The sequence below is a fragment of the Ambystoma mexicanum genome, chromosome 8 (genome assembly GCF_040938575.1).
Source record: "Ambystoma mexicanum isolate Mex_15411 chromosome 8, UKY_AmexF1_1, whole genome shotgun sequence".
Classification (NCBI taxonomy): Eukaryota; Metazoa; Chordata; class Amphibia; order Caudata; family Ambystomatidae; genus Ambystoma; species Ambystoma mexicanum.
In genome coordinates, this window is record NC_090929.1 from 1,654,295,531 (window position 1) to 1,654,367,619 (window position 72,089).

A 72,089-nucleotide genomic window follows, 5' to 3' on the forward strand; every position below is an offset into this window, starting at 1 on the left:
CCCAGGGGGCACCGAGTATGCGGGTGCTCCGGGGCCTGGGCATCCGCCGGCAGAATGAAGTCAGGGCTGAGACCACCCCCCGCCCTCGGCCAGAGAGAAGAGACACAATATGGATGGCCCTTTGTTCCATCCATACTGTGTCTCTCTCTGGCGGCCCGGGTGCAAGCCGGGTAAAAAACGATGTTTGAAAATAGAGGTTCTTGCTTTGCATCCGTCCCTCAATTTCTCAACATCGTTTTGGTTTGGGTATACTTCTACATCTGTGCACCCGGGCGCACGGATGTAGAGGTACACCCAACCCAAAACGATTTTTAGAAATGGAGGCACAGATGCAAAGCAAGTCTGTCCCTCAATTTCTAAAAATCTTTTTGGGCTGGGTGTATTTGTACATCTGTGCACCCCTCTTGGTAACAGGCTTTCTATAATTGTAATACTATGCTTTTGTTGAGGCAATGCTAGTTCATCTTAGTGGGGCTGTTCTGCTTTTGTTGAGGCAATGCTAGTTCATCTTAGTGGGGCTGTTATGCTTTTGTTGAGGCAATGCTAGTTCATCTTAGTGGGGCTGCTATACTTTTGATGGGACAACATCAGCACTTCTCAGTTGAGCTGCTACACTTTCATTGACAAGGTCCTAGCACTTCTCAGCAGATTTACCTATTTTAATTTTAACTGGTTATTTATAATGCACGTTATACCCAGAGGTTTCTAAGCGCGGACCGAGGGATTGAACCTGTGTTGCGCGGACCGAGCGATCAAACCTGTATTGCTCCATGTCGTCTTGCTTCCAAGGCGAGCATGTTGCCCCTGAGCTATCCTCCCGAGACTCTGAAGATCTGAAGTACATTTAATGATAGAGAACCAGAACTATTGAGCAAGTCTGATATCATCATCATCATTAGAATACCTCAACACTGTCTGGGTTATACAAGAGCTAATATATTTAAAGGGATGGAATTACTCAGAATGTAGCAGCACTAATCAATAACCCAAAGTCCCTAAGCATAGTTAATGTGAAAATAATACACTTCTCACCGTTGGGACAGTACTGCCACTTCTCACAGAGGCCTCTACACCTGTTATGGGGCAGCACTGCTCCAGCCTACTGGACAGCTTCACTTTTAATGGCACTTCTCAATAGGGCCGTTATACTTCAATAGAAAATCACTAACACTACCCGCAGGGAATTGCATACTCTTGATGCCACCGAAGCAGCACTTCCATCCACCACAGCTTTATTTTTAATGGCGCAGTGTGTGTACTTCTCAGCCACTCTGCTTTACATATGAAGAGACCGAATTGTCATTTCTCAGCAGGACTGCAACACTATACCATTGTGTTCTGTATATTGAGTGCTTCTTCACCACCAATGTGGGTTCATGGCACTCTCCCAGTGTCTAGATAGTAGAACTGGCTACTTTCCATTGGCAAGAGGCATGTCCCGAGCTGCCTGCTGTATATTAGCTGCTCCTCGGGATGTTGGAAGCCGTGATGGGGCAAGGGATAGAAGGCTCGAGCCTGTAAGATAGCAAAATCAGCAGGGTCTTAAAACCTGCTCACTCATTCTGGAGTGAGGGGCCATGGGGCAAAATGAACCTGACCCCACATACATGGGGTTGTTACCCCTTTATCTCTCCTGAATGAAAGTATGAGCTCTCTCAGACACAAGTTATCACCCCTGCACACACAATTAATGAATATGGTATGGATCTATAGATCGAGAAAACTGGAGTGAGAGTTCAGAGTGTTTTAACAGAAATATAATTGTCTTCCCAGATGGGAGACTGTCTCCATTTATATACATGGGGTCACTGAGATACCCAAGAGTGAAACTATACATTGAGTTGTGAGATTACCAGCAACGGTTGATGCTATGCTCGAAGGAGTGAGTGCCCACTCAATATATCACACTGTTTATAGGTGTGAGACCCATACTGAATGCTTGCCCAAAGACCCTTGGCCAGAGTTTAACACTGAAGACGTGAGCATGTGATCCGAGGTCTGCAGCCCACACACACGCATGGGATTCCCATGCACCCATTTGCGAGATTTGCACCAAATTAGTGAGATTGTGCTCCAAGGTAGGAGGCACACGCACAGTCTTTGCTCTGTGGTTTGACACACTCACAGGCTGGGATGGCATTTCGTTCTCCCAGCCTAGTTGTGTTGCTCTGCCTTTTGAGGGCTACTACAACCTGGATGATTATAGAGGGGTGGTGGAGGAGGGGCAGTGTTGGCCTACTGGAATGCAACTGGAAGGTTTAAACCTCCTTCTTGCTTGACTTTAGTATATGCAGTACATGCTAGCCAATGTTTCCCCTGTTCAGCGCCCCCCCCCTCGCACCAAGTTGGCGACTACATGCAAATGCAGTCATATAACTGCTGGTGATGTCACTTCCTATTTTTGGGCACCCCACGGGAAATTTATAAATCGGCTCCCATGCCCCCAGCCCACCCTCACTTTGTGTCTCTTCCTTCGTATATTTATTTCCAGCTGTGTTTTGCCTGGGCGTCGTTTTCATCTCTGCACCAGAAAAGGGAATTCAATGAGGCAGGGGGCGGGGACACCGTTTGCTCAAGTTCACAGAGTGCCATGGTGGGGGAGCCGGGATTAGATCATTCACGTATTCCGGTCCCCCATCAAGTGTGCTCACAACCCGCCTTTTCTCACACTCCCTCCACGCCACATATGAGTACAAAGAGACCCTGATCTTTGTGTGACCTATATACCCCTCCCACCTGCTGTCGTCGCCGTGGTCTGCCGACACCGTTACCCCCCCTCTACCTAGCTCTGCGTGCATCCTCTCTCCCCCCACAACCACCCCCCTTCTGCACCCTACAAATCCCCAACTCGCGGAACAATAAATGAGGCTACTTTTTGTGTTATGTTTACAGCTTGTTTCTTTTTTTGCCATAAATAAGATATTTTGAAATAATATGACTTGGGGCAAAAACTGCTCCATTCTGTATTATCTAAGCAGCAAAACTGACGTTGAATTAATGTCCAGAGTTTCGATAATCTGACACCTGATTTTGGCAGAAAAGGGAGCGCAATGAGGCAGAGGGTGGGGACATCGTTTGCCCAAGTTCACACAGTCCCATAGTGGGGACGCCGGGATTAGACAATACACGTATTCTGGTCCCACACCTCCACAATGTACCCACTAGATCACATCCCCTCCCCTGATTCAACACGCAGCGCACTCACAGGATAAATTTGAGACGGGCCTTTATTACAACATAGAGAGTAGAAATTGTGTGTTGGTGGTCGTCCTCCCTGGCGAGAGGACTTGCATGTGTATGTTGAATATCTTGATCTCCTCCAGAATCCTCCACTGTGTTTCCTCCTCGATGGCCTCGCCTGGTCAGAGCAGCCAATCACTGAGGTCGTCCCCACCAGCCCCTGAAAGCGTCCAGCAAATGGGTCGGTCGCAGCAGGTAGGCGCTCTTCGCTTCCTCTTGGGGTACCAGGGGCTAAATTATAAAAGCAGCCCCCACCGCAATACAAATAGTCATATTGGGGCAATTGCCAGCTCTTGAGTAAAATGAGCAGTCAGTGGGCAGGCCCTCAATGACTCACATTGCTGCCTCGTAGGAGTGGGCAGTTAATGAAGTGCCTCGCCTACTCGCAGGAGCGGGAATAAGCAGTCAAATGGACAGTTGTCGTCGCCACATGCAAATGAGCAGTAAGTAGTCAGCCGGGCAGCTCTCCACGGCATAAGAGTGAGCAGTCAGCAGGGTAGTCCTCACTGCTGCATAAGAGGGATCAGTCTGCAGGGCAGTCCTTAATGGTGCACAAGAGGGAGCAGTCAGCTGGGCAGTCCACACTAGTGAATAAGAGGGAGCAGTCAGCTGGGCAGTCCTCACTGGTGCATACGGGGGAGCAGGCAGCTGGGCAGTCCTCACGGGTGCATACGGGGGAGCAGGCAGCTGGACAGTCCACGCTAGCGAATAAGAGGGAGCAGTCAGCTGAGCAGTCCTCACTGGTGCATAAGAGAGAGTAGTCAGCTGGGCAGTCCTCACTGGTGCATAAGAGAGAGTAGTCAGCTGGGCAGTCCTCAATGGTGCACAAGAGGGAGCAGTCAGCTGGACAGTCCTCACTGGTGCATACGAGGGAGCAGGCAGCTGGGCAGTCCACGCTGGTGAATAAGAGGGAGCAGTCAGCTGGGCAGTCCTCACTGGTGTATACGAGAGAGTAGTCAGCTGGGCAGTCCTCAATGGTGCATAAGAGGGAGCAGTCAGCAGGACAGTACACAGTGGTGCATAGGAGGGAGCAGTCAGCTGGGCAGTACACACTGGTGCATAAGAGGGAGCAGTCAGCCGGGCAGCTCTCCATCTCGTAAGAGCGAGCAGTCCTCACTGATGCATAAGAGGAGCAGTCAGCGAGGCTGTCCTCCCTGGCACATAAGAGGGAGCAGTCAGCAGGGCAGTCCTCACTGGTGCATAAGAGGGAGCAGTGAGCTGGGCACTCCTCACTGGTGCATAATAGTGAGCAGTCAGCAGGGCAGTCCTCACTAGTGCATAAGAGGGGGCAGTCATCTGGGAAGTTCTCATGGATAAATAAGAGGGAGCAGTCAGCAGGGTAGTCCTCACTGGTGCATAAGAGGGAGCAGTGAGCAGGGCACTCCTCACTGGTGCATAATAGTGAGCAGTCAGCAGGGCCGTTCTCACTAGTGCATAAGAAGGGGGAGTCATCTGGGCAGTTCTCACGGATAAATAAGAGGGAACAGCCAGCAGGGCAGTCCTCAATGGTGCATAAGAGGGAGCAGTCAGTAGGGCAGTCCTCACTGGTGCATAAGAGGGAGCAGTCAGTAGGGCAGTCCTCACTGGTGCATAAAAGGGAACAGTCAGCTGGGCAGTCCTCACTGGTGCATAAGAGGGAACAGTCAGCAGGACAATCCTCAATGGTGCATAAGAGAGAGCAGTCATTGGGGCAGTCCTCACTGGTGCATACAAGGGAGCAGTCAGCAGGGCAGTCCTCACTGGTGCATAAAAGGGAACAGTCAGCTGGGCAGTCCTCACTGGTGCATAAGAGGGAGCAGTGAGCAGGGCACTCCTCACTGGTGCATAATAGTGAGCAGTCAGCAGGGCCGTTCTCACTAGTGCATAAGAAGGGGGAGTCGTCTGGGCAGTTCTCACGGATAAATAAGAGGGAACAGCCAGCAGGGCAGTCCTCACTGGCGCAGTCATCTGAGCAATCCTCAAAGGTGCATAAGAGGGAGCAGTCAGCAGGACAGTCCTCAATGGTGCATAAGAGGGAGCAGTAAGCAGGGCATTCCGCACTGGTGCATAAGAGTGAGCAGTCAGTAGGGCAGTCCTCACTGGTGCATAAAAGGGAACAGTCAGCTGGGCAGTCCTCACTGGTGCATAAGAGGGAACAGTCAGCAGGACAATCCTCAATGGTGCATAAGAGAGAGCAGTCATTGGGGCAGTCCTCACTGGTGCATACAAGGGAGCAGTCAGCGAGGCTGTCCTCCCTGGCACATAAGAGGGAGCAGTCAGCAGGGCAGTCCTCACTGGTGCATAAGAGGGAGCAGTGAGCTGGGCACTCCTCACTGGTGCATAATAGTGAGCAGTCAGCAGGGCAGTCCTCACTAGTGCATAAGAGGGGGCAGTCATCTGGGCAGTTCTCATGGATAAATAAGAGGGAGCAGTCAGCAGGGTAGTCCTCACTGGTGCATAAGAGGGAGCAGTGAGCAGGGCACTCCTCACTGGTGCATAATAGTGAGCAGTCAGCAGGGCCGTTCTCACTAGTGCATAAGAAGGGGGAGTCGTCTGGGCAGTTCTCACGGATAAATAAGAGGGAACAGCCAGCAGGGCAGTCCTCACTGGCGCATAAGAGGGAGCAGTAAGCAGGGCATTCCTCACTGGTGCATAAGAGGGAGCAGTCAGTAGGGCAGTCCTCACTGGTGCATAAAAGGGAACAGTCAGCTGGGCAGTCCTCACTGGTGCATAAGAGGGAACAGTCAGCAGGACAATCCTCAATGGTGCATAAGAGAGAGCAGTCATTGGGGCAGTCCTCACTGGTGCATACAAGGGAGCAGTCAGCAGGGCAGTCCTCACTGGTGCATAAAAGGGAACAGTCAGCTGGGCAGTCCTCACTGGTGCATAAGAGGGAGCAGTGAGCAGGGCACTCCTCACTGGTGCATAATAGTGAGCAGTCAGCAGGGCCGTTCTCACTAGTGCATAAGAAGGGGGAGTCGTCTGGGCAGTTCTCACGGATAAATAAGAGGGAACAGCCAGCAGGGCAGTCCTCACTGGCGCAGTCATCTGAGCAATCCTCAAAGGTGCATAAGAGGGAGCAGTCAGCAGGACAGTCCTCAATGGTGCATAAGAGGGAGCAGTAAGCAGGGCATTCCTCACTGGTGCATAAGAGGGAGCAGTCAGTAGGGCAGTCCTCACTGGTGCATAAAAGGGAACAGTCAGCTGGGCAGTCCTCACTGGTGCATAAGAGGGAACAGTCAGCAGGACAATCCTCAATGGTGCATAAGAGAGAGCAGTCATTGGGGCAGTCCTCACTGGTGCATACAAGGGAGCAGTCAGCGAGGCTGTCCTCCCTGGCACATAAGAGGGAGCAGTGAGCTGGGCACTCCTCACTGGTGCATAATAGTGAGCAGTCTGCAGGGCAGTCCTCACTAGTGCATAAGAGGGGGCAGTCATCTGGGCAGTTCCCATGGATAAATAAGAGGGAGCAGTCAGCAGGGTAGTCCTCACTGGTGCATAAGAGGGAGCAGTGAGCAGGGCACTCCTCACTGGTGCATAATAGTGAGCAGTCAGCAGGGCCGTTCTCACTAGTGCATAAGAAGGGGGAGTCATCTGGGCAGTTCTCACGGATAAATAAGAGGGAACAGCCAGCAGGGCAGTCCTCAATGGTGCATAAGAGGGAGCAGTAAGCAGGGCATTCCTCACTGGTGCATAAGAGGGAGCAGTCAGTAGGGCAGTCCTCACTGGTGCATAAAAGGGAACAGTCAGCTGGGCAGTCCTCACTGGTGCATAAGAGGGAACAGTCAGCAGGACAATCCTCAATGGTGCATAAGAGAGAGCAGTCATTGGGGCAGTCCTCACTGGTGCATACAAGGGAGCAGTCAGCAGGGCAGTCCTCACTGGTGCATAAAAGGGAACAGTCAGCTGGGCAGTCCTCACTGGTGCATAAGAGGGAGCAGTGAGCAGGGCACTCCTCACTGGTGCATAATAGTGAGCAGTCAGCAGGGCCGTTCTCACTAGTGCATAAGAAGGGGGAGTCGTCTGGGCAGTTCTCACGGATAAATAAGAGGGAACAGCCAGCAGGGCAGTCCTCACTGGCGCAGTCATCTGAGCAATCCTCAAAGGTGCATAAGAGGGAGCAGTCAGCAGGACAGTCCTCAATGGTGCATAAGAGGGAGCAGTAAGCAGGGCATTCCTCACTGGTGCATAAGAGGGAGCAGTCAGTAGGGCAGTCCTCACTGGTGCATAAAAGGGAACAGTCAGCTGGGCAGTCCTCACTGGTGCATAAGAGGGAACAGTCATTGGGGCAGTCCTCACTGGTGCATACAAAGGAGCAGTCAGCAGGGCAGTTCTCACTGGTGCATAAAAGGGAACAGTCAGCTGGGCAGTCCGCACTGGTGCTTAAGACTGAGCAGTCAGCTGGGCAGTCCTCACTGGCTCATTAGAGGGAGAAGTCAGCTGGGCAGTCCTCGTGGTGCATAAGAGAGAGCAGTCATTGGGGCAGTCCTCACTGGTGCATACAAGGGAGCAGTCAGCAGGGCAGTCCTCACTGGTGCATAAAAGGGAACAGTCAGCTGGGCAGTCCGCACTGGTGCTTAAGACTGAGCAGTCAGCTGGGCAGTCCTCACTGGCTCATTAGAGGGAGAAGTCAGCTGGGCAGTCCTCGTGGTGCATAAGAGGGAGCAGTCAGCAGGGCAGTCCACAATGGTGTATTAGAGTGAGGATTTAGATGGCCAAACCTCACAGGTGTATAAGAGGGAGCAGTCAGCAGGGCAGTCCTCACAGGTGCATAACAGGGAGCAGTCAGCAGGGCAGTCATCACCGGTGCATAAGGGGGTGCAGTCAGCTGGGTAGTCATTACTGGTGCTGCAGAATGAACAGCCAGCTGAGCAGTTCTCACTGGTTTATAGGAGTGAGCCATCAGCTGGGCAATCCTCACTGGTACATAAGAAGGAGCAGTTGGCAGGGCAGTCCTCACTGGTACTTAAGAGGGAGCAGTCAGCCCGGCAGCTCTCCGCCTCATAAGAGGAAGCAGTCAGCAAAGCAGTCCTCACTGGTACATAAGAGGGAGCAGTCGACAGGGCAGTCCGCACTGGTACATAAGAGGGAGCAGTCAGCTGGACAGTCATCACTGGTACATAAGAGGGAGCAGTCAGCAGGCCAGTCTTAGGAACAATTTCTATCTATGGGCAGGTTTCCCTCCAGTTGTAAACCCCCCCAACTTATTGCTGTTGTCTGAGCATCCTAGCCTGACTTTTGCCAGTGGAGCCCAGCCTTCTGCTGTACTCCTCTCGGATTTTGCTCATTTTGTTATGGGTAAGCTGGCATGCCCTTAAGACAACAACCTTACTAAAGGCAAAATACCCCTTGGGATACTCCCTCTCTCTCACACGGTCAGAGGTAGAACACAATTATTCATATATAAAGGGGACAGTTAGAATTCGATAGATTTTTCTGATCTATACAAAAAGTCTTGTGAAAAAAGACCTCCCTGTACATATAGTCTTGAAAAGATAGACCGAGTACATAATACTTATACACAGTACTCAAACACATATTTTAATAAAGTTTACACAAAGGTAAAAGACTCAAAAAATGTTCAAACATGAAAATGCCCCAACATAAAAGACATGGTAGAAATAAAAACAACTTTGTCACTGAACTCACATACATATAACCACATTTAAAACATGTAAAAAAGAACATACAATTGGTTTTAATACTTTGTCCACTTTCTGAGTCTTGTGACTCAGACAACACCAAATCCAGACATGTTTCAGTTCTTTATAGCATTATTTGCACAAACTTTCTTCAGGGGAAAAAACACCCACAATTTTCTTGATTGTGAGAGGTGACTTGCACTATTAAGAGAGGTACCCTAAATTGGAGGTGCGCTTCTGGTGCACGACTGTAATTGTGGCAGATGGGACCGCGCCTGAGAAGTCCTGCGGGCATAATTACTTCATATTTACTTAACAGGAGGTCCATCTGCTATTTAAAAGTCGTGAAGAAACATATAGAGACTTCATTTTTGAAGTCTACAGCTATTCAAGGGTGTAGTGAGACACCAGCACCACGTACATTACATTAAGAGAAGCAATCTTTAGTTTTAAATTGGAACTTTTCTTGTGGCCCTGGATTACATGGTGGCAATCAAGAAAATCGTGTGGTTTTTACCCCTGAAGAAAGTTTGTGCAAATAATGCTATAAAGAACTGAAATATGTTGGGATTTGGTGTTGTCTGAGTCATAAGACTCAGAAAGTGGACAAAGTATTAAAACCAATTGTATATTCTTTTTGACATGTGTTAAATGTGGTTATATGTATGTGAGTTCAGTGACAAAGTTGTTTTTATTTCTACCATGTCTTTTATGTTGGGGCATTTTCATGTTTGAACATTTTTATGAGTCTTTTACCTTTGTGTAAACTTTATTACAATATTTTTTGGAGTACTGTGTATAAGTATTATGTACTGGGTCTATTTTTTTCAAGACTATATGTACAGGGAGGTCTTTTTAGCCGGTCAAGTGGCACAGCGAGTAGAACACTGGCTTTGACATCTGTGCAGAGTTTGCTAAAACAGGTTCGAATCCCGGCAGGGCCAAACTCAGCCTTTCATCCTTCCGCGGTCGATAAATGAGCACCACACACCGTGGGTAATAATAATAATAAGCAGCGCTCAGATACCTGAGGGTTCGTAGCGCTCAGATACCTGAGGGTTCGTAGCGCTATATAAATGCCAAATTATTATTTATTATTATTTTTTCACCAGAATTTTTGTATAGATCAGAAAAATCTGTAGAATTCTAACTGTCTCCTTTATATATGCCCTTAAAACAGTCAGTATTGGGAGACTTTGTTTCCCTTAGTCTTTCACTTTGTTGTTATTCTTATTAACATTTTGTCAGTGCACAATGTACCTTACAGTACAGTGCGCTGGGGTTCCTTTTTCATTATTAAGGCCCTAGACACGCTCAAAGGATTTTTGGTGAAAGCACACGTTTAACTTGGACAGAGCTGGTGGCAGCTGTTACTTGTTATGTGTTTTCAACTCTTTTCAATGTCCAAACCGTGTTTACCGCGTTTGGCCCAGGACAGTGCCTAAAATGGCCATGCCACAAGGTCCTTTGGCCATCTTGTACCTGTGCCTTCCCCAGGGTCCAGCAGACCCGATAAATTCCTTATTTGGTCATGCAGACCCCCACGCAAACCAAAGCTTTCGCAGGCTTCTGCATGCTTTTTGTTTGTGCGCCCAGGATGTGGGCAAGAGCTGTCTAGTTTCAATACACACCCTGGGTGCCAGGATGTCTGGTGTGCTGGGATGACTGGAACCACTGTGGTTCATGATTGCTCCACCTTTTGGGATGAGTGTATGTGAGCAGATCTCCTACTGATTTCTCTTTGTTTTGGCACGAAGGTGATTTTGGATAAGAGAAGGCATCTCACACCCATTCCAGGTCAATCTCTTGAGTTCACACCGAACTTAGTAAAGGAACCAAGTATCCTGAATAAATTAAGCAAATCAGTGGAACTGCTGGTGACCCACTGGAAGGTTTGTCACCCTGAGCCTGCTGTCATCCCGTTAGAACCCCTGCTTCTGATCAAACCTAGAGGGTCTGCAAGGGCACTTCAGCCCATTGGAATAGTGCGGGTCTCTGTACCTACAACTTAACTTGTAAGCAAGCCTTTCCGGAAGTGTTCCGGATACACCCAGAAACTGACCAGCTCATACGGGACCTTTGCCCTGAAACTGCCATCAGCACAAGCTTTGACTTGAGCCTTTGGAGACTGTACGCTCAGGGTATAAGGTACTCTCCCACCATGTTTCGTGCACCTAGCATTCCTAGGTCTGGAATTAGGAGAGTATGCAAGAACCCAAGGATACATGGTCTCTGTGTCACCCAGCTTTGCTGACAAACTTTGTGGATGCCTTACTGCTGTGCCCCCCTGTGCCCTAAGACTCGCTGCAGCAGAACTGGCCTGATCCCTTCACCAGGAGTGGAGAAATCGCCACTGTCCCACCACAGAATCATTCCTGGAATGCAGCCCCTGAAAGCTGCAGACCCACACAACTACAGGATTTGAACCTGTGACCCAAGTGGACTCGACTGTCGAAGTTTGGTCGGGAGTGCACTGAGGGTCGGTGAGTACTTGCAACCCTTACCGGTGGACCCTGGTGCATCCATCCATTTTTATACATGTGTCCCCTGTGGGCCACTCCTCTTTACCGAGGTAGCCTGCACTATTGAGCTATTCACAACGCTTGGATCCTGTTCTGCCCTCTTGGGGAGACCATCCTTGAATAGTGGGAACTTATTCTTAGTGGGAACATATTCTTATTCTTCTTTGCCTCACCCACCTTCCTGAGTCGCTACAAGCCCTTGAAGAGACCCCATTTTGACTTAACTGCACAACCATGTGCATCAGCACGAAATGCAATTTTGAGCTCAAGGCTTAAATCATTTTAGGGACTGGATTGCCTTTTAGCTAGGGTTTAAATTGTGAAGGACTGCCTATAAGATATTCACACTGTGTGACCCCTTTCTTTGCATGTTGTGGATCTCTACTGTGTAATATCCTCTTAGGCCATTGGTGCCTGTATATATGTTTGTTAGATTAGTGTTGAGTTGGTTTTGATATTACTACTGAAGAATTGCTTTGTGTTTGACTTAAAAGTGCTTTAACAAATGGAAATATATTTTGATATACAACTGACTAAGAGTAATTTGTGGTGTTGTTTACTGTGTGTGCTCATTGTGGGCTTTCGGTCACCCTCACCCCTCCTGAGACCTACTCTTGACTGCCACCAATGCTGCAGTGATTGGTCTGGCTTGTCCAGAAGGTAACCCGGTTCCAAGAATCTAGGCTGGCCTTCTGAACCTCTGGTCAGAGTTCAGAAATTCATCTTAACAAATTGGTGTGCAGCGGTGGGACAGGATCAAAGGTACCCAGTGTTGAGGACTGGTAAAGGTACCTAGATACACTTACCAAGAACACATAGTGACCTTAATAGTAACTTAACTGTAAAGGCTAACAATCTATCTTAAAACATGGAAGCAATAACCCACATAGCCTTGAATGCTTCCAAGTCAGAAACACTGAGAATGATGTGTACCGAGAGAGGTTTATCTGCTCAAGGTACAAAGAGTGAAATGATCCAAAGGATCCTGGATTGGCAAGAGGTGCAACTCAATGCCATTACTTTGAATGAGAGTGCAGAAGGTGGTGGGGCTGCTCTCACTGGCAGCTCTAGAAGAGCTATCGCTGCACTCATCCATGAGGTCCATGAAGTCAAGGGATGATGTAGAGTCAGCTCTGATGCTGAAGCCATGCTTGAAATCAAGAAGCAAGAATTGCAGTTTAAGCAGAAGGAGCTTGAGTTCAACATGGTAAAGCTCAGAGTTAAGCAGGCAGAAAAACAAAAGGACAGGGATCACCAGTAGGAGCTGGCCAAGATTCAGGCTACTACTGGCTCCTCCAAGGGATCTGGACATGGGTCTGGCTCCGCCTATCTTCCAAGATTTCCTAAAGATCTGCTCAGTATGTATGATGAGCAGAATGACATTATGGACTGGCTGACTGGATTTGAGTATGCCTGTGAAGTCCAAGAGGTTGTAAATGCTGATAAAATTGCATGGTATCACACTTTCATTTATTGGCCCTCATTACGACCCTGGCGGAAAGGGGAAAACGATGGCGGAAATGCAATACCGCCATCGAATAGCGCTCGGTGCGACTATGACCCGTCACCGCAAAGTACGAAGCCATTAGCGACACCGTAGTGAACGCCAACGCTAACTGCACTAAGCACGCGCGCGCGCGCCATGCCAAACCGCAAACACCACCATGGTGCAACGGTACGCCAATTCCGACCCCAGCGGACATGTACCTAACGCCATCAGGCATGGCGGAATGGACCATTCCGCCATGGCGAGAAGTACGGCATCGCGAATCAACCGTAAACGGCCCCACTGAGTGCCTGTACACCGCTCCCTGCCCACAAAGTACAACTCCCTGTAGGTGCAATGAAGTCACAATGCAACCAGTGAAATATACAAAGCACCCATGCATGCCAACGAACAAAAGCAACACAAGAGGGGCCAATGGGAGCTGCAGGTCACAGATGGCACGAATACAGAAGCCATCCCAATGGACATGACCACAGTCCCCCACCAAGAAACGCACGCAAACACAGGCACCTGTGACCAGCAACATTCCGAAAATCACATCATTCCACCAGTCCACCTGGCTGACCGCCATCTGTCACACAAAACCCAATCCCCCGCCCCTGAGCATGACAACATCCAAACTGTCATATAGGCAGCCCCCATCCCTGACCTCACGGGCTCAGTAGGCAAACGCGCCCAGCACAGTACCACGCAACTAAACCCCGAAGCAGGAACCCAATGCAGATCTCCTCACAATACATCGCCCCACATATAGGCACATGCCACATCACTTGCAAAGAAAAACGCTACACGGGCCAAATCAGAATAGAAATTTAATGCACAACAAAATCACCAAGCCCATACAGCCATCAGGCCATGAACTCCAAAACACATTTCACCATTGTGGGCTGCATCCGCAAGAAATGACCAGCCACTACTTGTGTGACGCCCTGTCCCATCATGGTACACAGAGCCACAATCACGTACGAAAAGGCAAAAAGGAAGCGCACACAACCGCAGGGCCGTCCCAATGGGGAGGCACTAGTCCAGCTGAAAGGCCGAAATGTTGCTCCGAGCCACCAGTACTGCGTAAGGGCATGTGGGCCACTGGCGATCGTCCCATAAGATCGTAATGCTGCTCCACCGATTAACACGAAGCAGCAGGTGTCGGGAGTAAAATCCATCTGCAGGAGTGGCATACAGATGGCAGTGGCAAAAGGGGAGGAGATACCTGTCAACCAAAAGAAAAGAACAAGAACAGAATGGCCATCAGAACTACATTCGAACAACTCACTTCAATGAGCACACGAAATCCACAGCCATATGCATGCTAGCCCACTCCAAAGGATCATCACCACCCCAAAGCCACTTGCGACTCATAACCATCTATACCTAGGTGTAAACACCATCACGAACGAGTGTACCTGTGCATGCGTCTGCCAAAACAGAATCCATCAGATGGGAATGTTAACGTGCATGGACACAAGTGTCTGAGGGCGCGTCGAGACAGGGAGGGCTCAACAAGGCCAGATAGACGATGGTCCCACTATGGCAGCCCTGCATCACATAGCGTAGGGGAGGCGGATAGATCCCAAGAAGCCCTGTACATGGCAAACTCTGCATCAAATCACCTGCCCATGCATCCATTCATCATTCCCTCATCCCGGGATCAAAACGCCTGAATAATTACTCACATGACATTAGAAACGTCCATTGAGTCTGTGCGTAATGCAGCCTGCTAAATCCACAGTGCCCCAGCCCGTAAATCCAGTGTTGTGAAGTAACATGTATTTGGGAATGGCCGGCCTCATCGCCCACGTAGCTATTGCGCATCCCAAACTATTCATATCAATCATTGCTCCCTCGCCATGGGCCCTGTCTCAAGGACATAGAACAATAGAACGTTATATTTGCAGTCAGACCTGTGGGCATCTCCTCGCCGCTAGCTGGAAACCGAAAGCGCCGCCCTTCGAATTCCTCATTTGCAACATCACGTCGAAAAGGCATCTGTGGCCGTTTGAAATCACTAATTATTCCATCGAGTGCGGCTGTGTGTGAAAATGGCAACTGCCTTCACCCACAAATGGGACGCCCCGCCCGTCGTTGCAACTCGGTACAGTGATGCATGAGGGCCCACCGTTACTCGAGTACTACGTTCCACTGACCCTTCACAAGTCCGTTCGCGACTGCACAGATAGTATGGGAAACAATGGGACCACAGCAGAATGAACATATCAACCAATCTTACACGCCCATCGGGTACAAATACATGATTGCAATAGCAAGATACCATTCCCCGAATTGCAGCGTAGTGCGCGGGACGTGCTCGGCCAAAGGGGAGAGCAGTTTGCACAGGTGGAATCAATCACCACAGGTGGAGGCCATACAGCCTGGAAACACATAAATTGCACACCCAGTCTCCTCCCACAACCACAGCGAAATGCTACCGGCAGGACTCGCGATGTTGGCCCTGGGGGACCTGATAGCACTGCAAGTGCTCCGACTCCAAGAAGAAGACGAACAACAACTACAACCAGCCGCACGGAGGAGACGCAGGAGGAGGAGGAGGCCAAGGCAGGGCCAGCAAGGCCCAGCAGCACAGCCACTACCACCACGCAGGCAGCCCGCAATCCCACGCCTCCGAGCACATCCGTTCAACCTCACTGATGAGCAGATCCACACCCTCTACCGTCTGGACCGGGACACCATAGCCGCCATTGTGGACATGACACAGGCTGACCTAGTCAGCATGATAGATAGCCCAACCGCAATCCCACCCCTACTGAAGGTGGTGTCTGTACTCCACTTCCTGGCCACAGGCACCTACCAGCACACAGTCGGACAGTTGCATGGCATTTCTCAGCCACTGTTCTCACGGACACTATTCCAAGTGCTCGATGCCCTCCTGCAGCACGCAGACGACTACATCTCCCTACCACGCTCGGAGCAGGAAATAACCAACACATAAGTGGGATTCCATGCACTTGCCGGCATACCGGGTTGCATTGGTGCCATCGACTGCACCCATGTTGAATTGGTCGTGCCACATGCCATGGAGGCCCGGTACCGCAACCGAAAACAATTTCATTCCCTGAATGTACAAATGGTGTGTGACTCCAACAGGATCTTTACGCATTGTTGTGCCCGATTCCCTGGATCAACCCATGATTCCATGGTCTTGAGGAACTCTACCATACCACGCTACATGGAGCGACACGCAGGGAACAGATCCTGGCTACTCGGTGAGTCTCATTGCATGCATGATGATGTGGGGTATGTGATTTGGCAATGTACTGGCAGGAAGGGGGGGGGGTGTGCGTACGTATCAATGGCATCCCACATCCTACGTTTCTCGTCCACATACAGGTGATGCTGGATATCCACTGAAGAGATGGCTCCTCACACCAGTCCGGAACCCACGGGACCAGCATGAGGAGGACTACAACCATGCCCACTCACGTACCCGTGTAGTCATTGAGCAGGCATTCGGCCTACTGAAGGGCCGTTTCCGCTGCCTCAGCAGGTCTGGCGGGGCACTCCTGTACCGCCATGAGAAGGTTGCAAAGATGGTGATGGCATGTGTCATGCTCCACAACATGTGCGTACGTAGAAATGTGCCCATGCCCCCTGACGCAGAACTGCAAGCACCGGATGATGGTCATGATGAGGGTGGGGATGTGGCAGCACCTCAAGGAGTCTGCGAGGCACCGGAGGCCCGTGACATTCGTCAGCATCTCATTGATGTATGCTTCTAGCACTCATGCCTGGTGGCTGATACATGGACACGGGACACGTGGCACTGTGTGTGTCTGGAACATGCACGAAATGGACTGTACGCCTATGATGGCCTAGTACACAAAGATCAATGTCCACACATCTCATTGGTTGATCGTGCACTGTTTATGGCATATGTGATATCATGTTGTACACCCTATCGACCCGCCACCCAAGTGAGCCCAACACACCCCCTCCACCCTCCTACCTCCCCCCCGAACACCAGTGTTCAAAGATGCTCATTGTCAGTGGGCTGTCGCTATTGCATGCCCCCTCTGCGGGTATCAGGGGCACCCCTGCCTGTGGAGCACCGGGTCCTCCCAGATCTACGTTGGGGGCTGCCCTGGACGGAACTTGCAACGGATGATGTGTCTGCCTGCTCACGTCCATGCATGTCCCTAAGGGTTTGCGAGAGCTCAGTGAGCACACGGCGCACTGCGGCAAGTTCGGCACATACGTCTTTGGACGTCGCATGCAGTTCCCCCCTCAGGCTCTCGGTGCTTCTCTCAATTTGTGACCTTAGCGTCTCTGTGCCTCTCTCCATTTCTGCCCTAAGTGTCTCAGTTGATGTTTCTATGTCTGCCTTGGTGCCCCCACATTCAACGGCATGGTCCTCGAGGAGTTTGGCCAGTTGCTGCTGTTGTTCGATCAACTGGTCGAGGGACTGTTGCCTCTGCTGGGCCATGGCCATTTGCGGGGGTGTCGCAGAGGGGCTGTTGACCTCATGTTGCCTTCCCACAGGGCTTGGGGGGGATGGCCAGTCGTCGTCTTGTGGGTGCCCCTGCGTGGTATCCTCATGTTGTACGGGATGGGACAGACAGGGGGATTGGGACAGGTCATGGATGGATCTGACTTCGGCATCCCCGTTTTCTGTGTCCGAGCATGCTGCCATCAATGGGGTGTCACCTATGGTGCTGCTGCCACCAGAGGCAGTGCCTTCTGTGGCATCCATTGGGGGGACCTGTGGTGGTGGTGTTGTGGGCATGCTGGCTGCTGGGGTGCCTGTTAATGTTCCCTCCTGTGTGCTGCCACCTGATTTGTGCTGCTGCCGTGTCTTGATGCGTGCAGCTGAGGTGGAGGGTCTCTGGCCGTTGGTCTTGGCCCTCTTTGCAGGTGTGCTGGTAGGGGTGTCCTGTTGCTCGTCGTTTGGATCGGACCCTGTGGTGGAGTAAAGGAGAGCGAGGGTCATTGATGGGTCTGTGGGAATTGGAATGGCATAGTATCACATGCTTTGGGGTGGTACCTGAGGGTGATTTGGGTCGGGGCCTTGGAGGTGCTTTCATTTGTGTGTGGAGTGAGGGTGCAGTTGTTTGGCAGCCTGCAGTTAGGGTGTGCCTGCTGCACGTGTAGTGCGTGTTTTAGGGGTTTTTAATTATTTATGTATTTATTGTGGTTTTTAACGTGCGCTATCAGGCCGATGTGTGTGGACGTTCTCCTGGACATGTGTTTCTGTTGCACTATGTGGACGCATGGTACTTCACATGGATGGACTGTGTGGATTGTTTTATCTGGCCCACCTACCTGAATCTTCGGATGTCTGCACTCCTTTCTCCATCCCTCCGACTCCCTCAATGCTCTCCATTCCGATGGTGGAGGCACATATTTCTTCCCAGGGGGTCAACTTGATGGGTGATTCAGGACCTCCCCCGGTGGCTGTGGCAATGTTGCGGTTGGCAGAGAGTATGCTGCGGACGCGTATCCGCAGGTCGTCCCATCGCTTGCGGCATTGCTGTGGGGTGCGGGGTGCGGTCCCCACCGCACTTACCCGCTGTGCAACCAGAGCCCATATGGCCTTCTTGTTTGCAAGTGCCGTCCTGGTCATTTGCGTGGAGAAGACCACGGCAGCATTCTCCTGGAGGGTCTCTGTTAGCACGGTGAGTTCCTCACGGGAGAAGTGGACCTGCCGCTTGCGGTCGCACGCTTTCTTCGCTGCTTTTCCCATTTTTCTTGGTTTCGCTAGGGTGGTTGACGGGGTGGGGTGTGTCTCAGGGTAGTGTTTTTAGTGGTTGTGTGGTTTTAGTGTATTTATAGGTGTACGCCGGGATGTTTCCCGTTCCGGGCCCGTGTTTTAACTTCCGTTTCCGTATATTTCCGGCCACCGTACTTTCCGGTAGGCGCACACTGCGGTGACCGCTAAGAGGGGTGGCGGTATTGCACCTGGGGCGCCGTACGGCGGCGGTGTGGGCCGTTTTGGGGTCTTTTCCGCCATCGCGGACTTTGCACTTCCGCCATGCCGTGGTGCTCGTGCCCGATGGGTCGGAATGGGCCGCACTTTGCTCCTTCGTGCAATGGCGGAAACGCTATTTGCGCTGTGGCGCTCCGGTCAGTCGATTTCCGCAAGGGTCGTAATGAGGGCCATTGTCTTTATTTATTTTACTGTTATCCTATGTACTGCACTGCCCCCTCCTCCCTTTCCCCCGCACCTTTCCCCTTCCCCCTCCCCTGCACTTGCGCGATCTCAATGTCACCTGGCCTAGTGAGATCGTTGTCTCTATCTTCCCTCTGTTCCCCCACCCTTGCCTTGTCGCGCCTTGAAACACTTGTGTATAGGCGCGTTATAAATGCCATATCATATCATATCATGGCTGCTCAGTTGACTACCCCATTCTGGCTGCAGTGCCATTATTGAAATGTCTAAGATTGAGAGAGTAGATTTTTCATATTTGAAGCAAACTCTCATCTTAAAGTCTGGGAAGATGCCTGCTCAATACATAAAGAGATTTAGAGAGTACAAAAAGAAAGAAGGTAACACTTGGGTGTCCTGTGTTACTGATTCCTTGAAAAACTTGACTAGCTGGGTTGAAGGCTATAAGGTCACCACCTTTGAGGGTATGATATGTTTAGTCATGCTTGAACACATGTTTCCATCGTGTTCCCCTGAGTTTATGCAGCACTTGGATGATTCAAAGGAGATGGATCCTAAGAAGCTGGCTATTGCAGCAGATGTGTGGGTGTCACACAGAGTGCCCCATAAAGACAAGCCTACTAATGGTAAGCAGGAGGAGGGGAAAAAGAACAAAGATACGAAGGGTGGGGGATCTGATGAAACATCCTCCCAAAATAGCCACAAAAAGAAAAACAAGGGTATGTGACAAGAGAATGTTCAGGGTAGTGGGAGTTATACTCCCAGACAGAACTCTGGTTACAGTAAGCCTCCCTATGTCCGAAGACCCATTTATATTGTGTGGCTTGTGGAGCAAATGATCATCTGAACGGGGACCCCAGATGTAAGGTCAAAACCTTGGGGGTCCCCTCTGTGAGTCTGGCCTGCCCCTCCTATGAGGAGGAAGATATCACAGGGGCATCCTTCTCATCAGACTCCTTCCCCAGTGGAATAGAATCTGAGGTAGTCCTAGTATCCCTGGGTTCCTCAGAGCCTAAAGTCTCAGAGGCCTATGCTAGCATTCTAGACAATATCAAGCACTACTTTAAGGGGTTCCTAGTGATAGCCTTGACATGCAAAGCATCAAATGCAAAAGCCTAAAAAAAAATGCATTGAAAAAATGCATTTTATTTTTCATTTTCTTTAATGGGGGGTCACCCCTCAACCCCTGTCTTTTTACTCCTTAAAGCCCATTTTAATAAAAAAAAACTTTACCTACAAAAAAATGCATTTGTATTCGAGGGAATGACTGGATACCCTTTAAGGACAGTGTGCTAATCAATGGAGTAGATACTCCTGCCCTTAGGGATAGTGGGGCCAGCGGAACTGTGGTGGATTCCATTTTGGTAAACCCAGAGAAGCTTCCCCCCCCCTCTCAAGTTCCCCATAATGCCTGTCAATCTTACTATAAATGGTACAATGGTCAGGATGCCAGTGAGCATTCAGAGGCAAGTCCCAGGTATGGTCCTGCTGGGGAATTATCTCAGAGACTTAGGTCTTGTGGGTGAGACAGCAGAGAGACCATGCACAAGGTCACAAACAAGGGCTGCAATGGCCAAGACCAAAGCCAATCCCAAGCCAAAGGGGAAACCCAAGGCTAAAGGAGTCAAAAAAGACAAGAGAGGGGAAGAAAACATTCCCCAACTCACCTACCACTGAGATGGAGGGAGTTGGCCAAACACTTCAACCTGAAGAGGAAGAAGTGTTGCCTGAAATTCTTAATATACATGACCATCCTGAACTCCAAAGTTTATTGGTAGAAGTTGGTCCTGATAGGGTTGAGTTTGGTAAGGGCCAACGTGAGTGCCCATCCTTGGAAGGCCTAAGGAAACACCTGTGTACGAGCGCAATAGAAATGAAATATCAATTCAATTAAGGAGACACGCCTGCTCCAAGCTTGAGGGTGAACCTTCTGGGAAGCACATGATTTATTGGGAAGGTGGGCTCATCTACAGTGAGCCCACAGAGTCTACAGAGGAAGACCATAGGAGGTTTATGGTTCCCCTTTATTTTGGTACTCTTCCTCTCGCAGTTCATGCATGAAGTCCCCCTTGCTGATAACCTTGACATCAAGAGAACCAAGCACAGGTTACCATGCACATCTACTGGCCCAAGATTGGGGTCACAGGTAGAAAGTCACTGCAGGGTTTGTGCCACCTGCCAGTTATCTGGAAAAAATGGCACAGCAATCTAAACTCCATTGGTACCACTCCCAGTTGTGGAGGTACAATTTGAAAGGGTAGGGATTGACATTGTTGGTCCTCTTGACCCTCTGACATCCTCAGGCAATAAGTTTATCCTGGTCCTGGTCAGCCATGTCACCAGGTACCCTGAGTCTATCCCATTAAAAACTGTAACTGCCAAGTCAGCTGCAAAAGCTACGCTTGGCATATTCACTAGGATTGGCTTCCCTAAACAAGTTGTGTCTGATAAGGGAAGCAACTTTATGTCCAAGTACATGAACGCCACGTGGAAGGAATATGGGGTTACTTACAAGTGTTCCTCAGCATATCACCTTCAAACCAATGGCTTAGCTAAGAGGTTCAATAGAATCCTCAGAAGGATGATTGGGCCTCTGGAAGAGCCCCAGGGGTGAAAATGGGATCTCCTTGTTCCATACTTATTGTTTGCCTGGAGAGAGTATCCTCAAGAGGGGGTTTGCTTCAACCCCTTTAAGCTTCTTTTTGGTCACCCTGTAAGGGGACCCTTGGCTATAGTCAAGAAGGGGTGTGAATTGCCAATTCCCCCTATCACTACCAATGTAGTGGACTATGTGCTAGGTCTAAGGAAGAGAAGGGTTCTCCAGAAGGGTCAGGTTAGTGAGACGTTGAAAGCTGGGCAAGCTCTGGAGAAACACTGGTATGACCAGAAGGCTTCCCTTATCAACTTTACACCAGGCCAGAAAGTCCTGACCATGAACCCTATAAGGCCTAGAGCTTTACAGGATAAATGGTCAGGGCCTTACTCAGTGGTGGAGCCCTCAGGTGAGGTAAACTATTTAGTGGACATTGGAAGGGCTGGTCAGTCTCCAAAGGTGTTCCATGTGAATAGACTGAAAGCTTTCATTCCTAGGGTTGAAATAGCTGCACTGCTGTTGGCATTAGACGTTGGGAAGGAAGAGTCAAAAGCTCTTCCTGATCTGTTCCAGAGCATTCATTCAGAAAGCTCCATTGAGGGTGTCAAAGTGGCCCCCACTTGACTTCTGTTCAGCAAGATGTGGTGAGATGTTTGCTGAGGCAATTCTCCCCTGTTTTCCTTATCTCCTGGTTTGACACCGTGGTGCAAACATGATATTAACACAGGAGATAGTGTACCTACCAAAGGTAGGGGATACAGGATGTCAGATAAGGTGAGATCTTAGATCAAGACAGAGGTCAACAAGATTCTAGATCTTGGGGTGATTGAACACCCCAGTAGCCCTTGCTCCAGTCCCGTGGTTCTGGTTCCAAAAGCAGGTTCCTCTGAGTTGAAGTTCTGTGTGGATTACAGGGCTCTGAATGCTGTCACCAAGACAGATGCACACCCCTTGCCTAGAACTAATGAGCTGTTGGATACCTTGCGAGCCTCCAAGTACCCTAGCACATTTGGCCTCACTTAAGGGTATTGGAAAATAGCCCTAGCAGAACATGCCAAGGAGAAGACTGCCTTCTCAACCCCAGAAGTCCTTTACCAATTCAGGGTAATGACATTTGGATTGAAGAATGCACCTGCCACTTTCCAGAGGCTTGTGAATCATGTCCTCAATGGGTTGGATGAATTCTGTCTTGCATATCGGGATGATAAATCAATTTCCAGCCTCACCTGGGAGGGTCATGTGAAACACCTTGGAATTGTGTTGCAGGCTCTTCAGAAGACCCACTTGACCATAAAAGCCAGCAAGTGCCAAATTGGTCACCGTTCAGTGGTCTACCTTGGGCATGAAGTAGGTGGAGGGAGGATACAGCCGCTACCCAGTAAGGAACAAGGAATACAAGACTGGCCTAACCCCACTACACAAACCAAGGTGAGAGCCTTTTTAGGTCTCACTGGGTATTGCAGAAACTTCATGGCAGACTATGGTACCATAGCTTCCCCTGTGACTGCTCTCACTACTCCTAAGAAACCCAAAAAGGTCTCTTGGTCCGAGGAGTGTGGGAAGGCTTTCATTGGCTTAAAAGATTCCTTGTGCCGGGCCCCTATTCTCAGGGCCCCTGATTACAAAAGACGTTTTATTGTGCAGACAGATGCCTCTGACACTGGGATAGTTGCTGTAATATCACAGGTATATGAGAAAGGCAAGGAACACCCAATTGGATTCATAAGTCCCCAGCTTAAGGACAGAGAGCTTAGGTGGTCCACAGTAGAGAAAGAATGTTTCTCTGTTGTGTGGGCCCTAAGGAAGCTGAGGCCCTACCTCTATGGGAGCCACTTCAGTGTGAAAGCTGACCATAAGCCCTTAAAGTGGCTCGTGAACATGAAGGGAGAGAATCCTAAATTGCTCAGGTGGTCCATAAGCCTGCAAGGGTTTGATTTCACCATTGAACATAGACCAGGTGTCCAACATAGCAATGCTGATGGGTTTCCAGAATGTTTAACCGACCTGAACATGAGACTCATTCAGGAGTGGATTAATTCCCCCTGTACTTGGTCTGGGAGGAGCGAGTTTTAGGAAAGATTTCCAATTATTGGTAATTCTCCCTCCAGTTATGTACCCCCCAACATTTTACTGTTGTCTGACCATCCTAGCCTAACTTTTACCAGTGGAGCCCAGCCTTGTGCTGTACTCAGCTGGGCTTTTGCTCATTTTGTTATGGGGAAACTGGCATGCCCGTAAGACAGTCAGTACTGGGAGACTTTGTTTCCCTTAGACTTTCACTTTGTTGCAATTCTTTAGCAACATTTTATCAGTGCACAATGTACCTTACAGCACAGTGCCCTGGGGTCCCCTTTTTATTTGTAAGGCCCTAGAAATCCTCAAATGATTGTTGGTAAATGTACAAGTGTGCCTTGGACAGAGCTGGTGGCAGCTGTTACTTCTGATGTGTTTTTAACTCTTTTCAATGGTCGGAACGGCGTTTACCACGTTTGCACAGGACAGTGGTCAGTACTAAAAATGGCCATGCCACAAGGTCCTTTGTTCTGTCCTTTGGACATTTTGCCCCTTTGACTTCCCTAGTTCGAGCAGACCCGGTACATTCCTTATTTGGTCATGCAGACCCAGGTGCAAACCGAAGCTTTCAAAGGCTTCTACCTGCCTTGTGTGTGCGCCCAGGATGTGGGCTGGAGCCGTCTAGTTCCAATACACATCCTGGGTGCCAGGATGTCTGGTGTGCTAGGATGACTGGGACCACTGTGGTCCATGATTGGCCCACGTCTGGGATGGCTGAATGTGAGCAGATATCCTATTGGTTTCTCTTTGTTTTGGCACAAAGGGGATTTTAGATAAGAGAAGGCACCTTACACTTATTCCAGATCGATCCTCTGAGATCACACCAAACTTAGTAAAGGAGCCAAGTGTCCTGAATCCATGAAGCAGATCCGTGGAACCGCTGGTGGCCTGCTGCAAGGTTTGTCACCCTTAGCCCACTTTTGTCCCGTCAGACACCCTGTTTCTGATCAAACCTAGAAGGAATGCAAGGGTGCTTTTACCCATTGGAAAAGTGGGGCCAACTATTCCCGGCACCTCTAACTTAACCTGCAAGCGAGCCTTTTCGGAAGTGTTCCAGAACCACCCAGTGAACTGACCAGCGCGCACAGGACCTTTGCCGTGCAAACGTCACCATCTAGATTTTTGACTTGAGCCTTTGGAGAATGTACGCTCTGGGTATAAGGCACACTCCCACTGAGTTTTGTACACCTAGCATTCCTAGGACTGGAAAAAGGAGAGTACGCCTGAACCCGAGCATACACGGTCACCGTGTCGCCCAGCTGTGTTGACAAACTATGTGGGTGGCTTACTGCTGTTCCACCCTGTGCCATGAGACTCATTGCAGCAGAACTGGCCTGATCCCTTCACCAGGAGTGGCAAAGTCACCACTGTCCCACCACAAAATCATTCCTGGAACACAGCCCCTGAAAGCCGCAGAGCCGCGCAACTGCAGGATTTTAACCTGCAACCAAAGTGGACTCGACTGCTGAAGTGCACCCAGGGTTGGAGAGTACTTGCAACCCTTACCGGTGGCCCTGATGCATAAATCCATTTTTATGCACAAGTGTCCCCTGAGGGCCACTCTTCTTTATCAAGGTAGACTGTGCTACCGAGCTATTCCCAACTCATGGATCCCTGCCCTCTTGGGGAGACCCTGCTTGAATATATGGGAATGTATTCTTCACTGCCTCACCCACCTTCCTGAGTCGCTACAGCCCCCTGAAGAGACCACGTTTTGACTTAACTGCACAACCGCATGCATCAGCACCGAATATAATTTTGAGATCAAGGCTCCACTGATTTTAGGGACTGAACGCCTCTTAGCTAGGGTTTGAATTGTGAAGGACTGCCTATAAGATATTCACACTGTGTGACCCCTTTCTTTGCAGGTTGTGGATCTGTACTGTGTAATATCCATTGGTGACTGTATATATGTTTGTTAGATTAGTGTTGAGTTGGTTCTGTTATGATCGCTGAAGAATTACTTTGTGTTTCACTTAAAAGGCCTTTAATAAATGGATATATATTTTCGATATTCACCTGACAGAGTAATTTGTGGTTTTGTTTACTGAGTGTGCTCATTGTGTGCTTTTGATCACCCTCACCCCTCCTGAGACCTAGTCTTTACTGCCGCCAATGCTACCGTGATTGGTCTGGCTTGTCCAGAAGGTAACCCGGTTCAAAGAAACTAGGCTGTCCTTCTGAACCTCTGCCCACCAGGTCAGAGTTCAGAAATCCATCTTTACAGGCAGTCCTCAGTGGTGCATAAGATCACACAGTCAACTGGGCAGTCCTCACTGGTACATAAGAGGGAGCAGTCTGATGGGCAGTCCTCTCTGGTACATAAGAGGGAGCAGTCAGCTGGGCAGTCCTCACTAGTGCATAAGAGGGAGCAGTCTGCTGGGCAGTCTCACTGGTACATAAGAGGGAGAAGTCGGCAGGGCAGTCTCACTGTTACATAAGAGGGAGCAGTCAGCTGGGCAGTCCTCACTGGTACATAATATGCAGTAGTCAGCTGGGCATTCCTCACTGGTACATAAGAGGGAGCAGTCGGCAGGGCAGTCTCACTGGTACATAAGAGGGAGCAGTCAGCTGGGTAGTCCTCACTGGTACATAATAGGCAGTAGTCAGCTGGGCAGTCCTCACTGGTACATAAGAGGGAGCAGTCAGCTGGGCAGTCCTCACTAGTGCATAAGAGGGAGCAGTCTGCTGGGCAGTCTCACTGGTACATAAGAGGGAGCAGTCGGCAGGGCAGTCTCACTGGTACATAAGAGGAAGCAGTCAGCAGGGCAGTCTCACTGGTACATAAGAGGGAGCAGTCAGCTGGGCAGTCCTCACTGGTACATAATAGGCAGTAGTCAGCTGGGCAGTCCTCACTGGGGCATAGAAGGGAGCAGTCAACTGGGCAGTTATCACTTTTTCATAACAGTCAGCCGTCAGCAGGGCAGTCCTCACTGGTTCATGCGAGTGAGCAGTCAGTAAGCCAGTCCTCACTGGTACATGGGTGGGAGCAGTCATCTGGGCAGTCCTCACTGGGGCATAAGAGGGGGCAGTCAGCAGGCAGTCCTCACTGCCGCTTAAGAATTGGCAGTCAGCTGGGAAATCCTCACTGGTACAATAGAATAAGAAGTAAGAAGGGCAGTACTCACTGGTACATAAGTGGGAGCAGTCTGCACTGCAGTCCTTACTGGTACATGAGAGTGAGCAGTCAGCTGGCCAGTCTGCACTGGTGCATAAAAGCGAACAGTCAGTCAGCTGGCCAGTCTGCACTGGTGCATAAGAGCGAGCAGTCAGTAAGGCAGTCCTCACTGGTGCATAAGAGGGAGCAGTCCACGGGGTAGTCCTCACTGGTGCATAAGCGGGAGCAGTTAGCTGGGCAGTCCTCACTAGCACATGAGAGTGAGTAGTCAGCTCGGCAGTCCTCACTGGTACATAGAAGCGAGCATTCAGCTGGGCAGTCCTCACTACTGCATAAGAGGGATCAGTCAGCTGGGCAGTCATCACTGGTGCATAGGAGGGAACAGTCAGCTGGGCAGTCATAACTGGGCCATAAGAAGAAGCAGTCCGCAGGGTAGTCTTCACTGGTACATAGAGGGAGCAGTCAGCAGGGGAGTTCTCTCTGGCACATGGGAGCGAGCAGTCAGCTGGGCAGTCTGCACTGGCGCATAAGAGCGAGCAGTCAGTAAGGCAGTCCTCAATGGTGCATAAGAGGGAGCAGTCCACGGGGCAGTCCTCACTGGTGCATAAGCAGGAGCAGTTAGCTGGGCAGTCATCACTGGGGCATAGAAGCGAGCAGTTGACGGGACAGTCATCACTGGGGCATACGAGGGAGCATTCAGCGGGGCAGTCATCACTGGTGCATAGGAGGGAACAGTCAGCTGGGCAGTCATAACTGAGCCATAAGAAGAAGCAGTCAGCAGGGTAGTCTTCACTGGTACATAAGAGGGAGCAGTCAGCAGGGTAGTCCTCACTGGTGCATAGGAGTGAGCAGTCAGCTGGGTAGTCCTCACGGCGGCATAAGAGGGAGCAGTCAGCAGGGGAGTTCTCTCTGGCACATGGGAGCGAGCAGTCAGCTGGGCAGTCTGCACTGGTGCATAAGAGCGAGCAGTCAGTAAGGCAGTCCTCAATGGTGCATAAGAGGGAGCAGTCCACGGGGCAGTCCTCACTGGTGCATAAGCAGGAGCAGTTAGCTGGGCAGTCATCACTGGGGCATAGAAGTGAGCAGTGAACGGGACAGTCATCACTGGGGCATACGAGGGAGCATTCAGCGGGGCAGTCCTCACATCCTCATCAGCGTGCTCATCCAGTGGAGTAGTGTTTACTAGCACATGCGAGTGAGTAGTCAGTGGGCAAACCCTTGCCACCTCGTAAGAGTTATCATGAGCACTCCTCTATGCCTCATTAGCCTGAGCAGCCATTTGGAAATCCCTTGCTACTTCGTAACAGTGAGTCAATAGATGGGCAGTCTTCGTTAACTCATACCAGTGAGCTGCGAGCGTGTCCGTTTCCCCCAGCAGATACGAGAGAACCCTCAAAGTGTGAGCATTCAGTGCCGCAATCCTCACTGGCCTATGAGAATGAGCAGTCAGCGTGCAAGATCTCACTGGCGTCAGATAACCACGCTGAGCGTGACGCTCTGCGTGTAGGGCGCCACCTTGCGGTGCCAGACCGCCATCTTCTTCAGCTCCTCCCGGAAGCTGTCGTGGAGCCAGGCGTAGATGAAGGGGTTGTAGCAGGCCGAGCTCATGGCGAACCAGTGGCAGAGCAGCTGCACCAGGTTGAAGTAGTACTTGTCTATCAAGTGTATGTTGATATCCCTGAGAGTATTGAAAACATGCAGAGGCAACCAGCAGACCCCGAACACCAGGCCCACAGTGACCAGCAGGCCGAAGGTCCGCTTGCGCCGGGCCTTGTCCCATTCGGCCTGGCTTTCGGTGACGCTGCCGGGCATGACCCGGTTCTTCAGCTTGAGGGATATCTTGGTGTAGGAGAGCAAGATGACCAACAAGGGGGCACAGTAGGTAAGTGTGAGCAGGCTGAAGGCGTATGTCTGCCGCTGGGGTTCTTGAGCACCCCAGAACTCCTCACATAAAGACACCCCTTGCTCTTTCAGCTCGATGTAGTAAGTGTGGGCCGTGGCGGGCAGGGCCAGGCAGCAGGAGATAATCCAGATGAAGAGCATGACGTAGGCGCTCAGCTTCAGGGAGATGCGGCGTCGAAGCGGGTGGACGATGACGATGTAGCGATCCACGGCAATGGTGGTCAGGGTGAATATGGAGACAGAGACGGTAACCGGCTGCAGGAAGAGCACCAGGTAGCAGGCCGTGCTACCGTAGAGCCAGCCACGAGGCTCTAGGATGTAGGCCAGGGTCAGCGGGATGCAGGTGGCACACATAAGTAGGTCCGAAAAAGCCAGATTGCCGATCAGGAAGTTGGTGACGTTGTGCATCTTCTTGACACGCACGATGACGCAGACCAATAGGCAGTTGCCGGCCAATCCAACAATGACCACAGCGGCGTAGAGGAGAATGATGAGGGCCTTCAACTGCTGGACCAGCTGCAGCCCCTCGAAAGCGGCGGACGTCTCATTCCCTGGTGATGGTCGCAGGGCTGAGGGGCCCTGGGTCGCCCTGAGGAGGTGGCCAGACCCTTCCTCGCACTCCACGTCATCCATGTATAACCTGAGGAAGAAATGCATTCCATTAGCACATTCGTGTAATGTTGTGAGAAGAATAGCCAATCAGATTCCTGAAATGGTGTGAGCATGGCAGCCAATCAGATTCCCCAGAATGCGGGCCATAACAACTGATATTTTCCTTTTCACTCTCTTTCAGAGTACAGATCAATCAAAGCATTGCCAATGACTACAGGTTCAAATACTGAAGAGAGTGAGACATAGGGAGGACATGAGGAGAGAAAAGCAGCAACCCTGGACAATCAATGTGCTAACAACATTATTGACCTTGGAGCAAGTCAATAACGCTACTCATTGTCTCTTTCCCTCCTTATGCGCCTTGGCCTGCAACTCAGGCCCATTAGCGGATTAAAGGTCAATAAGCAGCTTTATTGACATAGTACTTGCAAATCATCATGGAGCAATTGTTTCACTACAATCTGGTGCTATCTGGTGCAATCTGGTGCTATGTAAAACTTCTAAATAAATAGATAAAATCATAATTGATTATTAAATGGCATTTTCTTATTGTTTACTGGTTAGTTAGTTCAGTGGGTTCATGCATCTGATGCAGAGATGTCTGGCTAACCCACAAGAACCAGGTTAGAATGTCAGGCGCTTCGCTCCAGCTTTCGTCATTATGAGGTCAGTCAAACAGGCACTGGTCAAATGATTATTGTGATTACTAAATGTAGGTTCTATATAGTACTAATTTCGCTTAATACCTGTTTCAGAGTGCTTACAGACTGGTGGGAAGGGTGAAGGGACAAAGGAGAGTGGGTGGTTTTTCAGGATGGAGAACAGTCAAGGGGGTCATACTGCAAAGGCGGAGCCAACTATTTGGGAGGGGCTGTCGGAGATAGGTGGTTTTCAAGCCTCTGTGGACCTTCATTGAACCCTCTTCAAGTCTCTCAGACCCCAAACAGGTTTCTTGCCATATTCTAGAATTGGTCTTATTTACTAATCTAACTCCAGTCCTAGAATATTTGGGAAAAGTGCTGGTAGGCAGTGCAGGAAAGGTAGAGAACTGACATTGTTCTAGAAGAAATGTTTTCTAGATATATAAAATCACATGCTGAGATGGAGGCACAGGTGGAGGTTACATGGGGGACATGTCTGGATCTACTGGTGCATGAAGCTGACTGCTGGCACCTGGTTAGACAGAGGCAGGGACGGCCATAGGCCCTAAGAGCAAAAGATGTTTGGACCTGCCTAATTTGCATACATAGTGACATTAGTGATGTCACAGAATTAATCTTTAGTACGCAAAGGTATCATGGGATGGTTATGTGAGTGGGCACCACATTATCCAATATCTATTCATTCTTCTTTTAAATAATTTAAGGTAGGTCTGTGATTCTATTGCCAACAAACCTCATATGGACAGTGAGGTACAGTAATTCTAGTGGACACATGGACCCTAGGTTTGATGTCCTAGGAGTTTGGAAGACTTTGTCTGTAATTGAACACATAGCATTTCTAATAATTCTGTTTTTATGTTGTAACAATAAATGTCAGTTCACCAAATGATCCTTATGTCAATTGAGCTTGACGACTGTAGTGTAACACAAAAAATGTTCTTTATTTTCAGAGACACATATGGGTCATAACTCGCCCAATGCATTTTGGTCTTTAAACCTTCATCAGGGACTCAATTCTACAAAAGTACAGAAGAGGAGAACAACTTATAACCTGAAAGTTATGTCCTAACACATCATTGAAGAGATAAGGCAGCATAAAAATGTATCATGGGATGTAAACCTGTAGCATACGTTTTCAATGATAGACTATTTGCAACAATTCATCGTATCCTGTATGAAATGTAAATGGAAGTATTAATTATGTTCAATTCAATGTAATGCAAAGTTCACAACACTGCAAAATTATCATTTGCACCCAGAGTCGAATGGCAAGGCAATTTGCATTAACCATATTGAACGTACAATTATTTTTTTTCGGAAATCCAAAATGGCTGCTGACACACACTCATGTCATCATGCCGATGACATCATCGTGTTGCTGTTGCCGACGCCATTTTCACAACTGTAAAAGCCATACTGACACAGAGGATCAGGTTGCCCAAGCGACCCCCCTGATGCAAGATGGCGGTTCAAAGACAAGGTGGTAAGCATGACATGAATAGACTGAAAACATTGCTCTTAAGAACCCACTAGATGAGGTTCGCCTCATTTATTGGCCAAATGACCTTGTTTCAGGTCATCATTTGCAAGAGAGAACACTCCATTGACAAGAACAGGTAGGGAATCTTCCTTCATGAACCTCTACTTTTCATTAAATTTTGCATAACGATGTTCAGAAGAAAGAAAACATGTTGTGAAAAACACATTCTTACCACCATTACAGAACCATAATTGAGGAACCCCACCAAGTAAGCTGCACGCTTACTAGAACTCACAAAGACAAAGAGAACAGAATTTTCTCCACCCCGACCCCTCTCTTTATACCATGACACACCGGTCAGGTAAAAAAAACTTTGAAATGTTTATGAAAAAGTACTGAAATGTAGTTACTATTCAGTTCTACCAATCTTTCTTTTAAAAAACAGAAAGTAGCAAACATGATCTTATTAGTGTACTTTTGTAGAATTGAGTCCCTGATGAAGGTTTAAAGACCGAAAAGCATTGGACGAGTTATGGCCCATATGTGTCTCTGAAAATAAAGAAAGTTTTTTGAGTTACACTACAGTCGTCAAGAACAATTGATATAAGAAACATTTGATAAACTGAAATGTATTGTTACAACATAAAAATTGAATTCTTAGAAATGTTATGTGTTGAATTACACACAAGGTCCTTCCAATCTCATAGGACATCATACCTAGGAACCATTGTCCACTAAAGTTAAATGATGTTGCCATGAGTAAGGTAGTAGCCAAATACACTGGGACGTCCAGTATATGAATTGCCAATATTATCAATTATCTGTGTGGCGATATCAGGAGTGAGGCATTTCTTTGAAGTAGCAGCCTGCTGAATACCTTGTACAGACTACTAATTTTGGCAGATAAGGTGTAATGTGATCAACGTTGCGGGAATTTCTTCCCAGATGTAATTAATAGAAATACTGCTGACAAATTGGTCTTTTGAAACTGGTTTACAAACACTATCTGTGGAAGGCATTTGAAAAATATGGTGATTGTGTTTTGCAAACTGAAACCAACTGCTGTTTTTGCAGAAGTGTCACAATTGTGTTTTATTTTTATTGTGCGTATATTTCGACATTTTGATTAAATTAGCAATATGCTTTTATTTCAGAAGCTACAGGTAATACTAGCAATTACTACGTTCATCAAGTGTTGCTCACCACAAAATGAGAAGGTAGCCTCAATAATGTACCACCCAAGCCTTGATTGGAGGGAGCGGGAGGCCAAAACTGTTTGCCGGGTGTAGAATAGCAGGGGATCCTATAGCAGAAAGTTGAAAAGGCAAATGTGCAGGTTGGGAGACTGTTGCAGAGATGTGATACGTTTAAACCTTCCTGTAAATCATCTGTCTTCTTTACTATTCGGGCGGCAACAGCGCACTGATGTACAAATGTAAAAATAAATAAATAAGCGTGCTGCAAAATGTGGTGTTTTGACATGGGAGTGAGAATGGCTCCCGTGCTTCACTCGGTGTGGGAAAATGTGCCCCCCATAGTGAAAATCAAAAGCTGGCACCCAAGAATATGGGCACAGTAAGTGAACATATCTTAAAGTGAAAGATACAAATGTAATTCACTTGACCTCTCCCCTTAGAAGAAAGTGCACCAGACAAAAGAGCATTGGCCTTTCAAAAATAGTAATCAGACCTGGAAAATAACCTGAGAGAGGACATTTCTCATTAAATACGCTGGCCAATTATAAAAGGTGCTCACCTTTGTAACCCAACAATATGTAGTGAAATATTCCCTAGAAAGCACAACCCCAATATGAGCATGTGCATTGATGATCATGTTATGCGTCTTGTGGGTAAGCGTCTGCACTGAAAACATGACAACCTGGGTGAAATCCTGGTAGCCAAATGTTTCAGCAAACTTGCCGATCACAAAAATACAAAACGGGGTTGCGGTCACCCTCTAAAAAAAGTTGCACTGTCCACCCACATGTATTCTTTACTTGTTCCCTGAAAAATAACACACGGCCACAATCAGGGAAGATAACTGCACCAGTCTCCAGGATTGCAACCTCTCTTGCCACATCCTGGGCAAATATTCAGGACTCACTTGCCCTCTCATTATTCCCCCTCACACTCCATGTTTGGCTTTCAACAATACTCTGCTTTATAAAGATGACTGGAAAAGGGAACATACCATAGTAAGGTACCCACTCAAATCTATGAATCGTTACAGAAATATGTTAAGCAAAAAGTGTACAATTTTGGCATTATTCCCCCATCTGCAAGACTACTAATACCAGAGTGCAATTCAGCAAAATGGAAAGAAAGGGCCTTTGGGTTTTGAAAATGTATTTTCTAGACGCATAACAACATGCAAGGTGTGCAAAGGTTACCTCATTGTGTTTCAGTGTTTGCCAAATTAAGGGTTCATATATGATTTGATGAAAAAGTCACACTCTACGAAAAATAAACTATTTTTTGTGCATTAAATATGAACATCTGAAAATAATGCATTTAAAACTGTTTCTTTTCACGCATTGTAATTGACCTGGAGGAGAGTGCAGATTTAAGCATCTAACTGGTGCTTTCAGAATGAAGATGCCTTCTTGCATCTCTTAACACCGCCCCCGCTTTAATGCGCTGCTTGAAGAAAGAAAGTGATAAGCCGTCATTAAAGGGCCTGGTGCGTGTGATGCGCCGCTGGGAACGGGTCTCTCTCTCTAGAGAGCCACTGGAGGCGGCCTCACGCGAGCTGCCTGCCCGGAAGCTGCACAGCAGTTCAGGCAGAGACACTGCTGCCTTGCAGGGCCCCTCTGACAGCAGGGCCCTGGGCCACCGCACAGACTGCCTCAAAGCCTCAAGCCACCTCTGGACAGAGGACTTTAGCCTCAGAGCTGCCCCTTCCTGGGATCTGGTGAAGACATATAGCCAACCCTGAGGCACGCGGCGCGCTTCTGGGATTGATGACGCTTGGAGAGGGTCTTTGCAGGGACCCCAGAGCAATCTCATTGCAAATCCAGGTGGGGCATTCGCACTGCGAGGGTCAGGCAATATCGAGGAAAGAGACAGAAAGGGGCAGACCTCACCCCAAGTCGGAAGTAATGGAAGCTTTTTTCCTAAATTAGCAAGTTAGCTCAGTTAGTTAAGCTCTCATCCCTTGTATCTGTGTTCAGCCTGCAGGACACATTCGAGCCAAGGCTGAGCCAACTCAGCCCTACATCTTTCCGACGTCAACAAAATGGGCACCATTGAACTGGCTAATACAAACACGAGTGTCTACAGTGGTTAGAAGCATGGCGTGACCAGCACGAAGCGCTTTACAGTGAAGGGATTGCTGTACGTGCGGTTGGAGGGAAGAGTGAGCTTGGAGAGGAGTTCAAGACCGTTTAGTGGGGGAAAGTGGACGCAGTCAGCAGGGCATATTGCATGGATTCATTGTGGGGGTACACAGGGCTCTGGTAGGTGGCAGGGCCAGAGTAGGTACGCCCCCTACTGGGCACGGAGAAGGAAGGCTGTGCCTTTGCTCGTGTCCACGGGACAGTAAATAATCAATAAACAGCAGTACTACTATAACAATGTCATTTCCCGAAATAATATTTAGGCAATTGTGTCCTACACAAGGTCAATTAAACCATTATATGCTACTAAAAATATTATTTTTATAATATTATTGCTATTAATGTCACTTAGCAACTTGATAGCACATATCAAGAAAAACCATCGGTCAATGAGACTGACAGAGTGTTTTGTAATTCAAGTGACGTTATGTATTTATTTATTAGTAATGTTCTTCTTAATTGATACTTCTTGTAATTATTAGGGATTTTCATACATCTTTTGTTTCAATACTATGATGGTATTATTATTATCATTATTATTTTTTCGTATTAGTACTCGTCAACCAACCAGATCTTCGAAAATAAATATCCAAATATCAGTAACAATGTTACTTTTAAAAATAAAAACAATACTTCTCATTATTAGTATTTTTATTATCATCATCATCGTCACCAGTAGCATCTCCATGGTTACATGTTTTAGTTTTGGCTATTAGGTGCCGCGTTAGCGCCGCCTATCAGCAGAAACTATGGCATTTGAGTACAGCTGGGGAGAGATGGCATATAAGGAGGGACGCATTCTTGTAGGAGTTGTTTAGTTATTTGGTCACCCATTCACTGCCCATGGCCATGCCATTGCCTATACGCACACCTACCCACTTCATGCTCCTCCCAGCCCAAACACCTCCTCGTGGGAATTCTTTCAGTATGCTTTAATCAAGCCTTAGCATCAAATGTTGCACTCTAAGTGCCTGCAAGTGTTTTTTTTTTTCAAAGCCGTTGTCTGAAAGTTAATGACTTATTTGGATCAATACATGTGCCACTGTTGTAATAAAAATGTCTTAACCAGGTCTGCCTTCAGCCACTCACTTTTATAAGCACTATGTCTGTCGTTCACTGAAGTCCTGTTGAAAACCAGCATTGGTAAAGCCAACAGTTTTGGCCTGTGTATAAGTACCAGGCATTTGCCAGGCACTGCTATTAGATGCCCAGGTGCTCACACCATTTTCCACCTGCTACCATCAATGGGTAGTCAATACTACCAGAGCACTGCCTGGCAATTGGCTTTCCCATGCCAACACAAAAGCCCAAACTGTTGGCATCGCCAATGCTTGTTTTTTTTTTTATTGCACGTCCCCCACATAGTAAACCTGGTAAGCAAACACAGCGGTTTCACACACACACAACCCGTGAACTCGCGCGATAACCTTGAAAGACTAATGAATGACTCAATCGGCCAGGCCCTCGCGTCTGTCCCTCCTGCCAGGCCTCGGTTTTCCCTGATTTATACCATATTGCAATGTATCGGTGGTAAAAATCTGTCTTGCATCTAATAGTATTCATCCTATATACCGGCCAGCCGGAAAATTGCAGCTTTCAAATGCTGGGTTAGTGTTACTGCCCATGTCTCGACAGTTGCTGCTCAACCCACTGAGCTATCCTACCAGTTAATGAAAACTATACATGGCTGCCTTATGAAAGGTCCGCCTAGTGGGTCTGTCGCTCTACAATACTTTTAATAAATGAATGCAATCTCCAGCTATGAGCCAGAAAAGCAGCCGTGTTGGCAGGATCCGTGCATGGAAGCAGCACGCATGCATCAGCACTCACCTGCTCCCTGCTGCGGGCGTCTCACACGTGGAGGGCACGGCTGGTCCCCATGCCAGGAGCCGAGGTCTGGGCTGCGCTGTGGCACCAGGAGTGCTGGCGCTTCCCGGGAAGAGCGCCGACGTCCCTCCTCCCAAGTCACAGGGTCGGGCGAGAGAGGCGATTGGCTGCTGCCAGGCAGCTCACAGCTCCGCATCTCGTGGAACGCAAAACACACACACACACACACAGTCCAATCAATCCAAGAACAAAAACACTCAAGCAGAGACGGGGAGACAAACATAATTGGTTACCCGCGGCCTGAGCAAGATCGAAAGCCTAGCAGGAAGATAGCTCGGTGGGTTGCGTGCCTCCTCCAGACATGTACGTGGAATCGTTAAGCAGGCCACGGATTTGAATCCTGGTAGAATGAGCTCAGACTTTCAACGTTTGAACGCAAATCACTAGCTCCCCCTCCCGCCTACCCCCTACCACTTAAGTGTCCTATCTTCTTGCATTCTGATTGCACTCCTGTTGCCTCCCCCATTACCTGGCAGCTATTGTTAGGCTATAGAAATCTTAGACATACATTTCAAGAGCAATACGTTGGAACCCACTCACCTGGCTTACAATAACGCCCACCACCCAAGTGCTGGCGCATAATTCAGGTTGTGTGCGTTACACATTCCTATGGGTCCCGCCCGTGCAACTGATTGGCAAGTCAAGCTTCACCAAGGAGGTATTCATCAATTAGATCTTCAACTGATGGATAAGCAAGTAAGGAGTCTTCAAGAAAGTATTGAACTGATTGGCAAGTCAAGCTTCACCAAGGAGGTATTCATCAATTAGATCTTCAACTGATGGATAAGCAAGTAAGGAGTCTTCAAGAAAGTATTGAACTGATTGGCAAGTCAAGCTTCACCAAGGAGGTATTCATCAATTAGATCTTCAACTGATGGATAAGCAAGTAAGGCGTCTTCAAGAAAGTATTGAACTGATTGGCAAGTCAAGCTTCACCAAGGAGGTATTCATCAATTAGATCTTCAACTGATGGGTAAGCAAGTAAGGCGTCACCAAGAAGGCATTCATCAAGGAGGAGTTCAGCTGATGGACAGGCAAGTAAGGTTTGCCCAAGAAGGTATTGAACTAATAAAAAGGAAAGTAATGTGTAAACAAGAAGGTAATGATCTGATGGAAAAACAAGTAATGTGTTACCAAGAAATTATTGAACTGATGGATAGGAAAGTAAGGTTTCTCCAAGAAGGTATTAAAGAAGTATTGAACTAACGAATAGAGAAGTAAAGTGTCACTAAGAAGATATTCACCAAAGAGGTGTTGAACTGGCAAATAGGCAAGCAATGTGCCACCAAGAAGCAAGAAGGTATTCATCAAGGAGGTGTTCAACTGATTGCTAGGCAAGTATTGGGTCACCAAGAAGGTATTGTACTGACGAATAGGAAAGCTGGTAAAGTAGCTGAGTGGGTTGAGCGTGCGCTTCTGTGATATATGTGTGATCGGCAGGTCACAGATGCGAATCCCGACAAGACCAACTCAGCCTTTCAGCCTTCTGAGGTCAGTAAATGAGTACCAACTTCAGATCAGATGATTATTGTGTATGTAAATATGTTCAATGTACAGTGCTTAGGCGTAGCCGCTATATAAATAACAAATCATCATAATATTTCACCAAGAAGGTATTGAACCGCTGAATAAGGAAGTAATGTTTCACCAAGAAGGTATTGAACTGATGGATAAGGAAGTAATGTTTCACCAAGAAGGTATTGAACCGATGGATAAGGCAAGTAATGTTTCACCAAAAAGGCATTGAACTGATGGATGAGGAAGTAATGTTTCACCAAGAATGTATTAAACCGATGGATAAGGCAAGTAATGTTTCACCAAAAAGGTATTGAACTGATGGATGAGGAGGTAATGTTTCACCAAGAAGCTATTGAACTGATGGAAAAGGAAGTAATGTTTCACCAAGAAGGAATTCATTAAGGAAGTGTGAGGGTCTGGGAATAAGAGACAGACACAAGTCTGGCATATTGATTGATACAAATATTTGTTCAACGCAAAATAAAAGGGATTGGAGAAAGTCTCTGAGGGGTTTCCCAGCCTCAACAAAGCGAGCTAATGATACTGTCAGTGTCAGGATGTCCAACTTATAGTCCACCGTCCTGCGTCCAAAACCTGTCTGATCCCTCACAATCTAAACTTAGGAAAAGGGTGAAAAAGGGAAATGTCCTTTGACCTCTGACCTGCAGCCCAATATTATAGTTCCAAACTGAAGGTTATACAGGTTATAGAGCCCCAGAATATAACCCAATGTTATATTCCGGTACTTTTTGGGCCCGAAATCGCTATAGCTATATATGTATGACTGTATATTTTGATATTGATTTTTATGTTTAGATTTATGATTTAACTATATTTTTTTATATATTGTGTCTTTTATTAATACAAACATGTGTATAACGTTTTTAACTAAAACACAATAAATAAACAGAAATAATAGTTCCAAACAGAAAGTTCAAAAATGGTATAGAAACGCAAATATAAGTTCTTCAAGGCTTGGGGTTTGGCTCCCTCCCCCCAAAGCCTTTCTTGTATTCCACAAGGTCTAGTCATTGTTAGCAGATCTGTTTCCCAGGGCTGCGACAAGTTATAATAGCCTGACTCTTTCCCACAAGGTGCACTGCAATTACTCTTCTGATTTCTTGTGGGTGCCAGACCACATTCACAATAGACCTCTTCTTGGCTCACTCTCTTGCCAAGTAGGGTATACCAGTGAACTGGATAGTCCAGCCCCTTTGATGAGCAGCAATTACCATTGAGATGGATGGGGATGCAGACCTTACTCATACATCAATAATGGAGCCAACTCAGGAAGTTAACAAAAGGAAGACTGTTTTAATGTCAATGATCTAAAACAGAGAGCATAACGTACATCAACCCAATTGCTCGATCTTCAAACTCAAAGTACTTTAAGAAAAAACTTGACTTTTATAAGCAATATGTGTCATCAATGACGTCTAAACCACATGTGTACTAACATCATCCTACGTGGCAAACTACAAAACCTACGTGCATGGGTGATTGGCTCTGAGTGAACATCTAAGTAGATGATCCATACTCATCTAAACAAGTGTAACTATGTGATTGGTTACTCAACATCAGGTGGGGCAAATAAGTCCTCCCTTAAAAATGACCACTATGAACGTCACTAAGTACAGGATGTCCCATTGGTTTACACAACTATAGGACCCATAAATACACAGGTCCTGTACAATTGGTTGGCACTCTATCCTTCTTCAGTACTTTCCCACCTACATTAGCAGCTGGCAGGCTGGCCATCCAGATGCTGGTGAGGTTGCCTTAACTTTAGCTTCCCCCAATTAGCATATTAATCTATCATCACCTCAGTGGTCTACTGTCATTTAGGCCTTTGAAATTCGTCCTTGGGAGTGTTCTTAGCTTTGAGAAAATGAGGGAGTGAGAAGCAAAGCCTGCCTTTGTGCGTATGTATGACCACCTTGTTCATCCAACTTCATGCTTCCATGTGATCAGAGACTATGGAATCGAGCCTTTTCGTACATTTAATATTATTTTCCAATAGACCTCTGACGTCTTCCTTGTTATATTCATGCCTTCTGAACAGGAGTTTTGTTCTTTCACACAATTTTGTATCCAAAGTCAGTTCACTCCATTTTGATAAGAATGTTGCTTCTTGGCACTCCCAGCCTCACCTTTTGCTGAAACTCTGCTTGTAATTCAATTTGCTTTTTACTGCGGCACACTGAAATGAGGCCTTGTGCTACTGTTCAACCTGCTATAATATGTTTAGTGGAAACATCCATAATTCCCTCATTCCTATGTATGTATGCGTTGGTGCTTGCAGCAGTCTATTTACTATAAGCTTAGAGCTAGCTTCACGATTACTTTGCTGTTGCGTTTCTTCTGCATCTGTACACGTGTAAAATAACTTGATATCTTCATCTCTTTCTGTGGCATAAGCTTCTTGACCTTCATCCCAAGATGTCACTTATCCTTATTGCTTTCTTGATGCCTTATAACATATCTGCATTCTCTGGTCACTGCATCTCTTTTATGTACTTCATCTTCAGCTCCATGTAACATATACTGGCAATGGTTAGTGATACTACCATTCATACTTGCCGCTTATTGGCTCTGCATCTTCAGGGATTTCATTCAAATGGCCGTCATATTTCTTTGCATGCAGATATGGTTTTCTCAATGGGTACCTTGGCTCCCAAATACGCTTAGGTATTGGCCCTTTCACTGGTAGTGGAGTGAGTCCATACTCTGCCCTTTGTCGATTCAGCTGTTCTGTACACGTCACATACTCTGGTTTCCAGCATATAGGTAAAAGGGGTGGGTCGATTGAGGTGGGGGTACTTGGCTCCTCCTCTACACTCCCCTCTCTGGGCGAGTCATCGACCTCTCCCACATCATCCTTCACATACAGGCAGGTTGGCGTGAATAACTGCTTCTTTGGGACCCCCTTCAGGCTTCCTGCTGTTTTCACACGCTCACCTTTATTACATGTCATGAGCTGGCTTTGTCCACTTGGACTACAGTAGATCCATCTTCCCACATATTTCTTATGATTTTTCGGATACAGGAACTTTGTCCCCTCCAGTGCATGGATACTAGCCTTCGCAAAGTCTCTGATCTCTTCATCTGTCAGGTCTTTGTGCTGCCATCCTCATTCAACATCAATCATAATCTTCATCCCTTTGGCTTTCTTTGCTGTCTTCTTACATTGTGAGATTATTATTTTAATCACACAAAATCCAAGCAACACCAACACATTCAGGGCTCCAAGAAGCTTGAACATGTCTGCCATCCATTGGAGAACCCATGAGAACAGTGATTAACCAGCTGTCATCAGCAATGTCTTCTACTTCATCTATCATCTGGCCATGGAGTTTTGTCAGCATGCCTACAGCTTCTCTCAAGGTATAAATGTGCGACATGATTCTCCGATTTTTGCACAAACACCTCCATCCATAGCTGTGATCATGTCCAAGACGTATCTGTTTTGAAGAGTCATCATTCTTATGGCTCTCATCTCTTCTCTGATCGCATTGTATCCCTTTATTGTAGTGTTAATTGTCTGTAGCAATTCCCATCTGGTGATTTGTAGCCACTTGGTGTTTGCTCCAACCTGGATAGCTGTCATGAAGATCAACGTGAACACAGATGAGGTCTGGCTGAACAACCTGTGCTCATATGGTATGGCATTGAAAGTTTCAATTGACTTAGCTGAGAAATAGTTCTCTCTCTTCATCCTCTTTATTAGCTCCACAGATCTCTTGTTCCTCAGGTGAGCATCTGCTTTCGGGAAATTATCAATGTGCAAATCACTCTTTGGAATCACCAAAGCTGGAACATGGAATTCACTAGTGTGCATATTCCTCCTCAATCTTCAGGCAATCTGAGATAAACTCTGGCTCCACAAGCCCAATAATGATACATGATCACTGCTGTACCATGTACCATTCCTGGAACATCAAAGATTGAACCACAATTCTTATTTTCTCAAACTTTTCTTGCGCCATTATTTCTGAAGCACAGCTTTGAACATTCCAATGGCACTATCTGCAGAGGTCCTCCTCTGTCTTCAACCCAAGTCAGTAATTTAGCAAGTCCTGGCCATAATGGCAGGCAGCCATTCTGCACAATGCCATGACCGGCTCTGCAGATGACCACTCCCTCTTCCCATCCATCTGGTGATAAAACAGATCTCCAGATCTGCATTTGGCCTCTATTCTTCCATCTTCGAGTGTCCTCTGCAGATTTTCCTGCAGCCTCCAATTTCCTGTACACCTCCCATCTGATTCCAGCTCCTATACTCCAGGCCTCTCATATCTGATCACATGATTCTTGGTATGGGCTTTGTTTCTAGTCTTGGTATCCTGTACATAATCATCTTCATCTGGGTCTGTCCATTCAGTTGCCCATTTGAGGTAGGCATCTCGAGCTATGAACTTGTCTCTGGTTTTGCAAAATGCTATGTGCGAAAAGACAATGAGCTGTCTGGACGTCTATTTCAATAGCTATGAAGATTTTAGACTTTCCCACACTGTATGGCAGGAGTGCACACACAAAGCATTCCTCATTCGAGGTCCTTCTCCCTACTTCTTTCATGTGCTGGTACCAAATGTTGTTTCCCAAATTAGCTGTACTGTCCAGGTAATCATTTAGCTTGAAATAAATAATCTTCTTGAGTGTTTCTTTTAGTTCTCATTCTCCTCATGTGACCCTCCATAATCATATCATGAAGCGTACCAGCATAACATCTTCTTTCAGGATAAATTATAGGCACATCTATCAGTGGACGGGGCTAAACCTACATGTGTTCCCTGGGCAGGAGAAAGTTCAGTAAGTTTCATCCTCTCACCATACCATTTGGGCATGCAAATGTCTCTCAAAACCTCTGTGTGTGTCAGACTTCTAGGGATTATCTTTGGGTCATTTATCACAGGACCAGGTATTTTTGCATGCATTACCTGTATAGGCACATTGTCTGGCAACCTCCTGTCTTGCCCATCTTGCCAAGACTGCTTTTAGTGTCCAAACAGAATTTCTACAACCTTTCTTGCATGTGAATGGTTGCTAATGGCACTTATCTCAGACTCAGGTAATTGGTCATCTTTCTTTGAAACAAGAATAACCACAAAGGGCCTTGAGTGGCTAGTAGTTGCCACAATTGCTCCTTCCTCTTGCTCAGGGAGATTCACTGGAGTCTTGGCTCCATGTACATCAAAATAGTAAGATCTGCGAACTGTGAGTGAAAGCAGTATGATTATAAACAAAATGCAACCATAAATGAGGCAAACGTGTGTTGATGTACAACATCTAATCAGTGGACAACGTGGATGTCTTTCTACAGCAGGTATCACAACATTACTATTAGTGCTGCCCATCTTTGTTGCTTAAGGAAGGAAAAAGTAATCTTTAATGCATCAGCACTATGCACTCCTTCTGGAAGTTGCTGTCTTGCCTCGGCACTTTCATCCTCGATCCACTGTCTGCTTACTGAATAATAACAACAAACTCTTGATCTCTCTCTCTCTGAAACCAGTTTTTAACCATAAAAGATATGAATGCCTCAGCAAGAAGAAAACTGATTTTAGTAAGTCTAGACCAGTTCAATGACATACACCAGCTCCCAGTCAACACCTCAAATCTGCTTCAGTCCAGACGACATGATGAACTTCTTTCAGCCTGAAACAAGAGTCTGTCTGTATCAGCAACCTTCTCGATCTGTCCCTCAATGGAAAGTTTCACACCACCGATCTGTGGGTTCTCTCGGAGTAGAGGCTCACTTGGATTATCATTCCCTCCAAGATCACATTCAGATTTGCAGTGTTTCTAGGATCCCTTAGAAATGTGAGCACATCTTTGTGTCTGCCAACAAGATGTGGGTACTCTTCAATCAGACGAAAGAAAACCCTTCTGACAAGTCTGTGTGCAGCATCAGGTGACCAGGGCATTTGTGCTATCCCCACTATACTCAGGTAACTGCAACACTTTCTCGACGATTGCTGCAAGTAATTTCCTCACAATTGGGCCATTTTTAGGATCTTGCAAGGAAGTACGAATGTTAGCAGTTCTCCCTACAATAGCTGGATATGAGCTCAGCACATAGAGAAAAACCTCAAATATAATCCTTGAAACATTGTCATTGGATATCACCATGGGCAAATCTGAACAAGGACTCAGTGTGGAATGAGTCGGGATACTGCACTCTTTTCCAATTGTCAAAGCCACGATCAGAGTCTGGCATATTTCTCTTCTTATCAAGGCTTAAGCATGCCTCAGTCCAAAGTTTTTAATAAGCTCCTCTGTGGATCAAAAACACTTTTCTTCCACCCTGAAATATCAGCACAGAGTGTTCGCATCAGCTTTCCTTGACACTTTCAAAGATGGCTTGAAAGAGTGTCCGGAACCAAGCCTCAGTCCAACACATTCTTTGTCTTTCTACTTGTCAGCTTCTGTGTCCTTCTTCCTCATCAAAGATCTCGTCTGCACGTGCTGTGGTTTTTCCCCGATGCTTGTACTTGCTTCTAGTTGGGGTGCCGGCAGAGAGGTTTCTGCAGCAAAGATCTTAACTTAGCAGAGGAATATCCAAGCACGCCTGCACTCCACATTTGACAGCAGATGGCGTGACGTCTTCCACAATGAAAATACAGTTAAATCAGGATTTGTCCCACTTTTTCCTTGTGTGGTTACGTATTAGGACCTCATCTCCGGCATACAGTTGGGGAAGATGATATTCCTGAGATTTATTTGTTGAAGCATCTCCCTCTGTGTTCTGTACTGCCTTGCACTGTTGTCGCTGCAACTGTCCTGAAGTGACAGAAATACTGGAAGTCACACAGTTCAAATAATCATGCATTTCCGTAACAAACCAATCTGCAGTTGACTGAGCATCACTTCTAACTCTGGATGGAGGCATTGGGGTGTTCTCATTCACCTCCCAGGCACAATTTCGTGAGGTGTGAGATTGTGGTCAGAACCCTGTTGGTTCCTTAAGCCATATAATGGCTGCACAGGTGAAATCTGGGTGTGTATATCTATATTCATTACATATGTGGATCATATCGACATAGTCGATATGTAAATGCTGAAAGGGGCCAGTGGGACTTGGAATAACCCCCCCTAACTGTGCGCAGTGTATGCCCAGCCGTGAATTTTTGACAGACTATACAATTTGTAATAAAAAATACAACATGCTCTAACAGATTTGGTACAAACCAATCTTCAGCAATTGTTGCAGCAAGGTTCGCCCTAGTTCTGTGCACGGGGTAGTGAAGGTGCTCCAGCGCTACCCTCAATAAGGCTATAGGCATCGCAGGTTTACCAGTGCTGTCTTGTTGGCACAATGCTTCAGAGGGGTTTAAAGAACACCCTCTTCGTGTCCACAAATCATTCTCATCTTGAGGTGCTTCCCCCTGAACCCCAATAAGCTGCATTTCTGACAGATCACTATATTTTTCAACCACATTAATCAAAACAACCATTTTCTCTTTTACATCGAGTGTTTCAAAAGACATTGGGCCTCATTACACAGTAGGCGGTAAACCATGGCGCTATTAGCGCCATGGTTCATGCCAGTAATTTACCGGTACCGCCTTGGAGGAAAGGGAAATTACCGACCTATTCCATTGCCCTTCCCCATTCCCATTTTTGCCCCATAGGGCATAATGGGAATGGGGAAGGCGCAAATTGCGGTACCGTAATTAGCACCCCGGTCCCTTTGCGGGTTCGTTTTTTAATGCCTGCTGAAAGCAGGCATTAATGTACCAACCCGCAAAGGGACCTCGTAGTAAGGCAGTAAGGGTTTACCGGTACCGGTAAACCCTTACCGCCTACCGTGTAATGAGGCCCATTATGTTTTCTGGACATGCAGCGATTTTCGCTTCATCGTCTGTTGCTTGGTTTCCGTGTGAGATAAAATCTGCCCTTTTAGTATGAGCTGCGCATTTAATGAGCGCGATGGCCACTGGGAGTTCCAGTGCCTTAATAAGCCTGTCCAATAAGGCAGTGTGCTGCACTGGCGTGCCATCCGTTCTGAGGTCGCCCCTCCTTTTCCAATGTGCTAATACTGCATGCGCCGTTGACGTCACATAGGCAGTCTCTGTACACTGTTACTTCCTGGTATGCATGAGTCTCGAGTGTGACAATTAGTGCCACTAATCCTGCAACCTGTGCTGAACAGTGAGACGGTAGTCGTGCACTTACCAATGTCTGAAAACCCCCATTGGCTGTGTGTTTTACCACAGCGGCACCCGCATATCTCTGTCCATCATTTTGATCGATTCTTGAAGATCCATCAATAAAAACAATTCCTCCACCTGTCAAAGCATTCTCTTTTATCCTAGGAATGTCATCATAGAACTCTTCATAATTTGAACAATCATGCGTATGCTCATTCTCTGCCAGTAGTTCAGCCCCAAACATGGCAGGACTCACTACTCTGCATCAAACTATTTGATTGCTGGATTTGATATGACCACCTCGTAGGCAGATGCCCTTTGAGAAGTCAACGTGCCTTTCGGTTTCTCTAGAATAGCAAATAGTGTGTGCTCTACAAATAACATCATCAATCATCCCATCACTATGCTTGCAGCTTTCTCGCACGTAAGTGACCCCTTTTTACTGGGTCCAAAATTCCACTGTAACATGCAAGGAGCTTATACCCCATTGTGGTTTTCTGAGTAAGAACTGCTGTCATAACAGTGGCACTTGTGTGCGAAAATTTCAAAGAATTTCTCAGCATAATTAGGAATCCCTAAAACTGGAGTGGTTTTACTTTTTTCAGCTCTTCAAATGCTTCTTCCATTCCTTTAGTCCACACAATATTTTACTGTGTGGCCTGTGCTTTCTTTAAAGCCTGCAGTAAAGGCCTTATATATGAGCTGTAATCAAAGACCCATGCTCTAACTTAATTACATAATTCCAAAAACCTCTGCATGTGTTTTACCGTCTGTGGCTTTGCAGTTTTCAAAATAGCCTCAGTTCTCTCAAGAGTAACGTTTTTTCTTTCATGTGAAATCAATTGGTCAATGTACAACACTTCTTGTTGACAATACTGTAACTTCTCTTTGTCAACTTAATATCCTTTGTTTGCACGTATTATCATAAGGTGAACATAATTGCGTTTGCACTTTTCCTCTGAAGTGCTGCAAACTAAAATGTCATCCATGTATTGCAGCACAACACTTTCCAAATCAATATTACTCGAGTCCATCTGTAGGACTCTATTGAAAATTGATGGAGACTCACAATACCCCTGAGGCAAACAAGTACTTTTCAGTCGTGTTTTTCTGAATGTAACTGACATCAGATCTTGCAGGTCTTTGTGCAATGGGATTGAGAAAAAGCATTTTTCAAATCAATCACAGTGACATATCGTGTTCCAACTGGTATATTACATAGAATTGTAGACGGGTTAGGAACTAGAGGGAACTCGGCTTCTATAATTTGGTTTATCGGCCTAATATCTTGTATTAGCCACCAAGACCCCCCCCTTAGATTATGGGGTGACTCTGACATCACTAAGATGCCCTGTTCCATCAAGACTGAAGTTGTCTTAAAAATACCATCATCTGCCTCTCGAGACATGGGACACTGTCGTGCTCGAGGTAAAATTGATCCTGATTTCCGTTTAATCTTCACTTATACCACCCCCTTTAACAGGCCTACATCAAGGGGCCTGTGGTCCACAATGAAGCTGGCACTTTCGTCATGTTTTCATCAAAATACTCAGGACGTTGTTGTGCTAACATCATTTTTTGAGGCACCTCATGTTTGATTGCTTTTACCCAATAAGTAATACTCATCTCAAACATTACTTCTTCATCAGATGGATGATTGCCAAATTTGTCCAAAGATGTCCTCATCAGTAACGTCAGTTAATCTGTCACCATCTCCGATGGCAATCACTGCAGACCATTGTCTGCCTTTGTCATCATTCCCATCAAGCAAAGCCATTTCACCACGCTCCATGGCTACTTGTAACTCTAAGGGAAACACTTGCCCTTCTTCTTCATGCATAGGTATCTTTGGTCTAAACATAAATTCATCAGGTATTCTCATTGCTCTGCCCGCTAGGCCTGGCAGATATGCCAACAGAACAGATACTCCATAATAAAAAACATCTGGCTCTAAATGTATTGCTCTCATGGCTACTTGTCCTGCAACTGCTCTATTAATTTCTCATGCGTTTATATAATGTATTCCTGGTGTTGAGCATACTATGCCTTCATCAGTAAATTAGACCGTCATATTGAGCTTCGTCATCAAATCCCCACCCAATATATTGACAGGTTTTTCCCTTGAATATAGTAAAGGCACCTCCATATTACATTCTCCTATGGAGACTGGTAACTCTTCAGTGAAAGAAACTCTGCTTGTAGCTCCTGAAAAACCTTGAGTATTCATGGCGGTGTCAGATATTAAAAACTTTCCCTCACATATACATGAGTGTGTTGCACCTACTAAAAATGAAAAACGTTTGCCCCCTATGTTGACGTCTACCCTCTGTTCCTCGTGAGGATTCAGCATTACAGATAGGGCTGAACACATGAAGTCTCCCAGTGAGCTGTCCTATTGTGGGTACAGACACATTCCATTACCTGCAAATGGATTCCTTCCACTGACAGTGACACTACCTATCCTAGGTTTCGTTAACTGTCCTGTACTTGTGCTCTGTTGAATCGGCATAGAAGTGTACCGCGACTGCCATTGTGGCAGAGCCCCTGTTACCTGCTGTGTCTGCAAACCCTGCTGCACGTTCGGCGCTTGCTGCTGCTGCTGCATTGTTTGATTCTGTGCAAACCCATCACTATACTGCTGCAAATATGCAGGCGGGTTTGGAATAGCCCCTCTTAAAAAGACTGGCCGTTTTGCACGAACCCTTGACTTCTACACATGTGAGCAAAAGGCCCTGTCATCCCGCATGCCGTACACATAAGTGGCCTCCTAATCAGCCCATCCCGCATGTTCTGACAATCATTCTGCATATTTTGAAACCCACCTTGATTGTTCTGTAAGCTTCCCTGATTGTTCTGCCAGTTTCCTTGATTTTCCTCGAAATCTACCCCTTCTGCGCGGAATAAACCCATTATTACTCTGGTCAAACTGCCTTTGGTTATTCACCTGCGGCATATTTGTAAAATACTGTAAATTCAATCCATCTACACTCGTCAACATCGCCCCTTCAATGGCATACTTAGATAGTTTTCTCTGCACCAATTCTTCCTCTTCGGGCATTGTCTTTTTGCGATTCTTTTCCTGCAAGAACCTGTAATAATGTACAATGGTCAGCTGAATCTCTGACCACGGTTTGGCTTCTATACCTACTAACTTCTTGAGCTGCTTTGTAGAGGAGGAGCCAAGTACCCTCACTCCAACTGCCCCGCCTACATTACCTGAAACGTATGAACCAAAGTTTGTGATGTATACTGAACAGTTAAACCAGCAAAGAGAAGAGCGTGGACTCTGTGCAGTACCCATAAGAGTACCTATACCTAAGAGAATATGGGAGGTAAGGTACCCATTGAGGAAAGCATGCCTGCATCCAAGACAATATGATGGCCATTTGAACAAGATTCCTGAAGAAGCAAAGAAACTAAATGACAAAGATGAATGCTGACGTCATAAAGTTGAATCGACACCTATATAAAAGATAACCAGACCAGAGAGGCTGACGATTTATACAGAACAAAGAAGTACTATGGATAAGAGACATCTTGGGATCAAGAAGACAAGACTTATGCCACAAACCTGATGAAGATAGATAGATAGTTTAAACGTGTACAGATGCAATGAGACACAAGCATTAAAGCAATCATGAAGCTAGCCACATGCTTTAAAATAGATTAGACCGCCGCAAGCGCCAACATATACATATATACCTCAATAGATAAATATGGACAATTAAAAGATGAATATTTCTGCTATATATATAAGCAGTACTGAACAAAAAAGAAGGCCTCATTCAGTGTTGCAGTTAAGAAAAGCAATTGAATTAAGCAGAATAAGAGCTCAGCTAAAGAGATCACTGAGTCAAGAAAGCCAAGGTCTTATCAAACTGGAGTTGGCTGACATTGGATACAATTAACGTGAAAGAACAGAAGCTGCTGTTCAGAAAGGTCAAGCAAAAACAAAAGACGTCAGCGGACTATTTAGAATAAAATCAAATACACAAAAAGGCTAAATGTCATGGTGTCCAGTCATGTGATACTGGGAAGTTGGACGAGTGAGATGATCACACCTATGCATGGAAGCCAGCTAGTGCCTATGCTCCTTAAAAAGTCTCAGAAAACAGTACAAACTCAAGTCCAACTCAAGTCCAACTTCAAAGTACTAATTGACACTGGAACATTGAGGTGATGATGGATGATATTTTAATTGGTGGGAAGCTGGTGCAAAGACAAGCTTATCCGCACCTGGACGTTCAGTCTGCATGCTGCATAAGTAGAAAAACTACTGACGGGGGTTAGAGCCAACCAATTGTAGGGGACCACGTAGTTTGGGGTCCGATAGTATGTGTAGCCAATGGGACATCGTATATTTAGTGATGTTCATAATGGCCATTTTGAAGGGAGTGCTTAGTCGCCCCACCGGATGTCGACTATCCAATTACCTCTTTTTGTTACTCTAGACAGATATAGAACCTATGCTTAGTTATTCACTTAGAACCAATCCTACTTCCTGACAGGTTTTAGTAGTTTGCCACATAGGATGACGTTGGTAATGACGCAGGTCAGCACGTCAATGATGACCCCTTTTGGGTACAAAAGCCCAGTTTTTTTATGAAGTAGTTAGAGTCAGAGTATCGAGCTGTATCAGTTTTGCTGATGTTCGTTGTACTCCATTTTAAGATATTTGACATTAAAACAGATCAACTTTGCCTACCTATTTGTGTTGGTTTAATTATAGATGTATGAATAAAATCTGCATCCCCATCTATCTCCAGGGTACCGCTACTCATCTTAAAGGGCTGGAAGCCTCCAGTTCACTTGGTAGCAGATGTTGATTAGATAAGATTCCATAGGCCGTCGACATAAGTCATTTTTGAGTCTCTGCAATATCGCACAACATTTGCCATTCGGCTGGCAGGACGTGAAGCTCTCTGTAGAAGTGGCTAGAATAGGTAAATTCCTTGCAAGGGACGGTTTGACAGGACCCCTATTTTAAGATAGAAACCCCTCCCACATCTACGTGGAGCGGATTCGAAAGGGGCGCGAAGAGGCGGTAACGAAGGTGGTGATCCTGAGTGTCCGAAGACGAAATACATGTGAACGGTGAGTGAATAGACCAAACAGTTTGGCAAAGGAATGCATGCAAAGTGAATAACGGGGAGAGACAGGATAAAATATAATGCTAGAGTAAGAGTGTAATATATATATATATATATATGTAATATATATATATGACAATAGACATTCTAATGATCAGGAAAGGGCATTATGCAATGGGCTAACATGAGCGGCAAGTATTCAGTCTCCCAAAACATGGCGTCCAAAATTAACAGGACGCGGTAGTAGGAACTGAGGAAGGACTGAAGCTTTGTTTGTTGCCAAGGCAACTAACAAAGTTTCTCTAAAATGGTGAGTTTTAGACCAGAACGCGAGTGGCAGTGCGAACGCGAAGGACGCCGGAAGGCTAGAAGCCGAGGTAAGAGACCGCCAATATTTTCTAAACAAGGGGGAAACGCGTATGATATAGAATGCGCAGTCGAAAGACAGCGGAGTGACAGGAGCGCAAGATGTGCACACGCAAGTATAAAGGGGAGCAGAATGTAAACACGGAATAATAGCGAAGGCGGATGGGAAGAAATTAACACAATTCTAATAAGCAGATGCTCAAAGAGATTTTTATGCAATGCGGATTGAATCCCAATGGACAACAATGTTATATCTAGAATTAGTCACGCGCGTATTGCGATGGCATAAGTACATTAGGAACTATCACTCACACATGTGAATCATTTAGAGACAATATGACATTTTAAGTTAGCTTTAGCAGATATATAACATGTATGAGGAAACACAAGCAACGTAGCGATAACACGTGGCTGGCAGCTACATTTAATGCATAAATTTGAGCACCTGAGGAATGAATGAAAGCAAGGGTAGAGAATTTACAATACCTTGACATTTATTCACAGGGATTGGACCCTATATATAAGGAGCAGATATAAACTGACAAGGATTTCAAATGTCACAACACTGCAAAGGTAATGAGTAATATGAGTCATTTTTAAAATCAACAAGCCACATGAGAACAATATGGAATGGTGTGTTAAAGTATATCTGCCGAGTTATTATTTGTTATTCTGACTATGTGTCCTTTTTATTTATTTCTCTTTTGTTATTTTTTTATCAAATTACCCAACAATCCTCCCCTACTCGAACCCTTAATCTCGGTGAATTCATTTACATGTCTGTGAATTTGTCTGTACAAATTATATTTATGTATTCTTGGATCTGTAAATAATAGTATTAATAGCCCTGATTTGAGAAAGGCTTTCAATAGCTGAAACACGTGTCATCATTAAGGGCAAAACAATAAAACCCAAGTACATGGAGTACAAATAAACTGGCGCAGCTCTTGATTTCTGAGTGTGTACAAATACCCTAATATATATATCTATATGGGGAAAAGAAATTGAGAGTGGCCGAGCAATATATGAGGAAGAATAGTCATGAATGTGGCCATGCTATGAGGATACGCCCTGTTCCTAGGCTTTAAAGAGTGCTAACAGAAGCTTTAATTAAGAGCCTCTTATGCGGGACACATAGAAGACGAGACTGGTTAAAGACAATCTTAAAGGAATTAGCTTAAATTCCAAATCGGAGCAGATTGTAGAGGGTAAGACGAGTCTTAAGAAAAAGACTGTGCGTAGTATATGTGGCCGGTTTAGTTTGTCTGTTTGTTTTATGTGTTGGGTAGAGGTATGATGACATCAGAGCTGAAAGAAGAAAATGTTATGTAAAGAAGAAGTGTAAAGTTGAGACGCAAACATTGATTGTTTAAAGATTAAACTTTGAATGTTTTTTTTAGCAATATTAAAGTAGAAAATTGTGTTGTGACGGGATTGGAGCTTGCGATGATTGGTACTCGCTCATAAGTGCTTTTTTGATTAAAAAGACGTAAATTTGAAACTGTGTTGAAAGCATAAGCGAGTGTTAACAAAGAGAAAAGTGAAGGGGAAGAATGGAAGAAGTTACTCCATTAGTGCACCTCTGTAAACAGCTACCGAAACATGCACTTAAGCTTAAACAATACAGTGCAGAGTGGGTTAAAGGAACCGCGGCCAAATGTTTATGCCATGGCCACAAGGCAGGTCATTATCGAGAGCAGTTCTGCAGCATATGACAACATATTTGCATGCTGCGTACACAGAAAAAAAGTTAGAAAAGCACCTTACGTGTCTAGAACGTTGGAAAATGTATGAACATGAGAAGGAGGAGGAGCCTCCTTTTGATTGGATACTAAATATATTAATATAATTAATATATTAATATTAATATAACCAAATTATTAATAAATGCAAACAGAGGGGTGAAAAGCCTTCTGCTCAGCCAGCCCCGTCTGAAATAAAAGACGAAACTAAGGATAACGAAGGGTTATACCCATTAAGGGAACATAAAGCAGCGACAGGATATAGCAATCCATCATATGAAGTCACCTACACAAAGTAGTGAAGAGGGCCCAGAGAAAGATACTAAGCAAGATATAACCTCCAAAGTCCCGAGGGACAAGGAGAGATGCGGCAAGGAGAGAAGTGATCGAGCAAGTACATCTCTAAATACAATTAGAGAAATAAAGAGATGGAAAAGAGACAAGGATAAAACTGATGAGATGGCGTTCTTACAAAACGAATGGATGGGAGGACAGATTTTGCTTAAACTTGATGGCAAAAGTATCGACAATGTAAGACAAAGGGGAGATCAAGACAAACAAAACAGGAAAGACAAACAAAGGGAGGAACGATTAAAAGATGAAGGAGTGAAAAGGAAGGATAGACAAAGTTGAGAACAGTTATATCAAGATGAGCAAGCTAACAAACAGTAGAGAGCAGAAGAGCAAAAAATAAACGTGACAATAGAAAGAGAACAGCCGAAGAATAGGAAAGGCTAGAAAGGAAAAGAATAGAAGATGAGGAACAGGAAAGGATAAGAGAGAAAAGAATACATAGACGAAGGGATGAGGAATTACAAAGGGCATATGAACGAAGGGATATGAAAAAGAAAGAGGAAGATAGAGTGAGAGAAGAAATGAGAAAGAGCAGAGAAGTCGATGACGACATGGAATGTAAAAGAAGACAGAGAGCATGCGATCTTGAGTATTTGGAAAGGGAAGTAAGAAATCCCAATCCATGGGTAGTATGGGAAGATATAGAGGAATTCTTTCCCGAAACCAGTCATTACCAGACCCGTCTAGAGTAAATCTAGAAGATGAGTTTGACTCGCGGATGTTTCCCTCACCTGGTCTCTGCGGGGGCGATGGGGCACGGTTGCAGCCCTCCCGTAACTTAGGCCACACTCGTCTGGCTTCTCCCCCTGCACTTATGCGGTGAGCTGCAGAATAGGTAACGCTGCTCAGGACTGCTCCTGTGAGATTAAAGGGACGTGAGTATGCCAGTCTGTGATCCAGATCCCCTTCCAGACCCTTCTTCCGAGGACGTGATTCCCACAGGTTGCGCTGCCATTAGAAGGCTCACCTGATGATTATTATTGGTGAGCACTCCGTCCTGCTACTTCTGTCAGGGGCACTTGTCTGACCGGGACCGAGTTCCTTCACTGGTACCTGCACGTGGTAGCCCAGTCCAGCTGCGACTAATCCACTTCTCTCCAGGTGAGTTTTTCAGTGTGTCTTTGTCTTTCCTTGCCTGTTTTCTTTCAGTCTGCTTTTGTTGTATTTGTACAGTTCATTCCAGTATTGTTATTAGCTCCTTCTTTACTGTCGTTCTTTTGCTCTCTCTCTCCATGTAGGTGGTATTGCGGACCTTGCAGCAGTTGCGGAGCTTGAGATGGTTGCTGGCATGAATGAGAAGTGAACCCACTATGGTTCGCTAACAGGTGAGTGGTCTTCTAGGGATGCGCGCGTGGTTTGAATGCAGCACGACCCTAGACTGATGGGTGATAGCTTGTCTAACCTTGTCTTTCGTCTTCTTTGCAGGAATCGACTCTGTGGATGAGGAGCTCGGCGTCGGGATCATGATCACTGGGTTACAGAGGATGAGTCTGCAGATGCGCTGATGAAGGCGGGATTCCGGAAGGTGCGTGTGCAGAAGAAACACTGGGATCCAAATGGTAAGTAAGCTGGTCCAAGTGGCGGTGAGCGCCACGTTGCATGTGAATGCAAAGTAACGCGAAGCACTGGCATTGGGGCTAGCATAGCTTATATAGATGAGCTCTTGGGACCACGCCCACTGGTCCTGGCCTGCCTGCCACACCCTGCAGTTCTAGCGTTTGCACGTGTAGTGTGTGCCTGGAGAGCCACACCCAATGGTATGCTTGTGGAAACGTTCCCAAAATAAAAGCACATGGAAAAGTTCTTGTGAATGAAGCGTTTTGCATAATAATAAAGTGCTCCTGCTTACATTCCTGCATGAGCCTGACAGCAAAGGCACAAGGACTTATTCCAGCTGGGTCCCCTGTGTGTCTGCGTCCTGTGACCCATTACCACCATCACTTGATGGTGTGGTATCTGTGTTCTTGGGTCAGTGATCATGACAGCATAGTATTGAGGAAATGATTGATGAAGTTTACCACGAAATGCAAACCCATAAAGAATCTCATGGGGAGGGAAAAAATGATCACCTCGAAAGCACTCACTTGTGTGACACGGAGGACGCCTAATGTAGTGCGAGACACAAGGAGCTGCCTTTAGACAGACTAAAATTAAATAAAGATGGTGATGAGAGAAGTTGCACGAATTAGGCACAAGAAGTATCGGACGAAGAAAGGGAAACCTTCCTGAGGGAAGAGAGAAGTGATATCTGTGATCCAGAGGGATATTCGCCTTTGGATAAAGGAATAAGATGGTCAGATTTAAAAATATCTATGTTTAAGGCACCAGAGCCACTGACACAGTTAGACCGACATAAAGGGCAACCCATGGTCAGAGTGGGGAGTCCCCGCCTTATGTAAGCAGGCTAAGATCATTGCCAAGAAGACATCGCTGTGGGAATATTACCCCGGCGGTAGATAGACAAATGATGAGAGATGAGATTGAGTTTGGAGCGTCACATTTCCCCTTGTTAGAAAAGGGAGGGTCCAGGCCTCACTATATACCAAGGGCCCAGATGGATAGGGAACATTTGAAATGTAAGGTCCCGAATTTAACTTCCGGCTCTGGAAAATGGATACATGGGTTAGAAAAAATGACAGGAGGGAATGCATTAGTTATAGGAGATATTAAAGGTATTCTGATTGCCATACTTGGTGAGAGAGCTGATGACGTATGGACACGGGCAGGTTACCCTGGTGTGACTACAGTCAACACGGCGAATGATGGAGCACCGTTTAATAACTGTAGAGCAGCAATTTGGAAAGTGCTTTGAGTGCTATATCCGGACATGTCCGATATGGGAGCTATAATGACAAGAAGAATTAAAGAGGGAGAAGATCCGTTGATTTACAATCAAAGTTTTCAAGATGCTTGGACACTTGAAACTCGTGAGGATTGGTGGAAGTCTATACCTGTATTTTGCCATCTATTATGCCAAGGGCTGCCAGAGCAAGTGCAGAAGCAGCTCAAAAAATTAGTGGGGATTGAAGCTCAACCATGGTCGGAAATTCAGTTAACCATTGCACATTATTGCAGACTCCTGCAGGAAAAGAATTGCAAAAAGGATGATACGTGAAAAGGTGAGGAAGCAAAATTAGTTCAGAAAAAGCTGTCCAAGTACGCCATTGAAGGGGCAATGTTAACTAGCGTAGGCAGATCAAATTCGCAGCAAGCAGTAAACATGCGAAAGATAAATAACCAAATACTTTTTGATCAAACAAATAATGGATATGCTCCACAAGGAAGGGGATATCGAGGTAGAGGTTGGCTAGGTAAACAAGGGAATTGGCAGAATAATCAGGAAGGTTTTCAGAATATCCAACAAGGGTTTCAGAATACGCAACAAGGAAATCAGAATGTGCAATATGGGCAAATGGGGAGACCACCGCCCATATGTTGAACATGTGGAATGACAGGGCACATGGCTCAAATGTGTAGAAGCCAAGGGATGGTGCAGAACAATCAGTTTTCTAGACAGGGAATGCCAAATCCAGCTGCATATTCGCAGCAGAACGGAAATGGATTTGTGCAAGATCAAACAGTGCAGCAGCAAGCGCAGAGAGTGCAGCAAGGCTCGCAATCACAGCAAAGGACAGGTAATTAACCGCAACGACAATTGCAGCAATCTCCTATGCAACTTCAGCAGAACACGAACACCGAACCACAAATGACGTGTAGAATAGGAGGTGTCACTTTTGATGGAGGAAACCCATTCACGAGTGATGGAGTGAGACTGTACCCGAAATAGCACAGCTCACTGGGAGACTTGTTGTGTACAGTCCTATCTGCAATGCTGAATCCTCATGAGGAACCAAGGATAGATGTAAATATAGGCGGCAAAGCGGTTTTCGTTCTTAGTTGACACGGGTGCAACACGCTTGTGTATACGTGAGGGCTGAGGGCACATTTTCAATGTCTGGCAATGCGATGAATACTCAGGACTTTACAGGAGCAACAAGTCATGTTCCTTTCACAGAAGAATTACCAGTCTCCATAGGAGAGTACGATATGAAGGTACCACTGCTTTCTTTGAGGCAAACACCTGTCAACATATTAGGGAAATATTTAATGACAAAAATGAATATGACCATTTCATTTACAAACGAAGGCATAGTATGCTCAACACCGGGAATGCACTACTTGTGCGAAATGATTATGGCATTCGCAGGGCAAATAGCGCCTAGAGCGATACTGCTCGAACCTGAGGTGTTCCATTATGGGATACGTATTCTGTTAGCATGGCTGCCAAGCCTAGTTGGCAGGACCATGAGAATACCAGATGAGTTTCTATTCAGGCCTCAGATACCCATGGAGGAAGAGGAAGGGCACATTTTCCCCTTAGACATGGAAGCAGCTATAGTCCGAGGAAATATGGCTTTGCTTGATGCAACTGATGATAAAGGTTGATGATGGAGCACAATAATTACCATTGAGGAAGGCTGCAGAGTGACTGTCGTCACTGATGAGGAATTGTTTGGAGATGACCTATCTGAGGATTTTGTAATATTTGAAATGTGCATTACTTATTGGGTAAAGGCAATTAAGAGAGAAGTTCTGCAGAGAATGATGCTAGCTAAGAAGCGCCCTGAATATTTTGATGAAGATATGGCAAAAGTGCCAGTTTCATTATTGACCACTTGCCCCTATGACGTAGGCTTACTGAAAGAGGTTGGGGAAGGGAAGACTAAATTGAAACCAGGAGCAATTTTATCTCGAGCGCGGCAATATCCCATGTCTCGAGAGGCAGATGAAGGCATTTTTAAGACGATTTCCACAATGATGGAACAAGGTATCCTAGTGACGTCAGAGTCACCATGTAATACGTCAGTTTATTCTGTGAAAAAAAGGAAAGGGGGGTCTTGGAGACTAATACGAGATTTGAGGCCAATAAAACAAATTGTAGAGGCCGAGTTCCCTTTAGTCCCAAACACAACTACAATGCTATGCAATATACCTGTCGATGCACGATATTCATGGTGATAGACTTGAAAAATGTGTTTTTCTCGATCCCATTGTACAAGGACTCACAAGATTTGACAACATTTACCTTTAGACAAGTGTGATTAAAGAACACAAGGCTGCCGCAGGGGTACTGTGAGTCCCCATCAATTTTCAACAGAGTCCTCCAGATGGACTTAATCAATATTGTTTTAGAAAGGGTTGTGCTGCAATACATAGATGATATTTTAGTTTGCAGTACCACAGAGGAAGAGTGTAGATGCAATTCTGTTCAGCTGATGATTATACTTACTGACAAAGTATATAAGGTTGACAAGGAAAAGTTACAATATTATTAACAAGAAGTTTTGTACATAGACCAATTGATTTCACATGAGGGAAAGAAGGTCACTCCTGAAAGAGCTGAGGCCATTTTAAAAACAGCCAAGCCACACAAGTGTTTGGGATTATGCAATTATGTCAGGGCATGGGTCTTTGACTACAGCTCGTATAAAAGCTTGTATACAAGGCCTCTCTTACAGGCCTTAAAGAAAGCACAGACAATGCAAGAAGAAATTGTGTGGACTGAGGCAATGGAAGAAGGGGTTGATGAATTGAAAAACGCAATTTGTACAGCCCCAGTACTAGGGATCCCCAATTATGCACAGGAATATTCTTTTTATTCTCAAATACAGATGGTACCTTTATGACAGCAGTGCTCACACAGAGAACCACATTGGGGTACAAGCCCCTTGCATATTACAGTGGAATTCTGGACCCAGTAATGAGAGGTCACTTTTCATGTGAACAAAGTTTGGCAGCCGCCGCATTCGCCATAGAGAAGGCTACAAGCATAGTGATGGGATGTTCTATGACTTTATTTGTTGAACACGCACTGTTTGCTATTCTGGAGCTGAAAGGCACACTGACTTCTCAAAGGGCTTCTGCCTATGAGGTAGTCATATCAAATCCAGCGATTAAAGTAGTCTGATGTAAATGTGTGAACCCAGCTATTTTTATAGCTGAGCCAATCACAAAAGGAGAAGCTATACACGATTGTGCAAACTACGAAGAATTCTGTGATGAGATCCCTAGAGTAAAAGAGAATGCATTAGCAGGGGAGAGATTGTTTTCATTGACGGATTCTCAAGAATCGATCAAAATGATGTGGAAATATATACAGGCGCTGCAGTAGTGAAACATTTGGCAAATGGAGAATTTCGATTACTTGTGAGTACTCGATTGCCATCTCATTATTCAGCACAACCTGCATGATACTCGCTGTCAAGAATCACGCAGACCAGAAAGTAACAGTGTACAGCGACTCTGCCTACGTGACATCGACGGTGCATGCAGGATTAGCATGCTGGAAAAGGAGGGGCTATCTCCGAGCAGACGGCACACCAGTGCAGCACGCAGCCTTATTGGACAGGCTCATTAAGGCACCACAACTCCCAGTGGGCCACTTCTCTCCAGGTGAGTTAGCAGTCATTAAATGCGCAGCTCACACGAAAGGAATAGATTTTATCTTGCACGGAAATCAAGCAGCAGATGCATAGCAAATACAGATACAGGGATGATGAATATCGAGACCACCGATGAGAATGAAATAATGAATGTAATGTTGACTGCGGCTGAAGGATATAATCATATGCCTAAAACACAGATAGTGGGGGGGCACCGCAAAAGGAAAAGAATTTGTGAAAGCGAAGAGGGTATTCTTTAAACTGCTCTAGAGCATTGTGGCCACAGGACAGCACTGGTAAACCAGTGATGCCTATAGCCTTATTAAGGAAGGCACAGGAACAGCTACACTACGCAGCGCATACTACTAGGGAGAATCTTGCTGTAACCATTGCTGAGAATTGGTTTGTACCGAACTTAATGGAGCATGTTGCATTTTTTATGTATTATTTGCCAACAATTCACGGCTGGGCATACATTGCACATAGTCAGGGGAGTCATCCCAAGACCTAATGGCACTTTTCAGCACTTGCATTTCGACTATGTCGACATGATACTAGTATGTAATGGATACAGATACCTACTTGTTCCAGTATGTCCTTTTTCTAGATTGATAGAGGTGGGTCCATGCACACACTCAGACTCTACCTGCGCAGCTAAGTTCTTAGTACAAGAGTTGTATCCTAGATGAGGAGTGTGCAAGGTAATGAGATCAGATAATGGTCCTCATTTTGTTAATACAGTTTTCAAGCAAATTACCTCGTTGCTTGGTATAAAACATACGTTTTCTTTGGCTTATCATCTGCAACAAAATGGGATCTGTGAAAAGCTCAACGGCCTGTTAAAGGAAAGAATAGCCAAGTTGAAGCTTACTTTGAAAAAAGGGTGGTTTTCATTGACTACTGCTGCCATTATATGCTTTGAGGAACCAATCGGGTTCGGACCACCGTCTTACACCGCATGAAATAATAACAGAAAGGTGAATGAGAACACCCTTAATGCCTCCATCCAGAGTTAGAAGTGATGCTCAGACAACGTCAGAAATTTTAGGGCTTGAATTGCAAAACTATTTGAACTGTATGACTTCCAGTTTTTCTGTAATTTCAGGACAGTTGCAGAGATGAGGGTGTAAGGCAGTACAGAACACAGACGGAGATGCTTCAACAACCCAACATGCTGAATTACAACTTCCAAAACTGTACCCAGGAGATACAGTCTTATTTCAGAACCACACAAGGAAAAAGTGGGACAAGCCCAGATTCAACAGTCCTTTTGTCATTGAGGACATAAGGTCATCTGTTGTCAAATTGCTGGGTAGGCGCACTGGATCTTTCGGGTGGACATCAAGATCTGCTCTGGAGAAACCTCGCTGCCTGCAACCCACCGTGAAGAACCTACAATCATCGGAAAGAACCACAGCACATGCAGACGAGATCTATGAAAAGGAAGAAGGACGCATAACCTGACAAGTGGAAATAAAAAAACCTTTAGTTGGACTGTGGCTTGATTTTGGACACTCCATTTTGAGCTACAAAGAAAAGAGTGAAAGAACACATTCGAACACTCTGCATCTTAGTTGCAGAGTAAAGGAAGATCCGCATGCTTAAAAGCCACAGTAGCTCATTGATTTTGAACTGAGGCATGTTTAAGCCTTGAAAAGAAAAAAAGAATATGCCAGATTCTGATTGTGGACAAAGCAATTGGAAAAGGGTACAGTACCCCAATTCCTTCTACACAGAGTTCTTATTTGGTTCTACTCATGGTGTTACCCAGTGATGACCTTTCTAGGCTCGTACTTGCTTAATTCAAGTTGGTGTTATGCTCGTATACTACGCTAGTGGGGAGAACTTGCCGCATTCCAGATTATATTCAAAATCCTCACAATGAAAAGCTCATAAGAAGATTGCTCATAATCATCACTGAAGAGTTTTTTAGGTTGCCTGAGCACAGTGAGGAAAACACAAATGCCTTTATCAACCGACACAGCACTTAGACTGGTCAGTGTGGTGTTCTTTCGTCTAATTGAAGAATACCTGCATCTCGTTGGAAGACACAAGGATGTGGTAACCTTTCTGAGGGATCCAAGAAACATTGCAAACTTTAATGTAATCCTGGAAGGAATTATAATCCAGGTGGCAATCTATTCTGAAAGAAATCACTGAGAGCAGTGTAGAAACTTTTCTCTGAGGGACAGATCAAGGAAGAAAGTAAAAGACAAAACTTTTGTTCATGCTGACAGGGAAGCAACATGTCATCTGGCCTGAAGCAGGTATCGACTGGGAATTGATAAATGAAGCAGATTCCATAGAGGCTTGTAGAGGACATTTTTCTTCACGATAAAGGAACATTAGCTGGTGATAAAACTGGTTCCAGAAAGAGAGAGGAAGTTGTTTCCTAAAATGCATCCAGAAAGCAGATAGTTGATCAGGACGAATCCTGAATCAAGACCACAGCTTCCAGAAACAATCTAACATGCAGAGCTATTAAAATGTGTTTTTTCCTTCCTTAGCATCAAATGATCGAGGTGGGTAACCTGAATAGTAACATTGTGTTGCCCCATGAGAACAGACACACACATTGTCCAAGAAGTAGATGCTGCAAACTTACATATCACTGCATCATCTAGACATGTAATATATTCATACTCATATTGCTTTCACTGACAGTGAGAACTGCATTCTTTATATAGGAGTGCATGATGCAAGGACTCCCGTATATGTTTCTGAGCAGAAGGAAAAAATACGGGTGGCAACTACAAGGAAGCCTAGACCCTACATAGTTATTCCTGTCCCAAGAAAAAAATGGGAAGATGCCTGAGCTTGAAATGGATGTGGTTAGTAATAAATCACACACAGCACTTGCTTCAGAAATTGCTTTTAAACGCTGGGGACATGGTCGGTGGATCAGGCCAAATAAGGGGTTCATAAAGGTTGGGCCTACACAGACAATATATCAGACACACCTGTTCCAGTGACAAGAAACTCAAGCACAAGTCCCACAGCGAAACAAGCACAAGTCCCACAGAGAAATCACATGCAGAGATGATAGCAGAATCTATATGGCCATTTTTAGCTGTTGCTAGAAAAAGTCAGATGGATAAAGAAAGACTTGCTGAACCTTCATCTACGTAGGGAACCCGTATGGATGTTCCTGCCAACAAATCAGCCAGAAAAGGCAATGTTGATGCATTTAGAAACATAGGGATAGACAACTACATGAAGAGTTTGAGAACCAAAAGAAGCACCTAAGAAGATAATTATGAACTGAATGATTATCAGACAGCACAGCACACTTGGGAAATAACATATGGTACCAACACATGAAAGAAGTTGGAAGAAGGACGTCAGAAGAAGAATGTTTTGTATGTGCACTCCTATCATAGCGCATAGGGAAGTCAAAGATCTTCATAGCTATTGAAATAGATGTCCTAACTGCACACTGTATAGTGCACCTAGCCTTCTGTAGCACCAGAGGCCAGTTCATGGGTCGAACAGCCTCTGTCAAATGGGCAACTGAAAGAACAGCTCCAAATGAAGATGACTGTGTTCAAGATATAAAGACAAGAAACAATGCTAAAACAAAGAACATTGTGATCAGATATGAGAAACCTGGTGTAAAAGGAACTGGAATAAGAAGAGAATTGAATAATAAATGGAAAGTTCCAGGACACTCCAGAGAAGACATCTGCAGATGGAAAAACAGAGGGCAGTTGCAGATTTGGGGAAGTGTTCTATCACCAGATGGCTGGGAAGACCGAGTAGTACTCTGCAGAGACTGGGTAATAATGGGTCACTACCAACCAAAAATAGAGAATGCCTAAACCATTATGGCCAAGACTTGCAAAAATACTGACATGGCTCAAAGACAGAGGAGGACCCCTGTAGATAGTACCGATGGAAAGTTCTAAATTATGCTTCAGAATGAATAATGGTACAAGAAAAATGGAGGAGAATCAGAACTGTAAACGAATCCTCAATGCACCAAGAATGAATAGCGGAACAGCAGTAATTATGGATCATTATTTATTGGGCTTGTGGATCCAAGGCCTGCATAAATCTGCCCAAAGATTGGGGAGGAATCTGCACGTTGGTGAATGTCCATGTTCCTGCATTGGTGATTCCTAAAATGACCTGAACGATGATAGCTTCCCGAAAGCAGATGCACATCTGAGGAAAAAGAGATCTGTGGAGCTGGTAAAGCGAATAGAGAGAACTACCTTTAAGCTAACTCAATAGAAGCTTTTGACTCTATCCCGTATGAACATAGACTGTTCAGCCAGACTTCTTCAGTGTTCATGTTGATCTTCAGGCCAGGGATCCAGGTTCGAGCAAATACCAAGTGGCTTTAGATCACCAGATCGGAATTGCTGAAGACGATTAATACTATCATCAAGGGCTTCAATGCAATCAGAGAAGAATTGAGAGCTTTAAGGTTGATGACCCTCCAGAACCGATATGTTCTAGACATGATTACAGCTATGGATGGAGGAGTTTGTGCCAAGATCGGAGAATCATGTTGCACATTTATACCTTCTCATGATGACGAGAATGGAACATTGACAGAGGTCATAGACATGCTGACAAAACTCCATGGCCAGTTGATAGAAGAGGTTGAAGACATTGCTTATAACAGCTGGATTGGATCATTCCTGTTGTGGGTTCCACAGTGGATGGCAGATATGTTCAAATTCCTTAGAGCATTGTTACTATTAGTGATGCTTAGATTCTGTGTGATCAGATAATACTCTCACAATGCAAGAAGATAGCAAAGAAAGCCATAGGGATAAATATTATGATTGATGTTGAACCAGGATGGAAGCCTAAAGATCTGACTGATGAAGAAATAAGATACTTGTTGAAGGTTAGTATCCATGCACCTGAGGGAACAAAGTTCCTGTATCCAAAGGACCATAAGTGCATGTGGGAAGATGGATCTATTGCAGTCCAAGTGGACAGTGCATGCTCATGGCATGGAACAAGGATGAGCATGTGAAAACAGCAGTGAGTCATAAAGATATGGATCCCTAAGAAGCATTTCTTCCAACCAGGATGTCTGGATATGGAAGATGATGTCGGAGTGGTCGATAAATCACCCAGAGGGGGGAGTGTAGAGGAGAAGCCAAGTACCACCACTCCAACTGCCCCGCCTACATTACCTGAAACGTATGAACCAAAGTTTGTGACGTATACTGAACAGTTAAACCAGCAAAGAGAAGAGCGTGGACTCTGTGCAGTACCCATAAGAATACCTATACCTAAGAGAATATGGGAGGCAAAGTACCCATTGAAGAAACCATACCTGCATGCAAGACAATATGATGGCCATTTGAACGAGATTCCTGAAGAAGCAAAGAAACTAGGGGGGTAATTCATAGAATTTAGCGCACAAGTGGCGCACGTGGCTGGCGCACAGTGTGCGCGTGCGAATCTCTGCACCAGCCGCGTGCACTAAAATCCATTTCCGCGCACAGCGTATTCATGGATTTTAGCTACCAAAACCAGCCGTGGCGCACAGTGGCGCAGCGACCCTGCAGCAGCGCCAGTTATGCCCCCAAGAACGCCCCTCGCGCAGGGAAAAGCCATCAAAATCCCAATCCAGCGCAAAGGGCTGCGCTAACCCTGTACCAGCACGGCAAGCGGGGTACTTGTATTACTGGGGTTCGCGGGAAGTTTCACACGCGATTGGCCCTGTGCGAGCGGGGTACGTGTATTACTGGGGTTTGCATGAAGTTTCACACGTGATTTCAGCATGGTACGTGTATTTCGGGGGTGCGCGGGAAGTTTCACAGGCGATAGGCCCTGTGCGAGTGGGGTACGTGTATTTTGGGGGTGCGCGGGAAGTTTCACATGCAATTTCAGCAAGGTATGTGTATTTCGGGGGTGCGCGGGAAGTTTCACATGCGATTTCAGCAGGGTACGTGTATTTCAGGGGTGCGCAGGAAATTTTACACGCGATTTCAGCAGGGTACGTGTATTTCAGGGGTGCGCGTGAAGTTTTACATGCCATTTCAGCAGGGTACGTGTATTTGAGGAGTGCGCGGGAAGTTTTACACGCGATTGGCCTGGGTATGTGTTTTTCAGGGGTGCGCAGGAAGTTTCACACGCGATTTCAGCAGGGTATGTGTATTTCAGGGGTGCGGGGGAAGTTTTACACGCAATTTCAGCAGGGTACATGTATTTCAGGGGTGCGGGGGAAGTTTTACATGCGATTTCAGCAGGGTACGTGTATTTCAGGGCTGCGCGGGAAGTTTTACACACGATTGGCCTGGGTACATGTATTTCAGGGGTGCGCGGGAAGTTTCACACGCGATTTCAGCAGGGTGTGTGTATTTCAGGGGTGCGCGGGAAGTTTCACACGCGATTTCAGCAGGGTATGTGTATTTCAGGGGTGCGTGGGAAGTTTTACACGCGATTTCAGCAGGGTACGTGTATTTCAGGGGTGCGTGAGAAGTCTTACATGCAAATTGCCTGGGTACGTGTATTTCAGGGGTGTGCGGGAAGTTTTACACGTGATTGGCCTGGGTACGTGTATTTCAGGGGTGCGCAGGAAGTTTTACATGCGATTTTGCTGTCAGAGCTGGGAACGCATATTTCGGGGGTGCGCGGGGAGTCCTACACGTGAATTGGCAGTGTGGGTCCTCCCAGGTGTCCCCTCTGCCCCCACCACGGCCCCTGCAGGAAGCCCACACCACAGGGGACTACCCTGCACCCCTGGTCATGTCCCTCAGCACCCCCACCCCCCCAGCAGTGAGGGGCACCTGCCAGCAGGCCCCCACTCATGTCCCCCTGGACCCCCACCCCCCCATCATTGACAGGCACCTGACAGCAGGCCCCGACACATGTCCCCCAGCACCCCCACAACCCAGCAGTGAGGGGCACCTGCCAGCAGGCACGCACTCATGTCCCCCAGCCTCCCACACCCCCAGCATTGACAGGCACCTGCCAGCAGGCCCCCACTCATCTCCCCCCATCCCCCCATCATTGACAGGCACCTGCCAGCAGGCCCCGACACATGTCCCCCAGCACCCCCACCACCCAGCAGTGAGGGGCACCTGCCAGCAGGCCGCCACTCATGTCCCCCATCCTCCCTAACCCCCCAGCATTGACAGGCACCTGCCAGCAGGCCCCGACACATGTCCCCCAGCACCCACACCACCCAGCAGTGAGGGGCACCTGGCAGCAGGCCCCCACTCATGTCCCCCAGCCTCTCCACCCCCCCCATCTTTGACAGGCACCTGCCAGCAGGCCCCGAAACATGTCCCCCAGCCAACACGTCATCACTATCTAGATCCCTGGCTCTTATGGCCACCCAAATCCCACCCCACGCCACCCCAGTCCAAACACCCAACCAAGCTTTACATCCACTCCAAATTGAAATCCCTATTACATGATAGATCATAAACAAGCAGTATGCACATGAGTACAAGTCTGTCCCACATTGTGACATGCATGAAACCAATGAGAGAAGACCACACATTGAAGTAAGAAACAAAAATGTATTCAAGTCAAAATGAAGGGAATGAAATCAAAACACACAATAATGCCAATAATAATCAAAATGCAGCATGTCCCAAAAAATGATAAATAAATAAAATGAGAATCCAAATTAATCCAAATGAAAATGTGTCCAAAGTCACCGTCCAACAAAGCAAATCCAAAGTGAAAGAAAAGCGTATTATCCATTGCTCCATGGTGAAGAAAAAAAAAAGATGAAAGAGAAAAATCCACTGTAAAACTATGTACAAATAGCAAATCCAGGGTCCATGAGCCCAACGACATAAATGAAACCTACAATGAAACCTACCTAATTACTAACTATATACAAAAATGTGGGGCATAGTCCATGTGCCCCAAATGTAAGAAAAAAGAAATGAAACTTAACACTAATGAACTATATACAATGGCGGCGGGCAAGTCCAACGTCTCACTTGTTGATGTCATGGGCCAGGGCATCATCGAACTCCTGTTCAATGTCTTGGAGGCTGGCCTGTTCTCTGGCCCCGATGTCTCACAGGGATAACACCATGTCCACCTCCAACTCCCTGCGAATTCCCTCGAGGCACTCAGTTCTCTGCCCTGACCATTGTGAGCCGTGCCTCCTCTGCCCGCCGCCGCTCCGCACCTATCTGCTGGCCCAACCGCTGCCACACGGAAGACACTCCCATTCCAGGGTCCTCCTGCCCTCGGCCCGATGCCTGCCCCTGTGATGTAGATGGCCCCGAGCCATGATGCCTCCCACGTTGAGCCTGCCGCTGCCTCCGACGCAACTGCCTCTGCCAGCACAACGGCATCCAGACTGATGGAATCCACCGACGCCGTCGTGCACATGCCCTGCCCAATGATGCCGGCACATCCTCCATCTGCTGGGGTCCAGTTGCTGTGGTGTCCACCCCTGCTGGACCCCCGACTCCCGACTGTGGCAGGGATGGGATCCCCACCGAGCTGGTTGCATTGGTCAGGGCAGGTCCACAGGGGGCCCTGGTGGCATCTGGGCCGGAAGACGGCATGGAGAACGACTGGCGCATAGTCTCCACAGAGGAGGAGAGGGCCGCCAGAGTGGCCGACACATGTACAAAACCCCTGACCGGGCCACGTTGGCACGCTGCTCTTCGTGATGACATGCGTGCTCCCCCGGGAAGCACGCACGTCATCACGAATGTCACGCGTGCGCAACACGACACCAATCAGGACCTTCTCCATATGGCCAGGGGTCCCCTCGTCTGCAGGTAGAGGAGTGTCAGATGACATGGACATCCCCCCTACCTGCGGACGGGCCTGGGATGGGGCATCCCTGCTAGTGCATGGTGGTGCAGTCACAGTGTCAGGGACAGTGACATGTACAGGCCCCTCCACGGCGACCTGTGCTGCCTCCTGCCCCTGCCCCTGGACTGCACCACTTGCACCAGTGGTACCACCCCCACCAGGCCCCATGTGCGGCTCAGTAGCGGCCTCCTCCTCCTCTGTGGAAACCACCAACTTGGATGGCTCCACACCTTCTTCTGCCATTGCAAGCCCCTGTGGGGGCTCACCCACCCCTTCCGCTGCAGCCGTAGTGGCAGACGCAGCACCAGTCCCCTCACTCCCGGACGATGGTAAATTCTTGGAGGGTGACTGGGCCTTGCGTAGCCGGCCGGTGGGGGCATCCCGCCGCTTTGCTCCACAGCGCCGTCTCCGCCCTCTTCATCACTTGCCGCTGTGTAGAGGGAAACATAGAACACAAGCATCTGGGTACTGTACAATGGTCCCCTAGACAGGAAGCAATAGCAGATGAGTGCCACTGTCAAACATCACTTCCATCATTTCCCTCCACAACACATGGGTCAGTGCAGGCAAAACACATGCAGTAACAGGCATGGCGCATGCAATGAACATTAGCATACATGTCCAAGGGACTCTTGAAACATACAATGCTGGTTTGAAACTCACATGCATCATGGGTCATGCCTATCACATGCACACACTTCACCGTAGTTTCATCCATCTGGCCTCGTACACCCCAGACACAGTGGATACAAGGATGAGTAGGCTGCATCAGCGAATCTGAACATTGTCACAGACATGTGTCATGCATCCATGGCATTTACAAGTCACAGACACGCAAGTCAGACACACAGACATGGACACCATACATGTCCATGACCGCAGCACCCATCTCTCACACCCCATCCATGTCCAATAACAGAGACAGGCATGCATTAATGTGTGCATTCTGCATGCTGCTCCGCATGTTGCATTGTAACACATGCACCTACCATGTGGTTCACACATTACTGGTCTCACATGCATGACCATGATGTCCCTGCAGACACACATACGTACATGGTCTATGTCACACATACAGGCAAGTATCAGTCAACCAGCACCCTGCAACATGCCCTGTCTCACACAGCAATGCTTGGCCACTTACTGCTCAACTCCAGACAGGTCTGCCTCTGAAGGATCTGGGCGTGGAGCGTTGGGCCTCCGCGTTCCAGGACCCTCATCTGAATGGTACTCATGCTGCTCCGGCCCCCCTCCACGAGGCGCCGGGCCTTTATGAGGGTCCTGGACCTCAAGTCCTCCCAGCGCTTCTTGACTTGCTTGATGTTGCGGGTTGCCACCCCCTCCGCGTTGATGGCAACCACAAAGTCGTCCCAGATCCTATCCCATCCTTCCTTGTTGGCGCGTGATGTTCCGAAGAGGGCATCATAATCCCCCAGGACATGCTCCACCAGGACAACAACTTCCTTCTGACTGAAGCTGGTGGCCCTCTGCCCCTCTGGCTGGGGGTCGCCAGTGGTCTCAGATGGTGTTTGCCCCGACATGGCGACCCCGAGGCAGGTGTGGGTGGGCAACTGGGTCCTGGGGCTGGGCTGTGGAGCGATGGTATCCCAGTCGGGAGTCTTCTGTTCCAGCAGGGGTGGACACAGCAACTAGACCCCTGCAGATGGCTGATGTGCATGGCATGCACCAAATAGCAGGGCACGTGGGCAGCAGGCAGTCAGGCAGCAGCAGATGGCAGGTGGGAGCGTGCTCGGGGCTCTGGGGGGCAGGAAAATGGCCTTCAGGGCAGGAGCGTGGTCTTCCGTGTGTTTTCGCGTGGCCAGCTTGATACGGAGTGATTTGGCACGTGAAAAAATTGCATGTAAGCGTGTAATTCGAGGAAAGGCCCTTAGCATGTAAGCGCGTCAGCACACGTACGCGATTTCATTGGACTAAAGGCCCTTAGCGCGTAAGCCCGTCTGTGACGTATCACGCACGGGCTTTGCCCTTTCGCGTGTAAAACGTCCCGCGAACCCCAGGAATACACGTACACCACTCGCACCCCAGGAATACACGTACCCCACTCGCACAGACCCCTTTCACGTGTAAAACTTCACGCGAACCCCAGGAAAAACGTACCCCACTCGCACAGGGCCCTTTCGCGTGTGAAACTTCACACGAACCCCAGGAATACACGTACCCTGCTGAAATCGCATGTGAAACTTCCCGCACACCCCTGAAATACACGTACCCTGCTGAAATCGCGTGTAAAACTTCCCGCGCACCCCTGAAATACACGTACCCAGGCCAATCGCGTGTAAAACTTCCCGTACACCCCCAAAATACACGTACCCCACTCACACAGGGCCTATCGCGTGTGAAACTTCACGCGAATCCCAGGAATACACGTACCCCACTCAGTATATGCATGCTTTTTATTTGTGCACACTTTTGTAATGCGCAGGGACACTACCGCCTGCCTTCATGTGGCGGACGTGTTTAGGCCTGTGCGTGTCTTTGCCCATGCATGGGTTTGCCCTATTCGATTCCATGAATACGTGTGGTTCGTGTGCGTGTGGGCGTTCCGTGTACTTCCCAGCAGTACTTCCCCCGTTACGCCTTCTTTTTCGCCTTCTTTTTCACGCGTTATTTCCCATTCTGCGTGTTACGCCCCCTGTTCCGCCTACTTTTGTTTGGAGACGTGTGCGCCAGCATGCGCCATGCATGGATTTGGTGCACAACCAGTGAGAAAGTAGCGCAGCGCCTTCCTTGAATCGCACGCGTGCGCTTGCTTTCTCACGCTTGCACCTCCTTGCGCCTGCTTGCGCTGGGATTTTCGGCGCCCGTTTGTTCCATGAATTAGCCCCTAAATGACTAAGATGAATGGTGATGTCATATAAAGTTGCATAAACACCTATATAAAAGATAACCAAACCAGAGAGGCAGATGATTTATAAACAACAAAGAAATACTAATGATAAGTGACATCTTGGGATCAAGATGACAAGACTATGCCAC

The 72,089-nt window shown here is 46.8% G+C and overlaps 2 protein-coding genes across 2 annotated transcripts; both read right to left on the reverse strand.

Moving 5' to 3' along the window:
• Nucleotides 1-4,353: 4,353 nt before the first annotated feature.
• On the reverse strand, nt 4,354-7,503 carry LOC138473438 (calphotin-like). The gene has a single exon (XM_069612094.1). It carries the CDS (start codon nt 7,501-7,503, stop codon nt 4,354-4,356), a length of 3,150 nt encoding a protein of 1,049 aa, XP_069468195.1.
• An 11,588-nt stretch (nt 7,504-19,091) lies between these two features.
• On the reverse strand, nt 19,092-36,689 carry LOC138473283 (prolactin-releasing peptide receptor-like). Its single transcript, XM_069611921.1, has 2 exons — nt 36,613-36,689; nt 19,092-29,334 (listed from the first exon to the last, which is right to left on the reverse strand). The coding sequence occupies exon 2, from the start codon at nt 29,325-29,327 to the stop codon at nt 28,263-28,265; it is 1,065 nt and encodes a 354-aa protein (XP_069468022.1). The 5' UTR covers nt 29,328-29,334; nt 36,613-36,689; the 3' UTR covers nt 19,092-28,262.
• Between the last annotated feature and the right edge of the window lie 35,400 nt (nt 36,690-72,089).

What these genes read in the sequence shown, in the direction of transcription:
- LOC138473438 (XM_069612094.1), bottom strand. Translation starts at nt 7,503, where the DNA reads ATGACTGTTCCCTCTTATGCACCAGTGAGGACTGCCCAGCTGACTGTT.
- LOC138473283 (XM_069611921.1), bottom strand. Translation starts at nt 29,327, where the DNA reads ATGGATGACGTGGAGTGCGAGGAAGGGTCTGGCCACCTCCTCAGGGCG.